The sequence below is a fragment of the Brachycentrus maculatus genome, unplaced genomic scaffold (genome assembly GCF_059751285.1).
Source record: "Brachycentrus maculatus isolate JH-2025_06_01 unplaced genomic scaffold, ASM5975128v1 h1tg000102l, whole genome shotgun sequence".
Classification (NCBI taxonomy): domain Eukaryota; kingdom Metazoa; phylum Arthropoda; class Insecta; order Trichoptera; family Brachycentridae; genus Brachycentrus; species Brachycentrus maculatus.
The window spans coordinates 2,015,582-2,087,670 of NW_028280856.1; the positions used below are offsets into that span (position 1 = coordinate 2,015,582).

A 72,089-nucleotide genomic window follows, 5' to 3' on the forward strand; every position below is an offset into this window, starting at 1 on the left:
TATTTTTTTTATTCATCACAACGTTTACGCAGATGGATTTTTATCAACAATCTGTCAAGAAGATATATACAAAAAATTGTGACATGTATTTACTTGGAAAAAAAAATACAGACAAGGGAAGAATGAATTTGGGTTAAACCCAAAAAAGGTTAATTTGGCTCTACTACCAAGTTCTGATAAACGAAAAATTATTCAAACATATCCAAGAATATTATAATATGCGAGGGATCGTCCAAAGCTAAAATAAATGGGAAAGCTTGCGGTATTTTTTTGCGCAACAAGGATATTACATAGGACTTTAACAAAATGCAAAACCAGAGGTGTGGAAATTTGCTGACAAATTTTATTTATTTTTTGTTGCTTTTCAATATATCCTTTTCGTACCTCTCAAGGCATATATAAATCTATCTTATATCCTTACCCTTTTACGGCTATCGGCTATTCTCTGTGATCGATTTATATTTGAACACTCTTTTTATTGAATTTAGTGGTCGATTTCACATGACAGTAAACGTATGTTTTTGACTACATACAGTCGATAATTTAAATATTACATCTTTACTACGAAAACAAAAATATTCCCCTTAATAAATCTACTACTGCCCTAGTTTGGTATAAGTACAGGAACATATGATTTTGTTTACACTACGTTACTTATCCCTACCTCTGCAGTCAAAAGGTTTGCAAATTTTGCTACCGTGCCGGGGGTCTCGGATTCGATACCCTTATTCTTCTTCATCATGAGCCCTCTGACCTCCACTGCTGGATATTGGCTTATTTCCCATTTTCCCATTCCCTCCGGTCGGTTGCTGCTTGCAGCCAGTTTTTAATCCCCACAGCCACTTTGTCATCGGACCATCTCTTTTGTGATCTTCCGACACCTGTTTTATTTTCCTAAGGTCTACATCTATTCGAAATCCAGAGGGGTCAAAATATTTTTCACTGAAAAAAACTTTTAATGAAAAAGTTATTTTTAATTATAATTAAAATGTAACTTTGTTTTAAATAACCATAAATATTTTATTATAATTTAATTATAATGTCTCCCGGTTTCGAAGCTTATCGCTTCTTTATCAAGACTGATTAATACCGGTAGACATTATAATTAAGTTATAATAAAATATTTATGATGATTTTGAAACAAAGTTTAATTTTTATTATAAAAAATCACAAAGTTTGTGATTCAAATATAAATTATTATTTTTAATTGTTGTCTTGTGCCCTGTACATGCTCAAATATGTGTATACTCCGGTATTCTTCTTCATCAATGTTGAGATGTCAAAAATGTGAAAAAAAATACTTCTAAGCGGAGATAATCCAGATTTGTGAACAAGTGTTTGTTGCAATATTTCTATATGATGTAGTGCCTTATGCACCATTGGATGTGGATAAGGGTGGAAAGAAAATGAATTTATGCCTTTTTGATTGTGTGGCTCTATGAAAGTTTTAATTTCATTTGTTTTTATCCCCTTAATATTCGTTTAAACGCCTAATGAAAAACCAAGTCTCATGCTTAATTCTCCCCGATGAACTATAATGAGACCTCAAAACGCGGGTGTCAGCAAATACATTAGCAGTTGAAAGTACGAATTCAAGCGTGTTTTGGGCATTTAATAAATATGTTACTCCGGGGATAAATCTAGTAATCCAATAATGCCAGCCAAGCTTAAAGGAAAAATCCAACGAACAATTGTCAAACCCGCACTCCTCTATGGCTCCGAATGCTGAACAATGTATAACACCTTCTCTAGGCAACTAGAAACTGCTGACATGCGAATGCTCAAATGGTCAGCTGGAGTGATCCTTATAGATAAAGATGAAGAAGAATATGGAAATCTGGGCATTTACGTCATCCACATTCTTCTTCATCTTGATGAGATGTTAAAAAAAACTCCTTTTATTGGAGATAATCCAAGTCAAATTTCTTGTCAAAACGTATGTATGGAGTATGCTACTGTATGGCTGCGAGACATGGCGCCTATCTGAAAGAGATAAGAATAGGCGGAATGCGTTGGAGTTGTGGATCTATAGAAGAATGCTCGGGATATCGTGGAGAGACCACATCTCCAACAACGAGGTGCTACGATTGACCAAGGAAAGGAAGCACCTACTCGCGACTGTCTCCAAAAGACGCACCGAATAGATCGGTCACGTGCTAAGACAAGAGGGTTTCCTGCACATAATAATACAAGGGACGATTGAGGGAATAAACGCCAGAGGACGCCCACGCCGCGAATACCTAAGTGACTTATACGAAGACATGGGCTGCCCGACGTATGAGGAGCTGAAGAGGACTTCCGAAAACAGGCGAGAATGTCGAAAGAGATGTCATCTCTTGCTACAGACCAATCCGCAGGATTGAGACTAAAGAAGAAGAATCCAAGTTTGTGAACAAGTATAACAAGACACTCAAAATGTTGTAAATTATAACTGTTAAAAAAATATTTCAAAACATTATTTACAAAATATAGGAAAATAATTTATTTCAAAGTTAGTTCTTCATCGTTAATTTTGTATGGCAATATACTTCACTATCAATTTAATAAGAATCTATCAATTTTATTTTTAGTTACTAACTTAATTCAATGGAACGAGTATCGAATCGGACAGATATAAGAATCTTGAATTCTCCAAACGTGAAAAGAGAGTTATTTTGTTCAAGTAACGAATTCATACTTTCATGGTATTTTTTCTCCGCTATTATGAGGCTTGATTTCATTAGGCCGGGCGGTAAAATAATTCATGATCTGAGTAATTAACTATGTTGGTATCTGATGCAAGAATCTGTGTCAATAACGCGACTATCATCCGAACCGGCTCGGCTGTATGCGGTACGTGAAACTAAGGCACGCTGGGGAGTGGGGAGTTATGACCTACTATTGTCTCGAACTGATCCAGCGCCTCTCCAAATGTAACGGATTATAAATAAAAAAATTAACTACCTAACTAAACATTACAACATTTTGAGTGTGTCCAAACACCTGTTGACAAATCTGGATTATCTCCAATTGTAGGAGGTATTTTTCATATTATTTTTTGACATCTCAACATAGATGAAGAAGAATATGGAAGTCTGGGCATTTACAGGGCTTACGACCGTTATAAGCTAGTTGTTAATGTTGTAAATGAACATAACTTAATAAAGTGTATTATTTATTTATTCGGTATTAACGTGGAATGACATATTTATTATAATTATTAAAAAAAACTGTATATTTTAGTTAACTTTTTAATTAATGTTTATTTTTTATGAAAGTCTCACTAGGCAGAACCCGTGATGAACCGTTCGTTTAAATTATAAATAAATATAATTTTGATATTACTTATTGTTCAAAGTAAATATTTAATTATTGTTAAAGTATGCAAAAATTATCATTTGATTTGCTGACTTCAATTAGGCGGGGTAACGAAGTTTATTATACTAGACAATTGAATAGTACCACTGTTCAAACAATTACCAGTCGATAAAACTGCTGAATTTTTCAAAATTAGTCACGCGTAAAGAAAAATTCAATAAGTGGTATTATACGAGTGTTTAATTTTATTTAATAACTTACAAAACTAGTAAACTATAACGGCATTTTCCGTTCCTAAAGAGTAGGCAGAAAGAATAGAACGCCTCACCAATCGACGTTCATGCATCTCCTCATACGTACTCGCAGGTTATTGCGACTATCGATTTGACCAATCTCAAATATTTAAATTACTTGATCATGCCAAGTTTTCTGTGTCTTCCTCTGCTTCTATTACCTATAAATTTATTTTACTACTTTTCTTTCCTCGCTTATTCGATTTACAAATCCAAACTATCTCAATACACATTTCTTAATGTTATGGATAATACCTTTCATACCTTTGTTTTTTATAACTTAAAAAAGCCTTGTATCGTATAAATTCGTTATTTAATGAATTTAATTATTTTTCTGTATGAACTTTATTTTTTATATTCTGGTGTATAATTTCCGAACTTGCAAATAAATATAAATAAATAAATAAAAAATTTCAAATAAGGTTTAAACAAATTTTTTTATTCAAGAGCGATATACTTAAATGCTGTATAAAACTATGAAGAAAAAAAAACAAAATATGGTTTAAAGTATAGTTTATGATATTTTATATATAAAGTATTTTTAAGGACTTGAAAAATTTAATTGTGATTTTTTATCTCTGCACCAAAATAATTGACGCGACAATGTTTGAGATGCGCTTGCGGCAAGATAAAAAGTAGAGCGGTGATTGGTTTTGTTGGATCGTTGGAAAGTTGCTTCTACAAGATGTTATAAGTAGCAGTGTTAGGTGAAAGCGAACGTACCTCACTAGTGGGAGCAGTGGCAGTACTATGGTCCGGGTGACCATGCGTTTTATTTTATTTACTTTGCTGTACCTTTCAAGAATACATATCCAAAAAAGCATTTATTGTAGCTGCAGTCAGTTGGTAGAATTCCATTTTTAAATTTTGGGTAATGTATCGAAAATAATAAACAAGATTATTGGATCGAATTCCACTTTTATTTAAATATATGCAATGACATATAATATGAAGCGTTTCGTCTTATCAAGACATTATCATACTGCTTTGCACTGCTTATCAAGACTTTTGTAGAATAAAACATAAAAAACTCAAATGTTCTCATTTCTTCTCAGCAAATAAGTAGACCATAAGATAATAAAAATAAGAAGAATAATATGAAGACATAGGTCTTCTCATTTATTTATTTACATTGAAAATAAACTTTATAAAAACTTATTATTTTAAACATTTTATTAACTTTGTGATTCATTTGTAGTCTTTCTCTCTTTCAAAAAAAATTTTAATACAAATATCAAATCGTAATAATTTTTATTTAATTTAAATAATTTCAATACAACCATTTTATTATAATTTTAGTGACCTGATGATGGAATAATTTTCCGAAACCAGTAGTCACCAATATATTGACAAGTAAATTATTATCAAAAAATCAGAAGACAATCGCTACTTTTCTTGTTAAAATCGATGTCTTCATCACTTACTGACATTTCTTACAAAACCACGTTTTCTGTTTCACTTTCAAATTCTGTATCTAAGGTTTTTCAATTCTAAATCACTGTCATCTACACTACTTTCTCACTTTTCTTTCAATTTTAGAACTGTCCAAAAGTCGTCCAATCTCGTTATGAGATATTTATTTTTTTCCTGCCATTCATTGTGGTAAAGTGTCGAAAATATATTTTTTTTTTAAAAACTAGAAATTGTTCAAACATAAAACAGTTTATTGTGAAGTTTTGAAGTTAGTAACTTTGTGTATGTCGGTGTTGTATATATACACAAATCTATGATATATATACTATATATTACCACTATTTGTGGTATTTTCTAAGTAAAACTTAAATTAAAAATGGTTAGATTTTACCAAAAAGTAACTGCCGAATCAATTTATGAAAATATTAACAACTTATGTAATATATTACACTTTTTTTTAAACGTGATCCTTAGTATTTTTCATACAAGTAAACAAATAAATCAGTTTAAAACGAATGTAAAAAAAACAATATACAGAATCAATCGCCAAAGATTGACAATGTTTGCTTTTGTTTTGGGGAGTTCGAGGGCACGGCAGACGGCACACTAACACATTGATAGCGAACAACTGACCTTACTCAATATGATTTTTGATCTTTTATTTGTTCTTTTTTTTAAAATAACTCATTCGAATCTGGTCCGATAATTTTCGTTTATATCTCAATTTGTAGGTAATTGTTTGAAGAACGATTACACTGAAGAAAAACGACGTAAAAAAATTACCTATTAAGTAATTAATAATTTTCCGCGATGGTGGGTCTGATCAGACCCACCATCGCGGAGGAGGTGTTAATCAAAATAGGCTACATAGCAATAGGATAATGTGTCATAAGTTTTGTATGAGAATTTTCAAGTTTTTGATAGTTTTGAATTTAAATTATCCAAGTGCATCATTTTACATGCGAACTCGACCGAGCGCAGCTGCTAACTACCACCGCGTAGCATGTCGCATCCGCGTGAGGCATGATCGGCGTGAAGCAGTGGTTGTAAACATGTTTATTTTTACTGAATTCAAATAATTTGTGTTTTTAATTTTTTAACTATATTTTAAGTCAACATCATAAAAGATAGAATTTTTAACTTTTATTTGTTATCTTCAAATATAAAACGTGGCGGTTAGCTCCAAAAACCACAAAATGATTCTGGGAAATTGACTTGAGTTCATAATTCAAGATAAATTTTTGTCCATAATGCAATTAAAATTTATTTTAAATACAGTGAAAATGGTAAAATTTTCATTGAAAAATATAAACAAAATTGCCCAAAATGGTTTTCAAAAATTCATTTAATGTTCGCCATTTATTACATAGATTTGCGGGTCTTAGAAATTATAAATATAATTTTGGACAGTACTAAATAAAACTAATTTTTGGGTATAATTTTTTTTCATATACAAGTTCGTTAGACATAATAGGTAACAAATTTAATTTTAATATTGACAAGTAAATTATTATCAAAAAATCAGAAGACAATCGCTACTTTTCTTGTTAAAATCGATGTCTTCATCACTTACTGACATTTCTTACAAAACCACGTTTTCTGTTTCACTTTCAAATTCTGTATCTAAGGTTTTCGAATTCTAAATCACTGTCATCTACACTACTTTCTCACTTTTCTTTCAATTTTAGAACTATCCAAAAGTCGTCCGATCTCGTTATGAGATATTTATTTTTTTCCTGCCATTCATTGTGGTAAAGTGTCGAAAATATATTTTTTTTAAAAACTAGAAATCGTTCAAACATAAAACAGTTTATTGTGAAGTTTTGAAGTTAGTAACTTTGTATATGTCGGTGTTGTATATATACATAAATCTATTATATATTATATATTACCACTATTTGTGGTATTTTCTAAGTAAAACTTAAATTAAAAATGGTTAGATTTTACCAAAAAGTAACTGTCGAATCAATTTATGAAAATATTAACAACTTATGTAATAATTACACTTTTTTTAAACGTGATCCTTAGTATTTTTCATACAAGTAAACAAAAAAATCAGTTTAAAACGAATGTAAAAAAAAAACAACATACAGAATCAATCGCCAAAGATTGACAATGTTTGCTTTTGTTTTGGGGAGTTCGAGGGCACGGCAGACGGGACACTAACACATTGATAGCGAACAACTGACCTTACTCAATATGATTTTTGATCTTTTATTTGTTCTTTTTTTTTAAATAACTCATTCGAATCTGGTCCGATAATTTTCGTTTAAATCTCAATTTGTAGGTAATTGTTTGAAGAACGATTACACTGAAGGAAAACGACGTAGAAAAATTACCTATTAAGTAATTAATAAATTTCCGCGATGGTGGGTCTGATCAGACCCACCATCGCGGAGGAGGTGTTTTAATAACTTTTTCGATGCTCGCAAACAAATCTGTAATATTGTACGATTGCTCTATATATTTTTCAACATTCTTACGATATTTTGCTGCCTTGAATCAATTCTCACAGACATACGTATAATATATGAATACATATTTATAAACTTAAAACTTCATATACATAATAAATAAACAATGGTAGGTATATTGCTGAAAAGCCAAAAACAGACATATATCGTAGTAATACTAGTTAAAGTTTTCTTCTTTACTACTTATAAGAAGGCAGATGGTGCTCGTACACAATTTTCAAAGAAAAAAACACCCGTTTTAATTCATTGCAAAATGGATACAACATTCGTTACAAAATAAATTTAGAATTGGTAAACGAAATAGGATCAGGTAGAGTTTAGGGGAAAAGGTAGAGGAAACCATAGAGCAATAAAATGAAATACGGCTTGGGTTTTAATAATGGATTGCAAAGATTCGAACATTTCTTGAAAAAAAAGGTGATTTTTTCACATTAAGAGGTTATTCATTTTTTAGTCTGGCAGCTTTGATAGAAAAAAGGATTTCTGAAGTATGATAATAATAATTCAACTTACAAAGTAAAATTTGTCTCATTAAAAGTTTTTCATTTAGTTGAAGACAAAACAACATCTACTTCCTTTCAAACGACAACTTTTAGGTTTTTAGGCTTTTCCTAGAGCTATATTTTTTTTATTCGTGGAATTATTTCTTGATCCACTTTAAAAAAAAAACATGTCTCCCATTTTCTGAGACGTGTCGTGTGGTCACACGAAATGCGTACGAAGCGGATTTCCACTCCAGCGGCAAGGTCAAGAGCGACACGGAAGAGGGGTTCTGGTAAATTGTTCGCAAAGGAAGGCAATTTCAATTTTTGTGTGAAACTCGATCACATCTTAAGGCTAAATAAATTCAAACAAAGTCTGAGAAAATAGTCAGATGTACGAAATTGAAACAATAAAATTAATACTGCAACGAAAGTTGGTACATTTTTGACATCTTAACATAGACATCGAAGGTTGGCCATTTGCATGGCTTACGACCTGTTACAGGCTGGTTAAGTGATCACTTCACACACTTGTAACATTCACCAATTCTACATTCTAAATTCTATCTATATATTGATCAATCTCGTGACAGTATGAAGTGAATTCACAACAGCTATCTATGTTGGAATGTGGAAAGCTTTCATAAAGGAGAGACTTTTTTTATTTGTATACAAGGTCCGAATCCTGGATTAAATTCACATACTTGAAACCCGTCTGATCCACGATTTTATTTTTTTATGTAGCTTATAATTTGACCAGTTATTTTATTTTCATTAAACTTAAAGTGTTGCTCTAAGTTGGTGCTCAGATATCACAAATTTATATTTAAAAATATGGCTGACAGACATATCATATTAATAAAAATTTAGAATTTCCATTGATTTGTTATTCAATTCGTAAAAACATCAAAAATTGTTAAAAAAACAAAAAGATATAAAATATAAAATCTAAAACACCAGTTTTGTGTTCATAAATGGAAATACAATTAAAATTAAAGATCTAGGTTGATGTTCAGATATCCCAAATTTGTATCAAAGAAGGATACATGACAGACAAATTATTGGAAGCGAATTTTTGACTTTTTATTGAATTGGCATTTATTTTTTTGGAAAAATATCAAAACATGACATTCAAATATTTGTGAAATTATTATATTTATTTTATGACTGAAAAAATGGTATCATATTACAATTCATTATTATTCATTCCGCTACCATCGAATATTTGTTTGATTGAACACTCGTTCATTATACTTTAAAATTTATAAAATAAAATGAAAAAAATATCTTTTAACTTTTTTTCAGTTATTTTAGTTTTTAAAATTGTATAATATGAATTGGTCAAAAATATCAGTGTAAAATTTACACTGTAAATTGAAAATTATTTGGTTATGACATAAAAAGTATTATTTTAATACCGATTTTAAGTATCACATTCGAGGGTATTTTATGCAGGCTAAAAGCTTTACAGAACACGAGTTACAAAACATTCGTCGTTTAATCATAATAATTACCCCTTGATCTAAAAAAGTTACCATTCTACTTTTTTTTCAAAGTACATATGTTGATATCATAATTATTTTCCTAGTTTGGAAACTGAGCCTTAGGCGCATTTAGGGAAGGATTGCCTCAAATCAAGTTTGCAAATTGAGACCTAAATACTGAACTTCCTGTTTGTTGTCTGTCCCGAAAACCGGTAGAATTTAACATAAATATTATGCATGTATTCCACAAACGGTTTTTGAAAGGTGCGTCCGTTACTTTTTTGACAAGAGGTAATGACTATTAATATCGACGCATTTTTTTTATTATTTAAGAAAAAAATTAGGGTGTTTTAAACCCCCTCACCTAATTTAAGATAACCTTGCATGTAAAGCACAAACGATTTTGCTAGTAATGTTGTCAATATATCCATTTTTCAAAAAAAAACAGCATATCTTATTGAGGAATTGCTATTCACATTTTAAACAGATATCTAACAGACGTGAATCAATAACATAGGAAAGGAAAAAGGAAATCATTGGAATTTCAGAGTTTCAGCATTTAGCCCTCAGACGTATGTACAATCAGACGGCTGTTTGATTAAGCATTTTATGCACGTTCAACATTCAGCCCCCTTTTCAAAACATCTATTCCACTATAAGTACTTGATATTGTTTTGAAATCTGATTATTTTAACTTATTGATATAAATATATATATATATATATATATATATATATATATATATATATATATATATATATATATATATATATATATATATATATATATATATATATATATATATATATATATATATATATATTTTATGCTTATATGTTGGTTTTTGTTTTATTTACAAGTAGAAGAAAAACTATTTGTTTATTTTATGCTCGTACATGTTTTATTTTATCATAAGTAGATTATACAAAAGTACGCATATTGATAAATATTTTTAAATAATATGTTTATTTGTTGATAAACAAAAAAATCACACAAACTCTTCCATACCAGAAATACTTTCAATGCAGGATAGAACAAACCCCTATCAGCGAAACGATTTTTTATCGGTACCTACTTAAATTGAATATTTTTCTACTTATTATTTTGTTATTATTCAAGTTAAAGTCTTCTTGTACGTATAAACACACACACACACACACACACACACACACACATACACTCATACACACACATACACACACACCCATACACATACACAAAAACAAGCTTGGGTGACATCACCATCAATATATGAATGAAATCATAATATGAATTTCTAAAAATCAAAATAAAAACAGTGGTTAGTATATTTTTTTTCAATTATGAAATGATCCACAACAAAAATAATAAATGGTCAAATCCCAAAAATCAATGTGGCTTTTTTTAAATTTTTATTTTGATAATGTGTAGATGATTTTTAAAGTTTTATCGTTGCTGTGAATACATTGTTCGAAAACAGGGTGAATTGCCTGAAAATAATGTATCTACATATAACGGTACTTTCAGAATAAATTCACACACACTCTCGTTAATGCAGAACATACGTACCTTGTATTAAATCTTATATTACTAGTTCCAGAATGTAGAATTGCTTGAGATTAATTATTTTCTTGTTAGTTAGTTATCTCCTCAAACATTTTGGTTGAATAATTAACGTCTGATTTTATTGCTGATTATTTTGCTTCAATTAAATATTAATTGCATTCAAGTATTTCAAAGAAGATTATTTTGTCTGTTTATATTACAAATGGTCAGCACGCTCGGCTACCGTTCTGGAGGTCCCGGGTTCCATTCCCAAGGGGGGTGAAATAAATATAAGTGATTTTTCACTGTCATATTTATTCAATATTACCCTGGACTGGTACCTGAAGCGGAGGGTTGATCACTTTTCCTTCATGTGTAAACGATCAAGATAACACTGCGTTTATATGACGCAGTGCCCTATGCACCATTGGGGTGCGGATAAGGGTTTTATTATTATTATTATTATTATATTACAAATGATTTCTTCTTTTCGTCTTTCGTCTTCGATCTATCATCGTATTTTCATTTTTTGTATTTCTTGTATCTTCTGCTTTATTTTTATTCCATATTTATCAAAAGTTGTAAAAAATACACAAAAAATAATTATAACAAAACAAACTCATTTAGAAACGTGAATTTCGAATGAAAGAATCTGAAGATATTTATTTTATTACAAGTTTATTTTTTTATTTAATCTGATATCTTCACCACTGTTAAACATATTTAAATACACTGTTATTGTACATCATTTCTCTTTATGTAAACGCCTGCATGATGCGTTATTGATAAACAAATAATTTTAAATTACATCCATATCTACATATATAAATTCTTTAAAATTTCTAAGCTTGTGAAAATTTCATGATTGTGTACAGTAAGTAAATAGGCGTAGAAAGGGGCGATTAATACCACAATCGTCACATTTATTTCATTACTAAGCTTTCTGGGCAACATTGCAAATGGTCTCATTAAGGCTTTTACTCCAAATGGGCTCTTGCTAAACGCTTCCAATCGAGCCTTTCTTTGTGTTGCTTCGTACTTTATTCTCGTATCCCCATTTAAATATATATTTTCTCTCTAACAATTTCCTTAGTTAAACCACGAACAATCTTCACATTGATTCTTGTGATGGACACGTTCAGGACAAATTTGAATATCTCTACTTTTTACTACCTTTTGTATTTATAAAAATATGTATTTTGTAGCTATAAGTTGCCTAAGAAAATTCTTCTTGCTTATAATATACAAGGATTTATAGCATATTTAGTTTATACGTCTTAAAATTATATTAAACCTGTAAAGTTTCTAAAATAGCTACACTGGATTCAAAATGTTATATCAATCAAGATTTGTCTCAAAGTTCATTTATTTGTCTTATTTTTCTTACACCACTTAACCTTTTTTATATCCTATCGCTTCAACAATTACTTTTTGTTTACATTTGTATTGGAGATTTTTTCAATCTAAATCATAGCAATCCAAAATCCCGGAATCCGATAAGATTTTGAAGGAAAACACGTATAAAAAAATATTGTAAAAAACGCAGGCTGAAGAACGCATTTATTATTTCATACATCATTATAAGTATACAGACTTCCACGTATCGCCCTCCAAGGCAACTCTGAAGGACGCAGACCCCCAGGCAGACCTCCGAAAAGATGGAAAGACAGCTGGGAGTCAACATCCCAAGAGCGACATGCGGAGGCACAAACACATCCCTAGGATCTACAAAAAGATAAAGAATATTGAACTAAATTTTTTAAATTACATAAAAGTTTATAAATTATACAGTACTATACTTGTATTGCTACTGAAGCACTGTTATATTATATTGAAAAATGAAAAGTCGGCTAATCCGAATTTTTCTAAATCCAATTAGGTCACAACCCCATTTAAGTTCGGACTTCCGGGTTCCACTGTAGTAAAAAGGGATTTATTTTGATCATTTTAATAACGCATAATTTCCAAAAAAAAAATATTTGTATGATAAGTCGAAGATTCTTACGTTTTTACCAAGAGATTTGTACAATACATATTTATGAGCAGTCAATAATATACACTGCCTTGTACGATTATGCCCCTTGAAATATGTATATGTATCTTTATTATTTTTTGAAATCTCATCAAAGATGAAGAAGAATATGGAAGTCTGGGCATTTACGGGGCTGACGACCGTCATAGGCTGGTTTAAGTGATAACTTTACACACGTGTAACATTCACCAATTCTACCCATTATTGACGACCACACTACTCAAATGCCCAGACTTCCATATTCTTCTTCATCTTTGATGAGATGTCAAAAAATAATATGAAAATAACTCCTGTAATTGGAGATAATCCAGATTTTGTGAACAAGTATTTGGACACACTCAAAATGTTGTATATGTATCTACTTTGATTAATTGATTCGGCTTTAAAAATCCATAAAATCCATACATTTTTTATTTTAGATTTAGTTATCAAATACTTGTATCTCTTAAAATCTATTGTGCCACGTGTTTTCATGCATTACGCATCATTTTTAAACACCATATGAATGAAAATGATGCGGAATGCATCGAAACACGTGTTACGATAGATTTTAAGAAATAATGATATTTACTTCGTAAAACTTAAATTTAAAATATATTCAGATGATTTATTTTTATTAATACGTATCAAGTAGTGTATTTTATACATATGTATATACTTATGTAAAGTGGGTTTAATCTTCTTTGAAATGAAAATGATGATTACGAATAAAAAGTGCATTCAGTCGTAAAAGCACCAAAACTTTTTATTTCGTACTTTCAAATCAGAATACATGATATCGACAGAATCGATAAAGCACTTTCACCTAGAAATCATCAGAAATAAAATAAGTTAAAAAGCGTTGTAGAGCTTTGAAAACACAGTCACAGATGTCTCATTGTCTGTTTTTATTTTTTTTATTTTATATTTATTTTACACAGCTGCTGTGTAAAATGAACGTTTCTAAAGAAGTGTTACAAATTCTTGACTGTAATGCTTCGTTGTTCAATTTCGCTTGAATTCTTAGAGACATTTTAGTGAGAGCGAAGATTACACTTGTTTTGTTAAGAGGCGAGTTTGTAATCTCTCGAATGGAAAAGTATACATCGCTCACTCCTTTCAACAACGTCATAAATCAAAAAACTTTTTCAGGATATCGTTTTTAATGTTTAAAAATATAATAAAATGTATTAAAAGTAAATATCAAGCCATTTATTGAACTTTTTACTGTGTAACAGATCTTTTAAGGTAAAACCTGAATGTTTTTTCTACATTTAAAAAATATTTAAAAAAAAATTAAACAATACCTTTCCTTCAAAATGCAAAAACAACACTTTCTGCCCTGTAGCGGGTAAATATTAAGTTTAAAATATGCCGCATTTGCTGAGATATAGTACATTTTCTGGGCACTCCGAAAACATGCCGACAGAAAATTGACGATTTTTGACATATATGACATTGTTGAAAGTAGTGAGCGACATGTGCTTTTCACTCATTAAAATATGAAATTTCAACCACGAGCCACACAAAAGAGATATTTATACAAATCACTATTCAAATTTTACCTAATACTTTCAACCACAATAATTTACTCAAATTTGATACGATAATATTTAATTCAATAAAAATAAATCGTTAAAAAGTAATGCCATGCTACAGAGAGAAAATAATTTGATAATCTTTTAAAGTAAAATGTAAATGATCGTTTATTTAAATCTTCTTGAGTTATTTTTTCATTGATTGATTCGGCAGTCACTTTGTGGTAAATTCTGTCTATTTTTAATTCAAGTTTTACTTAGTTCATACTACTAATTACGGTATTTATTAAGTAAAACTTTAATTCGAAATCCTATAGTATTCTTTGGTGTCACTTAATTATTATAAATGACAGGTAAAAAAAGTTATTTAAAAATAATATATTTTACTGGAATAAAAGTGACATCTGTTGAACGTAACAGCAACACACGCAATACTGAAAATTCGCATATAACGCAAACAGCGTGCTTCTTTACAGCTACTGTGATATTTTCAATGATTTTGATTGTTGATTCAATGTTTTATATTCTCACTGCTTCAAAACAATTACCCATGTATATCTACTAGAACTTAGGTGGAACGGACATTGTATTAGTGATTTCTAAATGATTTTATATAATCAAAGGTTCTACATCGTAAGGGTGCATTTCAACACATGGCTCATGGCATACAGCGTGTTTCTTGGCAGCTATGGTGACATTCTAAATGTTTTTGATTGCATTGTTGATTGAAAGGTTTTTAATTTTTTCATTGATTCAAAAGAATTATCGTTGCGTATCAATAAGCATTTATAGAAAAGGCGTTGAACTTGTAATTTATAAATGATTATGTTTAATCAAAGGTTCTGCATCGTAAGGGTGCAATACAAAACATTGCTCATGGCGAACAGCGTGTATCTTGACAGCTATGGTCACATTATCAATGTTTTTCTTTGTATTGTTGATTTAATTTTTTTTTTATTGATGGAATGGACGGTGTAGGTACTTGTAATTTCTAAAGTAATATGTTTTATCAGAGGTACTACATCATAAGGGTGTTTTCTTTATACAAGTTGTCGTATTTTGTTGTTGTCTTTCTGCATCGATGTTAGGACTTTGTGCTAGGTTGTGATTTAAGGTTGTTTTTTTTATGGTTTGTTTGGATTTTATAGGTCATTTTAACAGAAATCGCAACTTATGTAAGGGTTCCATAATAGAATGTAGATGAATAATGGTCGAATGGGTAGTTCGATGACTGAACATATTCTGCAAACGCCTTGGCAACGCTCCGTCTCTGTCTGCTGTGCTGGTCGGGGTTGTAGAGGTGACTGTGTACCGGTCAACGTCGGATTGGAATCGGATGTATCTGACTAATTGAACTAAGTTCTAAAACCACCAACAAAAAATCTTTAATTAAATTTGAATATTTTCCTGTAATAAGTAGAGCAGACTCCTAAACATTTCCGCTCAGGTTTCTACTCTTCATTGATCGAGTGAAATTTTATGGTGTTACGCAAAAAAGATTCAGTCCACAATTTACTAAAAAAAAAATCAAATATGTTTTGAGCTAATTATGTAATATATGTTGTATAAATGTGGCATTGGGTCTTGAAAGTGTATTGGTGGTACAAAAAGTTTTCAATCGATTTTTTAACAACAATAAAAAAACAACATTGTAGTTTTTTCCACATTAATTTTATTTGACCAGCAACCAGGTTTCGTCGTAAACGACATCATGAGACTGGTGTGAGGTTAGACAAAATTCTATTTTATATACGCAATAAGGCTAGGGTTGAAATCCATGATTTTTTTTTACCAAATAATTTAAATTTAATGAGTTTAAGTAAGTATTAAACGAGAATGGATGTGTATGCACCAAATCATGCCTGAAACTTTTTGCATAACTTACTTGTAACTATTATTATAAAACAATAGGTTCTTATTAAATTATTTAAAAATCTTATAGTATATTGAATAAATTTAAAAAAAATCAATCCAGTGTCTGAGAATAAATATAAAAAATAAAACACTCTCCTTATCATCCATTGTTTACTTTGTGTAATACCACTTTTATAAACACTTATTCGTGACAACCGGTTTTGGAAAATCATTCCATCGTCACATTTTTAAAAAAAATAAAACTTTGAAAGATTTTGAAATATTTTCAAAACTGGACTCGAGTTTAAATTTAGTTGGGTATTTATTATGGGTAAGGCTTTATTTATTGCTTTACTTATTTCTAATTTTTCTAGACAAATATTGTCACGAATGAGTGTTTATAAAAGTGGTATTACACAAAGTAAGGAGAGTGTTTTATTACCATACCACAAAGTAATCAATGCTTTTAATATACAAAATATATTATTTTTTGATATCTCATCAAAGTTGAAGGAGCACATAGAGGTCTGGGCATTTACATTTATTTTTTCCCGTAAATGCCCAGACTTCCATATTATTCTTCATCTTTGATGAGATATCAAAAAATTATTTGAAAATAACTCCTGTAATTGGAGATAATCCAGATTTTGTGAACAAGTATTTGGACAAACTCAAAATGTTGTATACAAAATATAAATAAATTGTATTATTGTAGATTGGCTCAGGTTTGCATCCAACATTCGTTCCCCGTGTCATTCCTCTGGCCCAAACAATTAATCATAGTATGTTTATATCTACCTACCATTATCTATAAAGTACCTTCACATTTCAAATGAGATTGAGGCAGATTATAATGTGTCCCTTTCTTAAAATTTTACGTTCACCGCGCAGTGCGTGTTACAATTCTGGTTCCTATACCGTTAAAAGGTGGACACTTTAAATAAATCTTAATTTTCAACCGATATTTTAGGAGCTGATATCGATAACCGGTATTATTAGAATAACCCATTCCGCTTCAATAAAAAATGCCTTTAATTTTTACTAAATATATATTTTAATAAATAAATATTTTTTGTTTTTTAGATTTAAACTTTTAATTTCTACTGAAATTTCTTGGAGATAAGGTTTCTTAGTAACCGTATCGACAGACGTAATATGTCAGTTATCCTATCACTGGTCATTTTTTTTATAAACCTATAAATATAAGTGTTGTTTTATAAATTAATTTTTGTTAGCATGTTTGACATAATAATGTAAAAAAAAATTTAAATACAATGTACAAATAAAAAAATAAAAGTTTCAAACACTTACAATAATAAATGTTCATAAATAAATATAAAAAACTTATATATTTTTTTTATAAATACGTAGGAGTACTTTAAAACATTTTACTTAAAAAACATTTTTTAGCTCCTACCGCTTTTTAATTAAATGACGTAAACACTTGTTTCGAGAACTACAGAGTTTCCCATAAACAGATATACATAAATATCACTCACTCCTTTCAAAAAAGTCATAAATAAAAAAACTTGATTTTTCGGGAGATCGTTTTTAAAGTTGAAAAATATTGAACAATGTTTTAAAAATAAATATCAAGCCAGTTATTGAACTTTTAACTGTGTAACAAATCTTTTTAGGTAAACCTGAAAGTTTTTTCTCCATTTGAAAAATATTTAGTACATTTAAAAAAATAATTAAACAATATCTTTCCTTCAAAATGCAAAAAACAACACTTTCTGTCCTGTAGGGGGTAAATATTTAGTTTTAAATATGCCTCCCTTGCTAGGATATAGTACATTTTCTGGGCATTTCAAAAACATGCACACCTGAAAATTGACGATTTTTGATTTATGACGTTCTTGAAAGGAATGAGCGATATATAGAAAAAGTTCTTTTATTTGAAAATTGTCTTTTTTTCAAATTAATAAAATTTACATATACAAGTGACATATTTTTATACTTTAGTGATAATTTTATTCCAAAAAGTTTATACAAAGTCAATAAATAATACTTATAATATTCATAATTTTTATCAACGGTTGGATTTCTAACAATTAGTTTTAAAATGCTTTGTCTTCAATAAAATACAGAAGTGAATTTAACGTTTTTTTTTACTACCGCATTTCGTATCATGTCGAAAACGTTTTACATCGCTTTTACATATGAATATGACATGATCAAATGATTACTATGTACGGTTTTTAAATTATTTTAAAACAATATACCGCATTGTATCAAAAATTAGTCATGCGAAATTTACGGAAGAGAAAATATTTATTCTTAAATTTTTAATGATTCAAAAAAGTTGTATATAAATTATTTTCATTTCCTTTTGAGGATAGAGGGGGTCAAGTAACAATAAACTCGTTTGGATAAAAGCCACAATGATCTATAATAAATGCTCCGCATGTCTTCAAATTACATTTTTTCTTCTTTGTTTTAGTTCCGTTCCACTTTGTGGTCATTTTTTCATTTGCATAAAAACGTTCGTCAAAATTACTATCAACCAAACGCATTAAGTGTGGATTAATCGGGTGTCATTCCATAATGTAGATTAAAATAATTAAATAATAATTTTAAATATTTTTTTTTAAAATTAGATGTTAATTCGTATTGACTCGAGTCAAGAGTATGTTCATAATTTAGTGATTATGGAATATCAAGAAACAAAGAAATAAAAAGGAAACGTGACGCACAGATGATGACTAGGTGACTGATATGAGAACAGTACTAAAACCGTAGTACTTAATAAACAATAATATAAACTAAGTGGAATACTTATTTTTTAATTATTAAAATGTTACTTTGTTTTAAAATCACTATAAATATTTTATTTTTACTTAATTATAATGTCTACCGGTTTCGAAGCTAACCGGTAGACATTATAATTAAGTTATAATAAAATATTTATAGTGATTTTAAAACAATGTTACATTTTAATTATAAAATGGAAAATCACAAAGTTAGTGCTTCAAATAAAAATTATATATATTTTTTTCATTTTACCCTTATCCGCACCCCATTGTGCATAGGGTACTGTATCGTAGTGAGGCAAAGTTATATTGATCGTTAATTGCATGAAGACAAGGTGATCAGCCCTTCGCTTCTTGTACCATTCCAGAGTGATATTAAATATAAAGTATGAGAGTGAAAATCAGCCATATTCATTTTGGGAATCAAACCCAGGATCTCCATCACGGTAGCCAAAAGCGCTGACCACTACATATACCACGGACATGTACCACTACACTACGGAGTGTATGTAATGATAGTTAAATAATAAAAAAATAAGCTTTTAAAGTAAACCACAAATAGGAATAAGCTCTAAAACTTATAAAGTTGGAGCTATGGTAAGTAAAAACATCGTAAGCGGTGTTGCATAAGCCGCAGTTAAATTTTAGAATCACTCTAATGTAAGGCGATTCTAAAATAAATAGCCCTATTATACTGGATAGGTGACCGTTTATCTCCCTGCAGATTTTCAGCTTCCGTAAAATACGTTTTTTACTGTAATTACAATTTATTGAAATAAACCATTTTTATTGATTTATAAATTTTTAAAATGTAATATCTCAGAACTTAAAGGGGGTTAATACCTATGAAAAAATAATTTACTACAGTAAAAATGAAACCCGTAACATTCCTTTAATTGAAAAAAAATATAACTTACTGGATATAACATATAATTTAATAATGTAATATACGATTCCAATTAATTTTACTCAATGGTGTAGTATCTTGTTGAAGTAATTTATGCTTTTATTTTCATTCCCTTATTTATTATTTTATTATTTTCATTTACAATGGTATGAAATGGCATCCTTATACATGTGTACATCTACCTGCGTATTTCAAACGTAAATGTAGGAACCAAATATTTTTTTCTCAAACTCGTTATTCATAGAAGGTGAATGTAATAATAATTGTCATCATACAGTCCATACAATGGAATGAAAAATACTTCTTAACATTTTTATTTTATTTTCAATTAATTTTGAATCATTTATTCTTGGTAAAATGAAAGTTTAATTCATTGAAATAATTAAACGTGGAACTGATGGATTCCTATTATACAAAAATTGTTTGTGAATTTTGAATTTGATGGTAATATTTTAAAAATCATTGGTTGTTGGTGTCATTGGTGATAATGCAGATTTTTTAAAATTTTCTAAAAATTAAATTTTCTTATAATGTACTATTTATGTTTGAAGATTGTCATAAATGAAAAATACAACAATTTCAAAATTATTTTTATGTATTTTATATTAAAATTTTGATTCTATTGTGTTAGTATTATATATGTAAAATATATTTTATTAAACCATATCCGCTCCCAAAGTGGAGCACATGGAGTCCACAAACTGTCTCCAGGCTTTTCTATCGGCTGCCAGCTCCCGTGTATCCTCCCAAGTCAGATCCGCGTTCTGAAGTTCTGACGAGAACTGCCGACGAATTGTCAGCAGTGGTCATTCTGGGCGGGGTAAACCTAATGCCTTGTAAAAAAGGCAAGCATTGAGTCTTTCAGGAGGCATGCGGAGTACATGGCCAAGCCAACTGAATCGCCTTTTGAGACCAAGATTTGCTACGTTTTTACTACGCTTAATCTCCTCATTCCTAACAAAGTCAAACAACCGCACGCCTTAAATTCTCCGCAGACACCTATTCTCAAAGCTCAGTACAAGCTGCTCTGGGCCCTTGTTATGTATTTCACAGCCGTATAAGAGAACAGGAGCGATGCAGGCATTGTTTATTTATGAATATATATATATATATATATATATATATATATATATATATATATATATATATATATATATATATATATATTTTAATTGTGACAATTGTTTCGCCTTGTAATGGCATTTTAATACAAATAACATTGTTAATGTAAAATAGAGTTCTAAAAGTTAAACGCCAAATTTTTAAAACTTAAAATGATTCTCAAGGGCAAAACAAAAGAATGACATTGCATTGCCCAGAATCCCAGAAGGCTGGAATTGGAGTAGGGAAGATGTTACACACAGCATAGGACAAGGAAACATTTAAATATCATTTCCGCGTATCCAATTATAACAAAGGTTTTTTCGATGTATAATATATACTCATTTTTCAAACTTCCAAATGATGCGTTCGAAAGGAATTTTCAAAGGTAAAAATGTATTTTCAAATTGTAAAATATATTTTCTTTCTTTTCATACCCAATCGTCCATAGAACATTGCTCCGTTAAAAAGAAGTTCTGATCTTGATCGTTAACTGCGTGAATCCGAGTTCATCAATCCTGCGATTAATGTAGCAGGGATTATATTTAATGCATATGAGATTTAAAAAAAAAAACACTCAGATTTAATTTGTACCACGTGGGAATCGAATTCGAGACATGCATTTTGGCAGCCAAATAACTCTACGTAGGTGGAATATACAAAATTATGAAATATCATTGTCTTTAAAAATTGTTTTTTAAAAAATAAAACAAATACTGTCCGTTCATATTTATTTTATTTCATTTATTTATGTTCATATTTATTTTACTTTATACATATTTATACAATATTTATTTATTTTATTTATGTTTATATTTATTTAACCTCTGATTTGTATTTAGTTAGCCAAAATAACAACTAGAGGTAAAAATAACTGTAGAATCACTGTAGAAAACAATAGTTATACATAGTAAACATCGTAACAATAGAAGCAGAGGAAGATCGAGGTAAACTCGGCATTTAAAAAAAAAGTATTTTAAAAACTTGATAGTGGTTGAATGTGGAAGAGGCGAAGATTGTGTGCAAAGACATGTAGTGTTCTATTCTATCCGCCTAACCTTGCGGAAAATCGGCGTGATGGTTTGTTGGTAAAAAATAAAATAATTGATTTGGAGTTACATAGTGAAAGCTATCTTTGTTTGTCTCCATAGTTTAATTAAAACTGCTTTTGTCTATTGTACTGTACTGGGGGCTGCAGGTTTTTTTTTTTAAGATATTTTTTTTTTGTTTTTATTATTTACACAAATATTTCAATTTCATACTATTTCTATGAGCCTAAGCGACTCATTATTCGAAATAGCTATCAAATTGTGGTAAAGTGGATTCGAACCGAAAAACTCTGACTTTAGAGTCCGCGACACTAAGCACGGGACCACAGCCCGTTTGATTCTGAGAGGGTCATTATAAGTGTTTTCATACCCTAATATTTACACAATATTACCCTGGACCTGTGCCTAAAGTGCACTAGTAATATTCATACAAGTATCAATCCACCACACATTAAATTTTATCTAGCTCTATACACTATTAGGAGTGGATGAGGGTAAAAAGAAAAGATAAATATTTTTTGAAGCAGATACACTCTCGTTATATATTATGTTGTTGTTACACAGATTTCTTAAAAAAATTGCAACAAGGATCTACAAAGCCATTTTTTTCTGGAGTTGGTTCCTTGTTAATAAAGTGATATAAGGGTTGGTTATTTAACGAGGAAAAACCTTTATATTTCTGCAGTCGATTGATGTTGATATTCCATTGGATTTCTAAATATCAAACGTTTCAGATGAATCAGAATATAAAATTATTTTTTCAACAATGAAAACAACAATGGAAAGTATTGGAACGGTAAATAAAACGTACACGGTGGCATTACTGGCGTACAAAATGGAAGATATAAATGTGTTTTTAATGACCTACTTTAAAAATATTGATTGAATTGGAAAACTCTTTCAAGGTGATTGATATAGATGTTTAACTTTTATTATATGAAAAAAATATTGAAATGCCTGTGAAAATAGTACATAAAAAATAAAAATCAGTATTTAAATCTCAAATATGTTTATATGAATAAAACGCATTAACAATATTTTGAGTGTGTCCAAATACTTGTTCACAAAATCTGGATTATCTCCAATTACAGGAGTTATTTTCATAATATAAGAGTTTCTGCTTAATAAAAAGCTTCTTTACATCTCACCAATAGATGTCTCTAGTGAAGTTCTAGTGATTCAAGAACAAGGTTTCTTAATTGGTTCATATATATAGAACTTCCAAGAATTTGAGTAGCGTGGTTGTCAATAATTGGTAGAATTGGTGAAAGTTACACGTGTGTAAAGTGATCACATAAACCAGCCGATGACGGTCGTCAGCCCCGTAAATGCCCAGACTTCCATATTCTTCTTCATCTTTGATGAGATGTCAAAAAATAATATGAAAACGCATTAAGTGGTATATTCAAGTGTTTAATTTAAAAAAAAATCAACATGTCATTCCACAAAGTAAATGCCGAATCAATAAATAATATCAAATATAATATATACGCTAAAACAAAAAGAGTATATTTTTGAAAAATCTGAAGAATATTTTGTTAAAACTCCTCCAATACGATTTTTATTTTATTTTATGGAATAAACCGTCTTATTATCATTTTATATCACTATCGTATTGATGTTTATAAATAAATATAAAATCATAACGAATTTTTGAACCATCTAATTTAAATATTTGATTGAAATGTGATTCGTCCTGCATTTCAGGTACCAGTTTAGGTTATTTCATAAATACATATTTACACATTTATCTGACGGTCTGCGTAGGAATGTGTGTGTGTGTATGTGTTTATAAATATAAATATGTATATATATATATATATATATATATATATATATATATATATATATATATATATATATATATATATACATATAAATATATTTATTTATATATATACATTTCAGACAAACATGTTATTCCACTATTTTTCCCATTTTCAAATTAGCCGGGTACACTCGAGGTCGTCTATAACTAACAGTTGCTGTTAACACACTGAGTAATAGATTACGCTCATAACGGTCTTCATAATTAAGGAGTAAATTTTACTTAATTGAATTAGCATAAATTATTATAAATTTCCAGGGAGATTTATCAATGTTTTTCAATGAACTTTTTTCTTGTTTCCATTGGCATTTGCCCTTTTATTATTCATTTTCATATCAGCATAACGTTTTGCCTCATGTAAGATTCCAAAGTAATACATTTTATATTGATAATAATTGTTTTCATGAAAAGGTATTTCAATTAATTAATGTAAAGTTATATTGTTATTTATATATCATTACTTATTTGAAATTGAGAATTAAAATAATGTAATTAAAAAAAATATATGAATGAGGGTAAACTTAAATAAGCCTACTTTTAACAATATTACTATTATGATTCAACCGTCTTTATTACTCATTTTCATTTTTTTACAAATGTAAACCATAATAATTTTATTCTAATAACCTGATGATGGAATAATTATTCTAAAACCAGTGGTCACGAATTATTGTTTATAAAAGTGCCATTACACAAAATTAACGATGAACGATAATGAGAGTGTTACCACAAAGTTAACAATACTTTTAATATACAAAATATTGACTTTAATTAACTTTGTTATTTTCCATATTTCATAAAGGTAAGAAAATAAAAAAATATTGACGAAATGTAAGAAAAATCACTTCTTTAAGTCAGAATTCTAAAAAATTTAGATGTGTGTCTCGAATATTTAATTAAATAAAATCAATAAATTACGGTTATACAAAAGATTCCTAATGAGGGTGTTATCGCCCCCCAGAAAGCACTTAAAAGTATTTCAGAGGTTATTAGAGAGCCTTAGAGACAGAATTGTAGACTGGGATGAGGGCAATATTTTTTTCTTCCCATCTCTCAATTGAGAGTTATTCTGGCATTTTTCCCTCGTTATCAGAAAATTTTAGCATAGGGGCCCTACACTAAAATTACTTGAGAACCAGTGGTTTCTATACTTTTACAAGTCACAAAACGAAAATCGAATCCAAGTTTTATATTAATGTTAAAAAAAATTCTTTTGTTTTTATATAATAACAAGGGTACCAGAAAAAAAGGATTAAGTGAGTGTTATGTGTTAAAAGTCACATAATCATATACATATTTAGAACAGATTTTCTTAAATTAATTTTCTTATATTTTATTTTTGACACAACTGCATTTTAACGTTAAAAAAACTGTCGTTTGCTTTAATTTAAATTTAAATATTATTTTAAATCTTCGAAAATAAATGTTAGTAGAGTAAAAAAAATATATCAATTTAAACTATAAGCCATTTTCGTGCATAATTTGCAAGCGACACCGTTACACTTTTTTGATAAGCAAAATTTGTAAAACAAATATTAACTTTTGATATACTTTCATTATTATCATTCCGTGATCGTTATCGTCTTATTTTCATTTCGATAAAAAATGGAAAGAAAAAAGCCGAGAGTCTTCCAGATGGATGAGCGCTTTCAGTTGGATCGACCATACTCGTACTAAAAAAAAAAACATAAAATGGTGCACTTGCCTCTTTTTATTGCAAATCACTAAATAACAATGCTATAACAGCGGAGAGAGGCAACTCCCGTTGGTATTTGAATCGAGATGAAAGTAAAAACAAACTAACAAGAAAGAAATGGAACATTTTTATTTTCGTCGCTGGGTTAATGGACCATGGTTGTTCCACCTACTTTTGTTTGTTTTGCTTTATTTTTTGACGCGTTTTAGCAACTCGTCTATTTACTCCGCTATATAAACTAAATGACGAGCCAAGCCATCGTCCAGTTAGTGATTACATTTCAAGTTGACTGCAGCTCCCTTCCAGAAATCGAGTGATCGAATCAGAACGCCGAAATGTATTCGCGCGGTGTCGTTTTGGTGCTGCTAGCACTGTCGGTTCAGTTGTTCCGGGCGAGTTCGGCGGAAGAAGCCAGGAAGCTCAACACTTTAGAGAACGAAGTGAGTGACGGTACGAGCTTTGGAAGCTGCGACGAGAATGACACCTCCATATCCTGCCAGAGCATCAGGATAGCCAGGAATGTCCTGCAACAGCTCATCAAAGCCAAGAAAAACAATGGCATCGGTGACTTGAAGATCGTAGACGGTGTCGAGCTGGTGAAGACGCAGAATCTAGCTGATGGTGGAAGGCAGATGGAGGACGGAACCGTTCTAGGCAACGCTTTGAGGTTCCTGCAGAGCCATGAGTTCCGTGTCCGACTTCCCGATCTCCTGGGAAAGGATAAGATGAACGATGTGATTTCTCAAACACTCTCAACTGTAGATGAGCAGTCGAAGCTTGTTGGTAAGTAATGGGTTTTTTAAGAATCAACATAAATATCGTTTCATTGGTTTGAACGAAAAACTTATCGTGTGCAAAACCTTGCTCCAGATCTCACTTCCTTACAACACATACATATGTCCCCAACATTTTGAGTGTTTCCAAATACTTTTTCACAAAATCTGGATTATCTCCAATTACAGGAGTTATTTTACAATTTGGGAATTAATTACAGGAGTTATTTTAGTAACATACAAATGTGTATATTGTTTATAATATGCGTTAGCATAAATAATTAAACATAAATTGAAAGAGCCTCACCGCGTGACATTCATGTTAAAGGATAATTTTTAGATTACTAATAATAATCATTTTATTAATCAACTTGGAAGGATAAACTTAATATTTAAAGTAATTCTACAATACATCAAAGCTGAAACAAACAAACATCAACAAAAAGGAAGAACGAAAATTTAAAAGAAATTTTACTCTTGGGCTAAGAGGGTTTTTTTGGTAACATTGAAATTACTTCTGGATTTTATTTACGACTTTGTCAATTTTATTGGGTGGGCGATCAGTATTTTCAGGAAGTAAATGATACCGGAAGGAAGATTTATAAATATTATTTTTTTACGTAAAATCTGTTCTACAAAGTTGAGTCCTTCATTTCAAAAAGTAACCATTTTATATTATTTGTCAATTTGTCGATAAATATATGGAATAACATGATGATTTAAATATAAAAATAAAATGCTAGTATTTGACCCTTTTTTGAGTTTATCAATTTAAACATTACTAGTTTTGAGAACTACAGATTTACTCGGTGATATGTGGAACATTTTATATTTTTACCTTTAATGGTAACATCTTTGTTTCTCGAAATATGAACGACTCGAAACAGTTTTTATTTATCCAAAACCAATTTTAAAAAAAGGTTTTTATATTTTTTGAAATTACTTCACTCATCTTGGATTATGTAGTTAGATATTACAAAAATATTATAATTTATTTTAATTTCTCCATTCATTAATACTTATCTTAATCATCGCGATACGTGTTAAGATCTAATATATTTAAACTATCAACACATTTTATCTTAATAACATATAATACACAGTAATTACAAAATTTAAATACTGCTAATCGCACACTTAAGAAGTAATAAAATCATAATAAATAGACTGTTTTTAATGTAAAAACACATTATCGAGACACTTATATGTCATATAAATATAAAATAAAGTTTAATTTTACTCTTGAATTATGTATTCCACACGAAAATTTTACATCACGCTTGATAGTTAATCTGAATGAAATTTATTTATTGATTCGGCGTTTGATTTGTAGAACTCTATTTTAATTTATGTATTAATTTAAATCACCACAGATTTTTTTAATATAATTTTTTAATGTGTTTTTATAAATAAAACACAACTTAGTAGACTCAAAAAAATCTGTGTTTGATTTTAAATTAAAACATGAATGAAATTTATTAAATATTAGCAAAAAATGGGTTTGAATACAGAAATTTAAGATATTTTAAATCACTTAAGGTATTCACCCTTTTCCGACGGTATCAGGGAAGAATGCAAATTATTCTATTTTTTTAACTTTATATTATCTGCTAATGCAAGAGGTAAGATGACAAACGTTTATTATATTTATCTCATAGAGAAAAAAGATGAAAAGATGATAGGTACTTTATGCGGATTTACATACGTTCTGTCATCGGCTGAATTGTGTGGTCACATTTTACACTTGTGCAACATTTACCACTCTGTCCATGTTTAGCAAATCTATAAAATATCATAACACTCTGTTTCTGAGTTTGAAGCTAATCTAGAGGTTTTTTGGAAAGGTTACGTCAGCAAAATTTCTTGTGTCATGTGTCAAAAAAACATAGGTATGAATAGTGCATGTCAGTGTATAAAATAATAAATTATACAAATAATTATGAGCGTTGTAACTGCCCAAATATTTTCATTATCCCTTGACTTTTTTTTTCGTTTATGTATCTTGTATTTGTGTACATATTATGATTTGAACATATTCAAAGAAAATTGTAAAAAATCGTAAATTAAAAAGTATTGTTTAAATTATCAATTTTAGAATATTTCAGTGTCAAATCATTAAATAAATACTACATTTTAAAAACTTAAAAAAATATATACTAAAGTTCATATTTTAAAACCTTTACCTAGATATTTTAAACGATGCTCTTTTTATTCTTTTTTTTTAAATAAATGCTCAATCTATTTTGGTTTAAATTTTATAAAAACGAATATAAAATAGAAATAAAGCATATTGAATGATTAAAGAAAACACTTCGTTTTTTACCACTTGAGCTTTATTATAGACAACTTGTTTCAGAAGTTAAACTTCCATCATTCAGGTCTGTATAATAACTATTATTATACAGAGTTATTATACAGACCTGAATGATGGAAGTTTAACTTCTGAAACATGTTGTCTATAATAAAGCTCAAGTGGTAAAAAACGAAGTGTTTTCTTTAATCATTGTAACATGTCTTACCACAAAGTTAATGCCGAAACAATAAATAAAAGCATATCGAAAATGATTTTTAATATTATTAATGAAAAATTCAGATTGTACTAAAATTCCACCCCTCTTGCTATTATTATATTGGAAGATATTAACATAATATTTAAAAAAGACCGGAATCAATTTATGATTGTTTCCGGGTTATAAGGAAATTGAAAAACGGATTCAATACGAATTTAAAGGAGTAAAAAACTTTCCTAATAATGTCGTGTAAAATGAAATTTGCTTTAATAAAAATACATGCTTGTGTATTTATTGTAAAAAAACTCCCTTGGGATATAACAAAGGCGAAGGTTGTTTCTTTGCGTCATGTCAACTCTTACAAGAAAAATAATTTCGTTAGAAATAAAAACGACTTAAAAAGAATTGCTGGAAAGAAATTGTTTCAGTTGTATTTTTAAAATATTTATCATTATATTTGTTATTATATTGTTATTATATTGTTGTTATTATATTTGTTATTCAAATGAAAAATTTTATTTTTATTTTTATTTTTTATCTTAGCTTACGCCTCTGTACATAGTGATAAGTTTTTTTTGTACTAAGCAAGAAGTCGATAAGGGGTAGTTTTCTTTACGTTTGAAAAATAAATATTTAACGTTAATTTTGAAGATCGATTCTAAAATAAACGCTACAATAAATTTATATTGTATCCACTTCCGCAGTGTTATGGTTAGCATAATTAGCTACCGCGCCGTTGAGGTCCCGGATTCGATTCCCAAGGGGGAGCGGTATATATAAATATTACCGATTTCACACTCTAGTATTTCTTTAGTACTACCCTGGTCTAGTCCCTGAAGCGCAGGACAGATCGCCTTGCGTTCATGTTAGTAACGATCAAGATAACACTGCGTTCGTACCCAATGGTGTTTGCACCCAATGGTGTTCGCACCCAATGGTGTTTGCACCCAATGGTGTTCGCAAACACCATTGGGTGCAAACGAGGGTTAAAAGAAGAATAAATTCACAACATTTTGAGTGTGTCTAAATAATTGTTAACAAATCAAGGTTTTGCATTGCTTAAAAAAACGGTTTCTGCTAAATAAAAGCTTTCCCAATAAAACATAGGCTGTTGGATTTTCATATGTATCGTGTCATGAGGTTGATTAATATATTTAGGTAAAATTTGAGTAGTGTGGTTGTCAATCATGTGTTGAATGGTGTATGTTAGAATGTGATCACTTAACCTTAAATTCAAGTTCAAGTTCAAGTGTCATGAGCTTGATTAATATATCTAGGAAAAAATTCAGTAGTGTGGTTGTCAATCATGGGTAGAATGGTGTATGTTAGAATGTGATCACTTAACCAGCCTCTGACAGTTTGTAAGCCCTTTAAACACTCAGACTTCCATATTCTTTTTCACATTTGTTAAAATGTCAAAAAAGTAGTGTAAATGTTTAATTTTTAATTTTAAAATATTTAAATACGCCTCTGAAAAAAAGACAATTACGTCGCGAATGCTTGAAATTCCCCAGTGTTTCGACTGCTGGAACATGAAGAACGTCGCAATGTCACAGTTATACAACTGCATGCACTTACTCACATTTCAGCCTATGCTTCAAACACGGGCTGGAACGCATGTCGATGTAAAAAGAGTTGCCCTTCTCTTTACTCAACTCGACAGCTTCATTAAATGCTACTGATCAATCCCCTATCCCGAAAACTCAATTTCTCAAATATCACTCCATATTATACCCTAGTGAATATGCGCATTTGATGATACGAGGGCGAAAAAATCACTAGATAACACAAAATAGCTGCCTTTAGATGTACGCTCTTTACTTTGCGAAAAATAACGTCCGTTTGTCATAAGAAAACCTCTTTATAAGCGTTGTAAAAAGAGGCTAGTACACTTTTTGCGCGGAAGTAATTGATATCAACGACATTGAAAGCTTTTACCGCGTTTCCAAAGCTGATACAGAAGCTCTTGGCTTCCTGACAAACCATTCTTGCAAAGAATTCTTTTTATGAACTTTAAAGCGAAAATGTTAGTTTTCAAATAAAAATGTGATTTTACTGTTTATGCTGACATTTAAAAGCTTTTATTACCTTCAATCTAAAAAAATAAAACCCTTAAAAATCTAAACAATATTTCATTAAAATAATAAGAAACCCATCACTGACGGCTAAAAGAAAACAGAGAGTTTATTAAGTGAACGCAAGAATAATAAGCCTCTGGCAGAGATAGGGATTAGAAGTTAGTTTTTTTAGTTAGTCAGCTAGATTCAAGTATCAATCTGACTGCGATTGGTAGACAGACGCCTTTACGACCCCGACCAGCGTAGCAGAAACGACACGTAGCGATGTCAAAGTAAAGGTGACATTTACGAAAGCGCTAATCGTGCGTTAAAGTGCATACGTGTAAAGGTAGCTATTTTCATCAAGAACTCGGCATCATCTAAACAGAATATATTTAGAAAATACAAAATGAATAAGCCTCTGAAAGTCCTAAAACCAATGATTATTGTACCCGCTCTAAGTCAAGTAGATGATAATTTGCCTAGATGATAATTTCATACAATTATGCGGTGGGATTCGATACGATCAGTAACAAAATTATCCGCTCCATTTATCATTGATAATATTCATGATTACACGTTTCATGTGGTAAACTTTCATATAATTTCAGAGTTATATTAATAATTGGTTAAAAACATGTTCGTTATTTTTTACATTAAATCTTATATTGAATCTTAGAATAAAATTATATCGAAAAACCCCTTTAAATGTAAAAATAAAACCCTCTTATATATTTTCGATCTTGTTGAGTTCAACGGGAAAAAATCTGCAGAATGATTTTGGTTTTTGCTTGAAATCATAATTCATTTATTGTTTCGGCATTAACTTTGTGGTAAGACACGTTACAACGATTAAAGAAAACAATTCGTTTTTTACCACTTGAGTTTTATTATAGACTACATATTTCAGAATATTATATTTAATATTTTAGTTACTACACAGACCTGAATGATGGAAGTTTAACTTCTGAAACATGTAGTCTATAATAAAACTCAAGTGCTAAAAAACGAAATGTTTTCTTTAATCAAATCATAATTCTGTCAACATAAATTACAAAAGTTAATAGCAAAATATATCCAAATAATATCCCGTACTTAATTATCTCGGCAAAATTAGTGCTCAGTACTCATTAGTGATCAAACCTTTATCGTATCGACAGGACACAGGTTTATGTAATACTCCTGAGGAAATCACGATGGCATAAATCCGTAAATATTATATTGAAGGAACATATTTTCATTCCCAATTATTTTCCGTGGATTGAACCTAATTTCCAATTCCTTCCTGAATATTCTGACAGCTAAAGTAGCAGGCATTTGTGACGTAGTCTTATTAATCGGCGTCTCGGAGATTGACATTTCGGCAATGGTCGGAAAATATAAATCTTGATAAAGTGATCCTTTTTAGGACCACAAATAAGCTGGTATTTCATAAAAAATTAACATTCAACATTGCTTCATTTTTTTTATTACCTTAAATTAAAAAACAAAAACAGATATTCAGCCGTTTACGAAATGCACGAGTAATTTAAAATAAAAGACTAGAAGTAATTTTAAAGTTATCAACACTTCATAGTCCAATCGGTAATACGCGTATAAAATGCCTACCCAGGTTGTATCGTTATATGGCCTTAGAAAATATCATTTTCAGAACCACGATAACTTGTATGTAATCCTTTTCAATAAAAGTCCTTTTCAAGACCTTTCTAATACAAGGAAATATTACCTTTTATAGCTATAAAGGTCTTGTCAGTTTATTTATTTTTTTACATCATATTTATAATTAATTTTCACTCTCATTATTATTTTTCTTACCCTAATTCGTACTTAATAGTACAAAGGGCATTTCATCACATTGCAGTGTTATCTTAATTGTTAAATACTTAAAGGCAAGGTTATCAATCATGCGCTTTACGTATCAATCCAGAGTAATGTCAAATTAATATTTGGATAAAAGCCACCCATATTAAGATTGATCCCTCCTGGAAATCGTTCCTGGGCCTCTAACATGATACCTAAACGTGCCAACCATTACATTACGAAGGCGATCATACTCCCGTATAAATAGTCGATTTTTGTTTTTTGTGTACCATACGCCCTTTTCTACTTTTATTGTAAAGAAAAAGAAAATACTCATAAATTTTTTATTTATATTTTATTATTTTATTTACAAAAATGTTAATGATATTAGTTTATAACCACTCTTAATTTTTATGTCTACCAGTTTCGAGACTAACTCGTCTCTTCGTCAGGACAACCACTATTAAAGCATGCAAACAATACTACCCTTCACCACTATAGCACCATTTACACACTTAAAATTACACAAAAATTACAAAAAACTACAAAAAAAATGTGTAGTTTTAAGTGTGTAAATGGTGCTATAGTGGTGAATGGTGGTATTGTTTGCATGCTTTAATAGTGATTGTCCTGATGAAGAGACGAGTACGTCTCGAAACTGGTAGACATGAAAATGGTTATATACTAATATTATTAACATTTTTGTAAATAAAAAAAAAATTAAAAAGTATGAATGACTAACCACAAAGTAAATGCTTTAAATATTATAAAAATGATAATATTTTTTTTATTTTTCAGAAACCGGAAGGAAGAAGGGAGGCAAAGGAGGTGGAGGAGGAGTATTGCTGATGGGTTTGATGATGGCGAAGACCCTCGCTGCTATCGGATTCGGTGGTCTTGGTCTACTGACCATGAAGGTAAGAAAATAAAAATTAATTAGAAGCATATCGTAAATGTCAATGTGTTCAAATTCGATAGATTTGTAAAAATCCTACGATATTTATTTTTCACAGATATTGTATATTCAGTTGTTATATTGATGGCATAATTACTCATAGCCTAATTGTGTCGTCTACTTTCAAAATCCGCCAGATCCATGTAGATCGATTTTACACAAAATGCTAAATTCTCCGGGTAACGTTTATGTTTTAAAGATTTGTCTATATTTAGATAAAATATTATGAAATAGGGAATTTTCCCATTTTTTTAGATAATTATTAAGTATTAAATAAAACACGACACACAAGCCAATAATGACGTTGTCTTAATTTTTGACCCCTCCCCGCTCTCTGATTGGCCGATACGGGTCAGAAGGCAATTCTATGAATGTAGCAGCATTTAAAAATACAACGCTGTTTTTAAGTATTTTTAGCAGGGTTTTCAAGTATATAAATATTTTAAACAATCCACAATTGGCATGCCGATAGAGTATTTATTTTAAATCTTATAAAATTGGATCCAGTGGATTTTGAAAGTAAGCGACACAATAAAAGTATCATCAACTGAACTTTTACCCCTTTAACTGACGTACAATTTTTATGTTCTTGTTTTTAAAGAATAAACCACATAATTTCTAGATTGCGTTTCTACTGTGGTAACAAAATTGGTAAATTACCGAACAATTATGAATGCTCGACAACCTTTCACAATAATTAAAAATTAGGAAAAATAATAACAAATAATAAAGACAAAAGACCAAAAGATGCCAATTCAGGGTCATATTTATTGAACTGCGGATCACGGAATAATAAATTCGAAGGGCAATCAGGACGATCATTCAGTATAAGGATTGTGTCCAAGGATATTATGAATAAGCATAAAAATAATAAGCTAGGAGTGTTTTAATTTTACTAGAGGGTGGGAAGATTATTTTAGAATTATAAACTTAAGCGGAAGTTGTTCCGTTCTATATAAAATCTTTCGAATAAAACTTTGAAGTTCTAAATTTGCTTGACGAGAAGTATAAGAAAAATATCTTGAATTTGGTTATTTGTGTAATTTTATTTTTAGAACGAATGTTGGAAAGTTATTTCTGTACTTAACCCCAGAAATATCCTTGCATACGCAAAAATAATTTTTGGATTTTACCGCATCTTTAAAAATAAATATTACTTGTTTTAATCCTTCCCTGAAACATTAAAATACTAGGTGGTTGTGAAAAGCTTTTTTTATATTAAAAATTATTTATTCATCTTTTTCATCCGTATTTACTCCCTATGTTTAACAAACGACCACTACAAGTTATCTCCAACCACTTATTGAACACCATTTCCTGAAATAATTGAGAAATATTGTTAATATACAAAATATGCAATAACAAGCTTTTTAATTAAAAAAAACCGTTTATTAAATTTTAATGCAATAATTGTATTTTGAAGAATATACTGGTGAGAAAAGGCAAAAAAAATCATTCACTTATTAAAAAGAGTTGACATAAATACATAATAATTTTTGGGAGTGTATTTCGAATTAATATAATCACACTTAGAAATATTTAACGTTTTTTTTTTCAAAAACTAACTAACTAACTAACTAACCATCACGCCGCTTCTCCGCAGGGGTAGGCAGAGAGAATCGAACGCCACACCACTCTGTCTTTGCAAACATTCTTTGCCTCTTCTACATTCATGCATCTCTACATACCCGACGATTATTACGACTCCTGACCCGGCCGCTTTCAAGTATTTGACATACCTGATTGTGCCAAGTTTTCCTCAGTTTTTTTTTTCAAATGTATTGTAAATGTGTGATTCTTAATATTTTCGCGATCTACGATCAAATCCATCGAAACTTGATCGAATGGTACAAAGTGTGTTATATACCTTTCCCCGAGAAATTTTATTTACTTCACTTTGACTACTGCGCGCCACAATTGTGTATGTGTGTGGCCACATATACACACAACTATTCAATACAGCATACACTCGTGTATGTTAATTTATATGTAGCTACTTGTATCCATTATATGGGACGTTGCTAATGAAAAAGGGTGTAACCCTTAAGTGCCAAATTTGTCATAGAAAACAAAAAAAAATATTTTTAATTTTTTGTCATAATAACTACACAGTAAAATTGTTTTTGATTAAGATATGGATAGCAGTTATCATAATATTTTTTTTCGTTTTCTTACTAAGCAATAAATTTAAAGGTTATTTTGTATAAACTCATAAAATTGTGACTGTAATCGTTATTATTTTTAACCCTTATACGCTTTAACCATTTCACTTTAGTAATTTTATGTCAGCATTCCATTAATGGGTTGGCTAACAGCCTCTTTCTGTGTCGCAAAATAGTATGATTATAAATAATAATATGTTGGATGTGGTTAAATGCTTTCTATCCTACTTGTATGTTATATATGTATGAGACACGCTTATTTTAATAATGTTCATTTATATTATTTTTTGACAACTCATAAAGATGAAGAAGAATATGGAAGTCTAAGCATATTATAATCCAGGATTCGGACCTCTAATTAAAGAGTTTCTGCTCAATAAAAAGCTTCTTTTCATCTCACCAATAGATGTCGATTCAAGAACAATGTTTCAAAATTGGTTCATATATATATATATATATATATATATATATATATATATATATATATATATATATATATATATATATATATATATACATATATATATATATATATATATATATATATATATATATATATATATATATATATATATATATATATATATATATATATATATATATATATATATATATATATATTTATATATATATATATATATATATATATATATATACATATATATATATATATATATATATATATATATATATATATATATATATATATATATATATATATATATATATATATATATATATATTTATATATATATTTATATATATATATATATATATATATATATATATATATATATATATATATATATATATATATATATATATATATATATATATATATATATATATATATATATATATATATATATATATATATATATATATATATATATATATATATATATATAGAAATTCCATGAATTTCAGTAGTGTGGTTGTTAATAAATGGTAGAATTGGTGAATGTTACACGTGTATAAACTGATCACTTAAACCAGCCTATGATGGTCCTTAGCCCTGTAAATGCCCAGACTTCCATATTCTTCTTCATCTTCAATGGGATGTCAAAAAATAATATGAAAAATCCTCTTATAATTGGAGAAAATCCAGATTTGTGAACAAGTATTTGGACACACTCAAAATATTGTAAATGTAAATATATTTTGAATTTAGTTAAAATTTGTAGTGTTATGAGCAGTAATGATGAATTTGTATAAAACAAAGGGCGCTCCCAGTCTGGTGAAAATAATATAAGCAATGTTCATTATCATATTTATTTAATATTTTATGGGATTGCTACACAAAACACAAAACTGATCACCTTCGTTTCATGCGATTAACGATCAATAAAACACTGAAATGGCGCAATACAGTGCCCTATGGACCATTGGGTGAGTAAAATAATAAAAATAAGAAAGAAGAAAAAAAAATCTTACTGTTAATCTCTAAAATTGACAAAATATGTCATTAGAATTGGCAGTTTAATTTCAATGACTCAGATTTATTTCAAAGCAAACCTTTGACTAGCGAATATTTTAACTATGTTATCTTTTAATTACAAGCACCTTTGTTACTTAGAATTTTCTTTTATCTTTTGGTAAATAATAATATGTATATAATGACATGGGCGTGGGTTTAAGGAGTAATTATTACTGTCTAATAAAGTAGGGGTTGTTCTGTAAATTTCCGGTGAAATAGAAAATCAAAAGGTTCAACATTATAGTATAAATCCCCTTTGATCAAGAAGGAATGATCCCAGGAAGGCGCTCCAACTAGAGTGTTAATAAACAAAGGTTTCCCTTACTACATGTATATTCTGGAATATCCCGTAAGCTCGCTATGAGAAACACCTCCCATGAACTCGATAAATCCTGAACGTACGTAAATTGACAAAAGTGTTTGATTTATTCCCTGTATCGAGTATTTCTCGAGGGGAAAACGTGACTATCGAAGTATCATATTGCGAGAAGCTATTTTATATATTGTGTAATAAATAATAACCATATTAAACAATGTATACAGCGCCGTTTCCGTGAAAAATCACCCCAAAGGTAATTTGCAATTTAATATAATTTTAATGTTCAAATCTACATATCGCTCACTCCTTTCAAGAAAGGCATAAATCAAAAATCGTCAATTTTCAGTTGTGCATGTTTTCGGAATACCCAGAAAATGTACTATATCCCAGCGGAAGTGGCATATTTTTTACTTAATATTTACCCGCTATAAGGCAGAAAGTGTTGTTTTTGCATTTTGAAGAAAGGGTATTGTTTAATTATTTTTTTAAACATACTAAATATTTTTCAAATGGAAAATAAACCTTCAGGTTTTACCTAAAAAGATCTGTTTCACTGTTAAAAGTTTAATAAGTGGCTTGATATATTTTATAAAAACATTGTATTATATTTTTAAACTTTAAAAACGCTCTCCTGATCAAGTTTTTTGATTTATGACGTTTTTGAAAGGAGTGAGCGATTTGCTAAAAATAAATTAACATTAATATCAGTTAGCATTGGGGTGATAAAATAACTCAATAGATAAAAGATAAGGGTTGAAATTAATAACGATAACAGTCAGAATTTTATTAGTTTATATTAAATAAATTTGAAATATATTGCTTTATTTAAAAAAAAGGATAAAATATTTTCATTATTACTATCCAAGTCTGAATCAAACACAAATTTGTTATGTTGTCATGAACACAAAGTAAAATTTTTGTTTTTTGTTTTTATTTTCAATGATAAATTTGACGTTTGAAGGTTACACCCTTATTCATAAGATACATCAATATGATGCATGCAAATGGACACACATTACCAAATATACACGTGTTTATAATATATTGTAGATATATTGTAGTTGTGTACAGTTGTGGCGTGCAGTAGTTAACGTGAAGTAAATTTCATGTCTCGGATAAATATTAATTGGGTGTCAATAAAAAAATAATATACTTTCATAAAACCATTTTAAAAATTTATTAATGTAGCCATGACTAGTTACAAAACTTCTGATGTTCTCATAAATGGGTTAGAATACAAACTAACGAGCAAAAAATAATTAAGGCGCTGATAGAGATGTGTGAGGCAATTATAGGAGGGATCAGATAAGGGCGTGTGATTTAGTTTAACGTGAATAAAGGGAGCAAGGATTTATTTTTATAAAAGTATTTTATTTTTAAATTCAAGAATCTATTTTATTCAACAAAGTAATGCCGAATTCACAAATAATATTAAAACTAACTAACCAGCACGCCATTTCTCTACATGGGTAGGCTCACCAATCTGTTTTTGAAAATAATCTTCGAATCTTCCACGTTCATGCATATCCTTATATGAACATACCCACCGATTATTCTGACTCATGAACTGACGACTTTCATGTATTTGAAATAATTTGAAATAATCGATCATACGAAGTTTTCCACAGTCCTCTTCTGCTTCTATTACCAATCACTTAGGCCTCATATAGTAAAAAAAAAACAAATTTCCATTGGATTTATCGTAAAACAGATCGAGAAGAGTATCAAAAAAGTATTAGGAATGCAAACATTAAATTTTCGATAATATTTTTTTAAATTTGAGATTTTTCAAGTCTTTTAAATATATTGGTAAGACAGTGTTGATCGAAAAATTCGAAAATCGGAGAAAAATCGATTTCACAAACAAATTCTTTAAAATAATAATTTCGGAAGCCAGATCAAAGAACATATTTAGTTCAGTTTTGGGTATTTATAGATCTTGATACTCGTATATTTAAATGTAAAAAAAAAACGATACAAAAACATGAGCAGAATTAAAATAACCGAAACATGTAACGAATACCACTCCAATCGGGAATCCGAAAAAGTAACAGTTACTCATTAGTCACATCTCTAAACATTGATAAATTTTAACTAACTAACTAACTAACTAACCATCACGCCGCTTCCCCGCAGGGGTAGGCAGAGAGAATAGAGCGCCACACCACTCTGTCCTTGCAAACATTCTTCGCCTCTTCCACGTTCATGCATCTCCTCATACATACCCGCCGATTGTTACGACTCCTAACCTGACCACTTTCAAGTATTTGGCATACCTGATCGTGCCATGTTTTTCTCGGTCTTCCTCTGCTTCTTTTCCCGCTAACATTCGCCTCATAAATTTGTTTTACCGTTCTTTTCTCACTCATTCGTCCTACATGTCCAAACCATCTCAACACACCTTTCTTAATTTTATCGATAATGCTTATCTCAGCTTTGCATTCCTTCCTTACTTCACTATTCGCACATCTATCATACATCGTTTTGTTACACATTCTTCTGAGAGATCGCATTTCGACTGCTTTCAGTCTACTTTCATCCTTCTTAATCTTAATATATTTAAATACCAATAATCCATACATTTAACAATATATTTAAATACCAAATTTTAATATATTTAAATACCAATAATCTTAATACCGGTATTGTCAGCACTTAAGAAGACATTTATATTTGGTTCGTACTTCTTTCAACATAAATCTTGAACTTATCTCGCCTATTTTCACTAAAACAATGTATTTTTAATAGCTTAATTTATCCAAAAGAAAATTCCGTTGAAATAAAATCACGTAATGGAGGATAAAAAGAATAATTTATTTGGCTTATCTTGACATTAAATAAAATTCAGGAATATTTTTGTAAACCAAGAAATAAAATAACAATTTATTATGAAGGAATTGTTTTACTAATGAACGAGGTAATTCAGTTAAAGCACAACGCAAAGAGACTTAAAACCTTTTTTTGTATTTTGTACAGTATAAGTTGTTGCTTTATAGCGACCTCTATATTAGAAAGCTGACACTAGCATTTCTGTGAATGTATGATTGAACGAGTTTTTTGTTGAAGTCGTAATTAAAGAATATTTCAAAAGGTGGCACTAGTGAAGATATTTATCAATTTGGGTAAACATTTCAAAGTTTTATTAATGTTTTTATTATGTAAGCTGTACTTATTCATAACGAATTTTATATCATTGCGTGCTAAACATATGTTATTGTTTTAGTGATATTTTCTATTTTATAATTGGTTCCAATTAATGCATGGAAGTGAAACATAGAGTAAGCAAAATAAGAATTAAAGTAGACTGAATACAGTCGAAATGCGTTCTCTCAGACGAATGTGCTACAAAATGTTGTGTGATAGATGTTCGAATGGTGATATAAGGAAAGAATACAAGGCTGAGATAATCAAAAAAAGTGTGTTGAGACGATTTGGACATGTGAATCGAATGGGTGAAAAAAGTTAAGTGAAAATAATTTATGAGACAAATGTGATTGGTTTTAGAAGCAGCGGAAGACCGAGGAAGATGTGGTATTTCAAATATTTATGTTTTACTTGGTATAACAGCTATTTCTTCAAATTTATTATGACCCATATTTCGATGTATTCTCCATCATTTTTAAAAACCGAGAAATCGTAGTATTTACCAAGTAAAACTAAAATAAAAAAAATATAGTTATTATCACAAAATGTCTGCTGAATCAATTTATGAATTTTTTATTGTCTCGCCAGGAGTCGATAAACAATATTCGACCGGTATGTATGAGAGATGCACGAATGTGGAAGAGAAGAAGTTTGTTTCAAAGACAGATTAATGTGCAGACAGATTGTCACTGTGAGAAATCGGCGTTCTGGTTAGTTAGTTAGTTTTAAATTGAAACATTTTTTTTTTTTTAAATAAAAATTATTCTTCTTTTCAATATCCTCTCCTATAGATAATATACCTCTCCTGCATAGAGCGCAAACTGTTGCAATGTTAAGTATATCTTTAATTATACGAAGGCAATGTGATCAGACTAACGCTTCAAGTACCAGTCAAAGTTAATATAAAATTTATCGCTCCGTCGTTTTCTAAATCTTATTCATGGTCTAGTACCTAGACGTGACTGACACAAAGCCATCTGCGGCATCCTTTGAAAAGGCATTCCTATTGTGTAAAATATTCACAGGTAGCAACAAAAAAATAACATGAGTTGTTAAAGCTTCAAAATAAATTTATTCGAAAAAAATATGAAACAGAAGAGAAAAGAAAATAATATATACCTAGTGTAGTTTCAATGGTGAATAATTTTTTGATGACTGAAATGCTGAAATAATCTGAATTTATAATAAAATGTATATTTAAATCGGATAATTTATGTAACGCCATTTTTATAAAATACTATATCTAGGGCGATTCGCCATGAATAAATTAGAAAAAATAAGGTAGTAGAAAGGATTTAGCAAAAAATGCGTCTTTAGTTTTTTTCTAAAAATCATCTCACTCTCACTATTTCTAACTACTGATGGAAGAGTTACTACTACTGATATCTTTCTGTGACCAATGAAACAAAGGGAAATTTAAAGTTTATGCATTATGAATTTGGTTGTTTATTATAGTAAGCTCGTCAGGTACTAGTCCAAGGTAATATAAAATAAATATAAGAGTGAAAAAACACTTTAATTTATTTTGACCCCCCTGAGAATCAAAACCGAGACATCCAGTTTGGAAGTCGAATGTGCAAACTGTTTTTTGCTATAAAGACGGACTGAATTTTTTTTACTTTACATGAATTAAAATACACGTTTAACCTTGGATCGCCTAGATCTTTAGAGCTTCTAAAAATATCGTTTTGAACCATTTCGGTTTTGAGAGGGATTAATTATTTTTCGTCCAAGTCAAATGATAAAGATTTGTGAAACAATCATCAAAGGAACATATATTGAAACGTGTAATTATTTGAATTTGAAGATCGATTAAAAATAAGTCCATCGTGGAGCTTAATTTATGATGAATGATAATTTGGTTTGAATGGTAAAAGTAAAACTTTCATCATTGCAACCGATATTAAAGCGTGTAATTATTTTTACTTTGAAATCAATCTCAAATAAAACCGTCATGGTGATTAATTTAAGCAGTAAGATAATTTGGTTCAGTTAAAGTTTCATGAATGTAACGAATATTAAAGCGTGTAGTTATTTACTCTTAAAGATCTTTATTTAATAAGTCCATCTTGGAGTTTAATTCATACAGCAATATAATTAACACTGGTAAAAATTTCGTGTCCGCCTCCGTGGTGTAATGGTTAGCACGTTTAGCTACGGTGCTGGAGGTTCCGGGTTCAATTCCAAGGGGGTGTCGAATAAATAAAAGTGATTTTTTTTCACTCTAATTTTCATTCAATATTACCCTGGACTGGTACCTGAAGCGGAGGGTTATTCACCTTTCCTTCATGTGTTAACGATCTAGATGCAGTGCCCTATGCACCATCGGGTGTGGATGAGGGTTTGAAGAAGGAAGAAAATTTCATCAATAAAACTTATGTTTATTAAAACTTGTAATTATTTAAACTTTAAGACAGATCTAAAAAAGTCTATCGTGGAGCTTATTTCATGCAGAATGATAATTTTGATTAGCACAACTTTCATCATTGTAACGGAGATTAAAGCGTGTGATTATTGGGATTTAACGATCGATCTAAAAACGAGCTTGGTTTTTCGTTTCATCTCAAATTGGTCACAGGTACTTTTTACTTAAATTTATGTAGACCCAAATATTTGAACCGGCTCTTCTTACTTAGTATGTCAGATAAAAACTGATTGATTTGCATAAACTGTTGTGTTGATGAGATGCCATGTAAAGGGGACCGTCCCAAGAATGTAAATATATATACGTACTGACATAGATTTTTTTCATTTTCTTGTTTTAATTTTGTAAAAACAATTATAATACTTTTACAACATTTTGAGTGTGTCCAAATACTTGTTCACAAAATCTGGATTATCTCCAATTACAGGAGTTATTTTCATATTATTTTTTGACATCTCATCAAAGATGAAGAAGAATATGAAAGTCTAGGCATTTACGGGGCTGACGACCGTCATAGGCTGGTTTAAGTGATCACTTTACACACGAGTGTAAAGTGATCACTTAAACCAATTGGAATCGACATTGCAGGAGATTAATTCCTCTTGAAAACAGGCCAAAAGGCCTACACCAATAATAAAAAGATTACATTTCTTGAATGCTTTCCGCAGATACTTTGTGGCACATTTTATAATATATTTATAAAATTAATTAACTTTGTTTATACCACTTTTTTATTAATATATTAAATCCCTAAATTTAGGATTTTTATGGAGTGTGTGGAAGTTTTTGGTGAGAGTATTTTAATGTTTTTGATTTAAAATAAACCCGACGATGACAAGGTATTGTCGAAACCAGTAGGTTAAATTGTATTAATAAAAAAGTGGTGAAAACAAAGTTTTATTATTTTATAAAGATAAAAAGATTACAAATAACTCAATCGATTAATGTTTTCTTCTTCTTCTTTTCAGGCTCTTATGGTATCAGCTCTCGCATTGATGCTGTCTGCGATCATCGGAGTCAAGAAGTTGGCATCCTCGGGCGGCGGTCATGACGAAGGACATCAGGTACACTACGTCCAGGCTCACGGAGATCACCACCGCAAGAGGAGGTCTGCAGAGGATGACGACCTGCCACCCTTGCCATACAGGGGATGGGGAGAGTACGTCATTGCCCAATGATACCAAATTCCTTGTAAGATAACTAATTTATTTCAAACTCTAATTTATTGTAAATTATTTTTTACACATTTTGTATGATTTTTTAATTTATTAAACTGTTTTCTTTTCCGAAAAAAGGTATTTTTATTTTGTAGAATACATATCCAAAACATGGTTGATATAATGCAACCAATATAAATGGTTTGACTATTATTTTGGTGCAGTTTTAAGAGGGTCCAGGTTTTTAAGTTAAAAAATTAAATTATTTTTCTAAAAATAAATATACTAATGTTAAGATTTTCACCTTGTTCCACCTTCGTAGTGTAATGGACAGCACGTTCGGCTACCGCAGTGGAGGTCTCGGGTTAGATTCCCAGTGAGGGGGTCAAATAAATAGAATTGATTTTTTCACTTAAATATTTATTCAATACTACCCTGGACTGGTACCTGAGGCGGAGGGCTGATCACCTTTCCTCTATGTGTTAAAGATCAAGATAATACAGCGTTTATATGACGCAGTGCCCTATGCACCATCGGGTGCGGATGAGGGTATGAAGAAGAAGGTTTATATAAAAGGAAGTATAAAAGGGTTGAATAACAGTATCAGATATTTTAAAATATTGATCAATAAATCAATAAAAATATATTTGTAATATAAAATAACATCTCTGTAATTTTTTTCCAAATAAATTTTATTTGACCTTTTTTTGACCCGATTTGTAACCGACATCATCAGACTGGTGTCGGTTATGATGTCGGTTACGACGGAACCCGGTTGCCGGTCAAATAAAATTAATGTGGAAAAAATTACATAGTTGTTATTTTATTCTATAAAATGCAATTCGACCAAGAAATGTCAGAACAAAACTTAAATCTAATAAAAATCTATTTAAAAAAGGGTTAAAACTGCGTTCAAGCGATTTATCTTTTTAAAGGAAAAAACTTTGAAAATAACCCGTTATTGTCCTAGTGTTTTTTCTTCGAATTATTATAGTAAAGGGATTTAATTTTCCTCATTAAAAGTTGCTTTCAAGACGACGTAAATCAAATTTATTAAAACAAATTAATTTGTAAACTAAGGGTAAACAATTTCACAAATGGATGGGGCATTTATATTAAAGGACTTCATAATTACTTATGAATAAATTTCACTACTTTTTAACTACAGGGCTTTCGAAAGGAAATAAAACATATAAAAATAATAATAATAAAAAATAACTGAAAAAGACTTTTTAAAAACAAACTGAATACGAATACATTGTAATACGTTTTTTTTATAGTTCAATAAATACTTTGTCGGGTAGTAGTCCCGTGGTGTCGCGGACTTTCAAGTCAGAGTTTCTCGGTTCTAACCCACTCTACCACAATTTGATACCTATTTCTAATAATGAACCACTTAGGACCACATAAGCAGTATGAATTTTAAATATTTGTATAAATAATAAAAACTCAAAATTTCACTTTAAAAAAAACACCTTTCAAAGTAAAAAGATTTTATTGCTTCGCCATAAAAACAAATGCTGGTCTAAAAACAATCAAGTGGCAAAACTACGTTGTTTTTATTTTATTCTATGACATGCATTTCCACGTAGAAATGTCACTTCAAAACATAGAACAATTATTATGATTAATACTACTAGACTCAAGGTGGTATAGTATTAATGTAAAACCACTTTAAAAAACATATCGCTGTATTTTTCCCTATATTCAAACAAGTATCCTGTAAATGGTGAAGGAATAAAAAATAAACTAAGCACTATACAAAGAAAAATGTTTGCGTGTCATTTTTCAACATTTAACAGTTTTCGTTCCGATAACCTACATGTACACACATAATATAACACTTTCAACACGCAAAACAAGGGTGTACAAAATAAAAAGATTTAGAAATTAATCAATTCTAATATGTTTAATAAAACATTTCTTTAAAATAGTATTTTTAAAACGTTACATAATATGCAAATACTTATTAATAAATAAAGTTTTTTTTTCATCAATTGATAAAATATTTTGTTTATCAAAAATATTTATCAACCATGCAAAGAGTCACTGCTATCCGTTATAAATAGTGAATCCTAGAGCAATGACTTCACAAGGAAATTAACGGTTTCAGCTTCGAGTAATTAAATTAAACTGAAATTCTTGATTCATATTCACAATAATTTTGGCATTTTTATTTCGTATTATCAGATACTAGAAGGAAAATAATTTTCAATATAACTATTGATTATTAGTTGAAAAAAAAAAACAAAATTTTATCTTTATTGTATTCTTAAAACGTTAACATTTTTTTGTAATCATTGTCCTGATTTAATTTCGGATGAGTTCAAATTTTGCCTACTATATTTAAATTAATAATAGATTTTTTTAAGTCTTAAGTTTAAGTTTAATTTTTTTTTTAATATTTTCACTTTGCAACAAATATATTTAAATGCTTTATTTATCATTGTAGTTTAAAAAAATTCCACTTCAATCGAATGATATTACTTTTTTTTATATTTTTATAGGTTTTCGTAGTTATTTACCTAGAAATATTATCATGGAAAAAAATATATTCATATTATTTATTACTTTTGTGAAATGTGCTGTTAAGTTTTTTTATTGCAATATCTCTGACAGTATTCTTTTTTTTAACAACCATGATGAGGAATGATATTTGTGACAACCCTGCTGTCTCTTTTAGCTGGTCAACATATAAAGCGCCATTCTCTCAGGAGAGACGCTTAATACAGATTCCATAATTATCATGGCGCTACGCCCAAACAATATTATCTCCTGTAATCTCGAAATTGTCTGTCTGAATCTTAACAACTTCTTAAACTGTGTCAACCATACAATAATTTAATACTGTATTTAATACAAATTTAACCAAGAACATACCAGAATACGGATTTATTAGATGAAATCTCTTTAATTCTTTATGAAAAATGTTTTAATTGCATTGAATTAAAATTATTTGAAGTTGTCTTTTAGGCTTAACAATTATCTAATTTATTGGTTCGCCATTCAGTTTGTGGTCAAATCTATACATTTTCAATTTAATTTTCACTTAGTAAACATTACTCTCTCTTAAAATCTAGTGTGATACGTGTTTCGATGCATTCAGCATCATTTTCAAACACCGTTTATACGGTGTTTGAAAATTATGCTTAATTTATCGAAACATTTGTCACAATATAATAAGATAGAGCGGTATTTACAAACTAAAACTTTTATTCAAAATCTACAATTATCTTTTATTAAAAGTATTTTACTCGGTGTGTTCATATTTTTTTAGGTTTCATTTGTTTATTTAATAATTTTATTTTTTAATGAAAGTATTTTTAACTTCTATTACTGCAGAAGTACAAATTGCCGGCTAATTCACGGTATACTTAAAATAAAAACATAAATAATGTTTGAATATTTTCCTTCAATTAATCTCACGACAATATTATGTACAATTAAATACCAAAATTCAGGCACGTGTTGTAGATAGTGAAACTCCCATTTACGAATTCAGTACCCGAATAATAATTAACCGAGTAGAAATTATTGGTAACCGTTGAGGCGATTAACTTGATAGTATTTCAATCACGAAACCACACATGGCTCATTTGCACCTAAGATTAATACCGACGTGTATATTGTACATACATAAACATCAGTGATATCGCCATATATTCAAAGTACGTACCTGAATACTGTTTATCACACTGTTAGATCAAAAATTTTTGATTTGTAAAATCACAATATAATTAACGATTTAATTAAATTACGAATATAATTATTTCATAATTAAGCATTTGCTTTATGCAAAATCTTGATGATTTAAACATAAAAATAAAATAACGTGTTTAAAACCACGTTTGAGTTTATTTACGTAAACATGACAAGTTTTGAAAACTACAGGTATTTTCATCAACAGAAAAAAAAACATTTTTTATTGATAAGAGTCAATTATCGCAAAATAAAGAAACAATATTAAATTGATTTTAATTACAGGCCTATATTTAAATTTTCTTTAAGAAAATGCTTATCAATATACAAGTCCTGATAAAAAATAGAATGACATTTAAAAAAATAATTACTATAAGACCAATTTTTTACATTTTATGAATGTAACCACGGTTATTTCCGAAAACCATAGGTCAAAATAGGTAAAAATTCAAACTGTACAAACATAAAAAAATAATTCGTAATTATAGAAAATATTTGAGTTTTCATTACAAAATAAACTCAAAATTTTATAACCTATATTATACTACTAATGTGTACAAGTACCTAGAGCCGATTATTTATCACCTTTTTTACCAATATATCAATTGATACAACTAGTTTATATATGAAGCTTTTACCACGACCCACCAATGGCACTTAATAACTACTTACGTAGAAACGAAATTAATGGTATATAGTTATACGTTTACAAATGTCAGGCAAGAACTTTCACATTGTCAAATGGCCGGAAAATGCAGTCAATGATCTTATGATCAAGTTGGATCAGAAATATAACAGTACAAGTAAGCTTTTAACGATGTTATTATATTTGATATTTTTGTTTATCCGTATACGACCTTTGTTTTGATTTGAAACAGAGTTCATACAGTACTGAGTTTAGTATAAACATTGATTCCACGGGGAAGTCAATTTTTATTATTAATCTTTTTGGTAAATAACCAATAAATTTCTTTTTGAAAGAACAATGATTATTTTTTGATGTTATGAAACAATATTTAATTTCGAAATGACTTATTTCATTTGAATTAAAGTCAAAAATTAAAATTAAAGTTTTCCATATTATTTTTTAATACTGTGGTAAAACATTTACAACATTTTGAGTGTGTCCAAATACTTGTTCACAAAATCTGGATTATCTCCAATTATAGGAGTAATTTTCTTTTTTTTTTTTGACATCTCATCAAAGATGAAGAAGAATATGGAAGTCTGGGCATTTACGGGGCTGACGACCATCATAGGCTGGTTTAAGTGATCACTTTACACACGTGTAACATTCACCAATTCTACCCATTATTGACAACCACACTACTCAAATTCTTGGAAGTTCTATATATATGAACCAATTTAGAAACCTTGTTCTTGAATCACTAGATCTGGCGTTTCTCATGTGTGAATTATGTGATTCAAGAACAAGGTTTCTAAATTGGTTCATATATATAGAACTTCCAAGAATTTGAGTAGTGTGGTTGTCAATAATGGGTATAATTGGTGAATGTTACACGTGTGTAAAGTGATCACTTAAACCAGCCTATGACGGTCGTCAGCCCCGTAAATGCTCAGACTTCCATATTCTTCTTCATCTTTGATGAGATGTCAAAAAATAATGTAGTAAAACATGTTGAATTAAATAAAAAAATAAAACACTTTCCAAATACCAATTTTGAAATTTTTAGTATAAAAGCAAAAAGTTTCGAATACGTTTTTGCCTGCTAAGAATATCTGGAGATTTTAAAACTGGTCACCTTCACATTAATGAACTCAAAAGTGGTATTATACAAGTGATATTTTTATACATTTTAATGTTATCCACACTACGTAGTTGCCACGTTATCTACTATTCACTGTACTCTATCATCAGCCTTTATCCACCTTCTCTAAATTTAAATTAAGTTTATTAAATTACACCTATCATTCCGTCAAATCATAATGATATACATAATAACATTTTTGGTCGTTAATTGATAATAATTTATTTTAAAACATTCGTAACTTGGTCACTCATACTAATTTCTTAGTATTTCACAAAACAATTTTTTCAAGATATAATCTACATACATCTTAGTTGAATAAATAAATGACATTCACCAGTCTGATGATATGATAATTTCTATAATGAAAAATCCTAATTTGTTCAATAAAATTTATATGGAACAAACATCAAAGTTGGTATTAATATTTAAAAAAAAAACATAAAAACAATTTTTTTTGGCATCTCATCAAAGGTGAAGAAGAATATGGAAGTCTGGGCATTTACGGGGCTGGCGACCATCACAGGCTTGTTTAAGCGATCACTTTACACACGTGTACCATTCACCAATTCTACCTATTATTGACAACCACAATACTCAAATTCTTGGAAGTTCTATATATATGAACCAATTTCAAAACATTATTCTTGAATCACTAGAACTTCACTAGAGACATCTATTGGAGAGATGAAAAAAGGCTTTTTACTAAGCAGAAACTCTTTTATTAGTATGTGAGGTCCTAATCCTAGATGATCACACACATGAGAAACGCTAGATCTAGTTGTTCAAGAATAATGTTTCACAATTGGTTCATATATAAAGAACTTCCAAGAATTTGAGTAGTGTGGTTGTCAATAATGGGTAGAATTGGTGAATGTTACACATGTGTAAAGTGATCACTTAAACCAGTCTATGAAGGTCGTCAGCCCCGTAATTGCCCAGACATCCAAATTCTTCTTCATCTTTGATGAGATGCCAAAAAAATAATGTGAAAAAAAATACTGTTATTGGAGATAATCCAGATTAGATTAGAAGTATTTGGACACACTCAATTTGTATATAAAGAAAAACTTTTTACCAAATATATTTATATGAATCATATACAAATATATATATTTTTCCTATATTAACTTAGAGTATACATATTTCATGATTGTAGTTATTTGCGTGTACCAAATTTCTTTCACAAGATTATTTTTTAAGTATATTGGATGTTCAATGAATTATTATAAGCCTCAAGCAAGCACGCAAATCAGGTAAAGATATATTATATCGTGATCACTCACGAAGACATGCATACTTTTAAATGCTTCGAATTGCTCTCTCTAGAAATTCTCTTATATTGTACAACCTACCATCAAAAAGAAAATTTAAAGTAATTTTTAATAATATAAGCGAATTAATAAAAAAAGTATAGAACTGCTTCTAAAATCGTTTTGTTAAATAAGGCATATAAACAAATCGTTTATTTGGAATTTTATTTCATTCCATCATAATTGATGTATGCTTAAACAAAAAAAGGAGTTTCTAATGTAAGTTTTACCAAGTAAATATCACTTTTTAGAAGTAAATGTATTTACTTAGTAAAACATGAATTAAAAATTGATCAATTTTACCAGAAAGTTACTATCAAATTAATTAATAAAATCAAAAAAGTCATATTAATGTCATCTTTATATTTTTTTTTACATAGCTTTTAATGAACTTATTTATTTGTTGCTATCTTTTATTGAGCTTTAGACGTTGTATAAAAGGATAAAATTTAACTATTATATCGTAATTGTAATAAAAGGGAGAAGTCATGCCAATTCAATTATGTATAGAATTGAAGGTTCGCGATATCAAAATAAAAAGACGTATCTTACATTGAGTAGTACACGCGTACATAAAAAAATTTAAATTTTTGTTTAATGCAAAACAGACGTTAGAAAAAGACTTGCAGTTCTGAGAAATATATTTATTAAGTCTTTCAAATGTCCATTTATATACTTTTTTAAATGTAAACAACATTATTTTATCATTAATTGATTCGGCAGTCACATTGTGGTAATATTTTATTTAGCTATGTTTAAAATAAGTTTGACTAGATAAATACCACTATTTCTTAAAATCCATTGTGACACGTGATTCGATGCATTCCGCATTCTTTTTAAGCATCGCATTTGTGAATTGAAAATATATAAATGTTATTTCTTTTATTAAAAACAAAAATGACTGATTAACAGAAATTCAATAAGACGTCCATATTTATATTTTAAAATACTTCTTTATCTTCATAGCAAAATCAATCAAATATCCAGAAAATATTAATCTGTATAAATGTGAAAGTTTATTTGAAATCTCGTATCTCCTAAAATAAATCACCGATTACAATAAAATTGTGACACATATGCGAGTGTTTTATATATTTAATTTTTATAATTCAAAACTTATACAAAGATTATTTTAAAAACTCTGCCACCGTCATTTGGTAATTTAGATAGTTTTGATTGGATTATTGTTTTTCATATTATTTTTGACATCTCATCAAAGATGAAGAAGAATATGGTTTTTGTGATAACTCTACACACGTGTAACATTCACCAATTTTACCCATTATTGACAACCTCAAATTCTTACCCCGTAAATTCCCAGACTTCCATATTCTTCTTCATCTGTGATAAACTATCAAAAAAATAATATGAAAAAAACTCCTATAATTGGAGAAAATCCAGATTTGTGAACAAGTATTTGGACACACTCAAAATGTTGTATTGTTGTTTCGCATGCTTGTAATATTTCCATTGCTTCACAAGTATTAAGAAGTTATTTCAGTGTAGAAAAACGTATTTTTAATTGCCTTTATTTTCCACCAAACCAGACTCTATGGTCCCTCTTCACTTATTTGTATAAAACTATCACAATATCATACCCAAAATTGGCATTTAATTTTTTTGTGACTCCTAAATTGTTTTATCGTGCACACACGTATGTTTTATAGTATTATAATAATTACCTTTATCGATGATCGTGACCTAGTGTAGTGCGGTGACCTAGTTGGGTCCAGTCGGAGCACTTTCTCAACCTGCCTGACCGCTCCGACCGGTAATGACCGACTCGTCGGTACATCGTCCCCTCAGAATGTGGGTACGCTCTTACCCGAGGCGGAAATGCGAAATTTCACTCAGTCAAATTACTAATTTTGTCCCTCATCTGCTGTAAGTATACCGTACAACCCCTCATCAACTGTATTTTAATATAATTTATATTTGAAGCAAAAACTTCGTGTTTTTCCTTTTTATAATTAAAATACAACTTTATTTTAAAATCACTATAAATATTTTTTATAACTTAATTATAATGAATACCAGTTTCAAAACCTACAGCTTGTTTTTTAACACTGATTAATACAAGAACATTTTTTTTGTCCGTTAGGCAAAAAAGCTTGGGTAGATCACAAGTGGCTTTATTTTTTGCGTTGATTAGCAGTTACAGCCAAAAGGGATCAGGGATGTTGAGTGATTGGAAATATGTATATTTAATAATGGACTTTTTGAAAAATTATAAACTTTTGAATAAATCAGTTGTTAATTATTATTAATTGCTATTTCAATAACTTATATTTTTAAGTAATGTAATTTAAGTCCTCTGTTGCATGTTTGTAATACATTTAGTCCTTTATTTTTATAAAATGTGTGATTGTTTTCTATTAAGTGATTGACAAATTCTGATATATTTTTATTTCTAAGACATCTAGTATCCTCTTTACATCGGATGTTAATATGTTAACAATTTTCAAAAATAGTCGAAAACCTCAAAGTTAGCCTTTAATTCGATGAATAATAAATTTATTTCATTTTCGTTTTCAAACAAATTTTTACGTTACCTACTTCGTTTACAAAATATATTTGAAATTTTAATCTCATGTTTAAAATAAAAGGTTTAAATTAATTAAATTAATTGCAGCAATTGAATTTGTAAGCTTTGATAAATAGGAACAAAAATTGGCGATAAATATAATGACAAAAAAATATTTCAATTTCAATATCGTCATTTTGCCTCCTTTCATTTCCTACATTTTATATCTCTCCTATCTGTACTTTCATCTCAATATATTCCTCATACAAGCGAACAACCTTTACGATTTAGATCATTCCACCAACACTGGTTTAAATCTAAAATGGTAATGCCGTTCTCTCGCTGATCTGCGCTCTTATATTGCTGTTCCGCGTCCTACTTCAAATGGATCAATGGTCGAGTGGATGAACTCAAAATAAACACAGTGAAACTCATCGGCTGTCGATGTTTTTTGCCATCATACTTTTTACAGCACTTTTTTGGTATTGATTTCACTAACTAAACTAGCATTTTCTGTAGTTTTGTTCACAAGTTTTTATAAGTCTGATATATAATGTCATTGTTTTTAATGAAATATTCTAATTTCACAGTGAAAAATATTTAAATAACAGAAAAAGATCTTGCATCCGGTTATTCACACGTAAGTAGATATTTTGTATACGAGTAGTTTTAAATGTAAATATTCTGTTGAGAAAATATAAATTAAATTATAAAAAATGTTTAAGTATATTGACATCATATTGTCGTTCAAGTGTTCAAAAAATGGGATAATATTTTCATGGATTCGGCAATAATTTGTGATAGTCATAAAAAAATCGTTTTTTGATTCGGCGGTCACTTTGTGGGTTTTAATTATCCATTTTTATTGATGCTTTACATGGTCAATACCACTTTGTCGTTTATCAATTAAAAAGTTGTTTACCAAGTAAAATTTAAACTACAAAAATGAAAAAAAAATGGTCGAAATTCGTTGCATTTAAGTTAGCCTATTCCGATATTCGCTGAGCAAAACTAGAGTACCTCCAGAGATTTCTACTGATTTCTCCAAAAAATATGAAAAAATGCATTTCTGGCATTTACAAGTCAAACAATTTGTTATATTTATTGATTTGGCGTTTAATTTGTAGAACTCTATTTTAATTTATTTATTAATTTTAAATCAAACACAGATTTTTTGAGTCTACTAAGTTAGTAGACTCAAAAAATCTGTGTTTGATTTAAAATTAAAACATAAATCTGTTACATGATGGCAAAATTATCGTTTCCTCAGACATCACACTTTACTACATAACACATTAAAAATTATTAAAAACAACCCTTTTTACCACAAATTAAATGCCGAAACAATAAATAAAATTACACATTTAAAACAACAAAAAAGCTAACATTTGCATTTATTTTTATATGGATTACCCTTGATTGGTATCTACAGCAAAGAACTGATTCTTCACCTTGCTTTCGTAAAATAAACGTTTTAAATAAATATTGTACTTTAACGCAGTGTCTATGTGCAATTAGATGTAGATAAGAAACATTGAAATATTTATATCGGTAAAGTATCTAAAATAAAGTATTATAAAACTGTAAATTCGTGAAAAGTACGTTTTTAAGGACGATGGGTAGAAACACGTAGGACCTGGTCCTTTGAAGGATATTGGTCAGCAATTGGTCATTGGGGAGCCCTTTTGAAACACTTCAATTGTTATTACAGCGGTTCATCTCAATAAGTTGTGGGTTCGAAGTAGTTATGTATAACTATTCAGGAGTGATCCAGGCTATTTTAATGTTTATTTTAGAAAAAATCGTTCCTACGTTTTTAAACATCTTATTTTCCAAAAAAATGCAATTACAATAGAAATCCAGGCTACTCAAAATAAAACAACATACATACGAGTATTTCAATAGTCAGAAATGGTTCATTTAATAAAAATATTGATAACACACGTTTTTGCGTCGTATCGTAATTATAATAGAAATTCAGGATGTTTTTAATAAATTAGTAAATGTTAACGCGCAACGTGTCCAGTTCTTTGGACACGTTGCGCGTGGCAACGAGGATAGCCTGGAACGCCTAGTTGTGATCGGTAGCCTGGAGGGAAAGAGAGGGAGAGGAAGATCCCCCACACGATGGACCGATCAAATTAAGGCAGCAGCAGGCACCTCAGTGGTTGGAGCGCTACGTGCAGCGCAGTCAAGGGATAACTGGAGAAGAGTCATTGCTTCTGCAAGGGTCACAACCCTCAGCAATGAGGATTAAGACGGAGAAGAAGTAAATGTTATATTAAATAATAATTAAATTATTTTTATTTACAAAATACAGAGACACACTGTTTTTTCACTTTTAAGCATCGTTTATTAGAAAATTATTAGAATGGTGAATGTTACACATACATAAAGTGATCACTTTAATTAGCCTATGGCGGGTTGTAATCTCTGTAAATATCCAGACTTGCGTATTTGTATTCATATTTGTTGAGATGTCAAAATGTAAAGAGATTATATTTAAATAAGTTTGTTCCTTTTATATTGTCTTGAGATCTCAATTTTAGGCGAACGATTAATCATCTTGCAGTGTTGTATAATGCAGTGAGTGCTTTATGCACCATTGAGTTAGGATAAGGGTCGGAGAATAAGTAAGGTGACTGTTTTATTCGATGCTAAACTCCATTCAAAATAAATATATTCATTTGAATGCGAGTGCTTAAAACATTTCAATTAAGAATGATTTCCATTTAAAATATAACCAATTGAAAAATAATTAAACGCTTTTCACAAAATTTCTTTTTTCATTGAACCGAAAATAAAGTATCTCAGATGAATGCATTTTCTCAAACTTATCCGCATTTTGTTACTCATTCTCTTCTTGCTTTTACTGAGAGAAAGTTCTAGCTTAAATAAGTAGGTAGGTACGCATATAAATATTTATGTATTCCATATATTCTTGATGGAATGTAAAGCTGAACAAGGGATAATTGAAAAGATTGAGAAGAGTTCTTTAAGATGGACATGTGGCCGGAGATTAAAACGAAGACAGCCAAAAAATTTTGGTACGATCAGAATAATCAAAACTCAAATCTGGTGACGTCAAAAGTCTGCGTAATCGGAGGACATATCGCTCACTCCTTTCAAGAACGTCATAAATCAAAAATCGTCAATTTTCAGTTGTGCATGTTTTTAGAATGCCCAGAAAATGTACTTTATCCCAGAAAAAGAGGCAAATTTTTAACTTAATATTTACCCGCTATAGGGCAGAAAGTGTTTTGCATTTTGAAAAAAAGGTATTGTGATTAATTATTTTTTTAAATATACTTAATATTTTTTGAATGAAGAAAAAACCTTCAGGTTTTACCTAAAAAGATCTGTTGCACAGTAAAAAGTTCAATAAGTGGCTAGTAATTTATTTCAATACGTCGCATTATATTTTTTAACTTTAAAAACTTTCTCCTGAAAAATCAAGTCTTTTTTTAATTTTTGACGTTCTTGAAAGGAGTGAGCGATATATTACTAGATGTATGGATGTGAAGGAACCTAATAGTGTATGCCAGGACAGAAGAATGTGGCATTCCATCCTCTCTGTCTACCCCTGTGGAAAAGCCGCATGATAGTAGTAGTATTAGTAGTACTCATTGTATATTCTTGATATTTCGCTTTGATTTATCGAGGGTGATTAATGTATAGTATTTTTAAAACATTTCTCAAATTTATTTTATTGCACTCAATCTCTGAATTTAACCCTCAAGAGCCATATATCTCAATCTTTTAGATATAAAAACAGCATCATTTATACGGACAGAATATGGAAGTCTGGGCATTCACATGGGTAACGACCACAGAAGGTTGCATTAAGGGTAGAATTCTCCCATAAGACAAAAGCCATTTATTTCACGAATGTTTATTTTCTTGACCACTAAATAAAATTCTAAAATTCCTGTCAATAATAAGAAATACGTTTAACGTTCACCCAACAACATTTATCAATACTTTTGATAGATATTATCTTAGACAGGTGACGTAGCGTAGTTGGGTAGATGTTCGACTATAAAATAAAGAAAGATATATATTTTTTTTAATCTGCTATTCATATATTTTTCATATTTTTACTTGCAGACAAGCTTTTAAAAATAAAGTATTAGCCAATAATTCCATACGAAAAATATATATTTCATATTATTTTTTGACATTTCATTAAAGATGAAGAAGAATATGGAAGTCTGGGCATTTACAGGGCTGACGACCGTAATAGGCTGGTTCAAGTGATCACTTTACCCACATGTAACATGATAAAAAAAAAATATATGAAAATAACTCCCGTAATAAGAGATAATCCAGATTTTGTGAACAAGATCTAGACACACTCAAAATGTTGTACATTTTAATAACTAACATTGTGTAAAAAGGTAAATCGTCTAACTAAAAAGTAATGTTGTTCATCAATTCGGTTTTCGCAATGTGGTATGATATGATTTAATGATAAATAAAACCCTTTATCAATTAAAATATATATATTACTTGTTTTGAATATTGAAAGCATTAACTTTGTGGATCATCTTGATATATTATTTCGAGAAATAAAAATACTTTGTGTTCTGATCCACTCACATTTTTATTTAACCAACTAGTTTCGGCAACAACCTGTTGCCCTCTTCAGGGTTACATTTATTACTAATAAATGTAACCCTGAAGAGGGCAACAGGTTGTTGCCGAAACTAGTTGGTTAAATAAAAATGTGAGTGGATCAGAACACAAAGTATTTTTATTTCTCGAAATAATATATATATTACTTAATTACAAGTGCTTCAGAAAAATTCAAATCGATATTATTTTCCCCAATTAAACTAAGAAACCAAGTTTAAGAAAGGAAATGAATTTTTTTTCCATACTTATGAAAGAATAATACAGGGATTATCAAGATGTAAAAGCAGTAATACCCGTATACTCTGAAAACCCTATTGTAGAATTTAATATTCAATGAACTCATATGACATTATCTCCAACATCGGAAAACGAGCTTACATTCATGAAACGAACATACATATAAAGTTACTGTTATTGACACCATCTCCTTGGATTTAAAATGATTTTTCAAGGATAATTTAATTCTGATTCGTTCGAGTATCAGGCATTCGAGGAATAAAATGCAATTTCAAAGCCAACATGGCGTGTCAAATACGGAATCTGAAATTGAAATCGCGAGGATCGTTCTAATATCTAAAAGATTAAAGCTTATAAATTGTGAATTGATGAATATTTAAAGTAATTTAATACATAAAATTGTCAAGCGGTGAATTAAAACTACATGGCAATTTTACTACACGATTAATCGTTAAATCGATTAAACTAACTAACTAACCATCACGCCGCTTCCCCGCAGAAGTAGGCAGAGAGAATCGAACGCCACACCACTCTGTCTTTGCAACATTCTTTGCCTCTTCTACATTCATGCATCTCCCCATACATACGACTCCTGACCCAGCCGCTTTCAAGTATTTGACATACCTAATTGTGCCAAATTTTCCTCGGTCGTCCTCTGCTTCTTTTTCCAACTACATTCGCCTCATAAATTTGTTTAACCCTTTTTTCTTCACTCATACGCTCCACATGTCCAAACCATCTCAACACACCTTTCTTAATTTTATCGATAATGCTATTATTATAGCTTTTTTTTATATATAAAATACATTTATTGAGGTACTGATTCAGGGATCATTTCGAGGTAATATCTATTCACTTTTTGTAAGATTTTTACTTGGTAAATTTGCATGTTTAACTTAAAACCTATGGTGATACGTGTTTCGTTGCATCAACATCATAATCAAATACGTTTGTGGGAATTTACTTTAAATTTGAAAGATGTGCCCTTGGGATGATGAAAGACGAGAAGGGGTAGTAAGTTTTTTTTCATCAATAGTAATATTTACAATAGGATGAGATTTTTGTAATTGTCATATTGTTATTTATGTTATTAAAATTAAACACTTAAATATACCACTTTATCGAGTTTTATTTTTATTTACGACTTGTTTAAAAAACGACAGATGTTTTCATCTTCTGGTACAAATTAAAATTGTTTAATTTGATTGGTTCAGTTTTAATTTGCACCAGAAGATGAAAACATCTGTCGTTTTCGAATCTAGTAAATTAAAATAAAACTCGATAAAGTGGTATATTCAATTGTTTAATTTTAATAAAATAATCATGTCATTCCACAAAGTTAATGCCGAATCAATAAATAATATTATTGTTATTTATGGATATATAATATATTCTAAATGTTTCAAAATTAAGAAGACTATTACTATTCATATTTTTATGATTTCTGTGTTTTTTATCTATATTGTGATGTTGATACAAACAACTTCTAAATGGATCAAAACCAGAGATTATAAATATTAAAAACGACACACTTGAAATATTTTGAATAAAAACTTGTCTGAAAAAATATTTACTTTAAATTTTAAACGATATTTTCAAGCATCTTTTAGAATGTTAAATAAAATTCAGGAATGAATTTTACATTTAATTTCTGCTAATTAAAAACTAACTAATTTCAACCTCGCACACATCGAAACATTCGGATGATCGTTTTTACTAAACCATAAAATACAACATACTGTGAAAAATTAATTATATTTACAAAAATAAACTTGCCAACGTATTACGATATACGTATATTATAATATATCGACCCACGGAGAGGTAGCAGATATGTATCACATAATGCAATAACATTCTTGATATTATCTCTGGAGAAGACATGCGAACGTCTCAATCATTGTATCTTGTCATGCACACAAAACAATAAATTATTCGACTTTTGGCACGTACACACTTTAGCATTCTGTTTACATTTTCATTACGTGTCTCTCAGCCTCTCCTTTGATATATATTGTATTTTACATATAAAATGTATCGCATCTCTCTCCTTAAATGTATGTTCCAAAAAATCGGTTGAATATCTTCAAGTAATATTCTCCCCCTTGTTGAGAAATATATGTATCCTCTACACCGTATCAAAAGAAATACTGCTGAATTATTTATTACAAATGGAAACAGTTATAGGTATAGCTTTTTTTAGAGGTATTTTTACTGATTTATACCCGTCGCTTATATATTTGCAACGCTTAAATTTAAATCATCTCTTTATAAAATTTGATCCATATAAAATGATATTTTGACTAAAATTGCAGTTTTCAAATAAACAATGATTGATATAAAGTTTTTTTTTGTTTTGACATAAAAAATTGGAAGTTTCGGTATTTGCAAAGCGTTCGACCTGTCATAAGGTGATTTAAGTGATCACATGATAAACTTTCACCATTTTGAAATTGATTGACAACCACATTACTCATAGTTTAAAAAGTCGTATAGAGAAAAGTGACACACAACGTTTCAGACTTTTTCTAAAATTTCATGTTTAAAATATGTTGTTGGAATTAGTAACTTCAGCGGAACCAAAATATGTAAATGTTCAAAAATGCATGTAAATTTTTGAATATTTTTTTCAAATACATTCGTTCCAATAATATTTTTCTTTTTAAACACCATTTTACTTAGTTTCTTTCTTTTTTTATTTTTAAGCAGTAGTTGAAAAAACAGGAAAAATAAAAGTTTATTGCTTTTCTTAGTAAAAAAAAAATTAGAATATTTTGAGTTTCCAAATAATTGTTCATAAATCTAGGTTTCTGAACTAAGGAGTGATTTCACGTTTTTGAAAAGATAAAAGAAGAATATAATAACAATATTTTATTTATAAAAATAAAATAATATTTTCGATTCAATGAAGTCTGGGTATTTATGGGGCTTACGACCTATCATATGATGGTAAGTGATCACTTTACCATTGAGACTTCCATATTCGACTTCATCTGTGTCGAGAAGTCAAAAAATATCTCTTTTTTTAAAAATAATGATTCTACTTCAAGAAAACTATTTTGAAAGCTTTTTTTTTTAAACAATTCAAGAAAATTATTTTTATTTTTAAATTGATTTATTCTATTGAAAAAATAAATTTAAAAAAAACTGTTGCATTGTGTTTATATACTGAAATATATCTCCAAAAAAATTAAAAGACTTTTAAAATGAAGTGAGTCATTTTCTGTATTAGTGTATAAAAATGAGAAATTTTTGAAATTAAGACTTTTTTTCCATAAAAAAGTATTGCACTGAAAAAAAATATACATAATTTACTTCACTTTTGTTTAAACTAAATAAAAAACATTTTTAAAACGTACTTTTCATAATGATTAGCTACTTTTATTATTCTTTTCAAGCATACTTTAACCCGGATATGGTGCCATAAACATATGAAAATAATACGAAAGTTGAATAATTACTACTGCCTTTACATAAATCTCACTTAGACGGACAAAAAAAAGTGAGTCTTGATTATTAGATCGTATATTTAAATGTATTTGTTAGAAACCGGCATTAAATTTCAAGATCATGTTTACACTTTCTTTAAATTAAACATTTCTTTAACTAGTGAAAGTTTGGGCAAAGGTTTTTGATGTTCCAACGCTAATCTCTTGAATCGTCTGTTCTTGTAATATCGTATTTTGAACCACAATGGTTTTATGATATCCGGGTAATATTACCCATATTTGTAAAATAATATTTTCACGTGCATTGTGACTTGAATCATTGATTTTTTTTCTCTATCTGATGTTTTAATCAAAGTCATAATGTAAATGTTTTTCAAGTTTTAAAGCCAAAAAACGTCTTCTTCTCTCTTGTGTTAACAGTCGACTATATGTTATAATATAATTTATTTCCTCTTATAACACGGGCAGAGCTATATTTCTCTTTTTTCGTTAAGATCTAAATATATTATATCTCATTATTAATAAATCTTTTTTTTTTGCACAAAATATTTCTTAGTTCTGTATCGTGTCGTGTATTTTAAATATAATACAGCTAACGCTATTAAAGGGGCCCAAGATAAAAGTGTTGGTTATATGAGAAAGGAAATGGAGGAGGAAAAGTTGGTTTTATTTACTAGGAAAAGGAAAATGAGAGTAGCGGTGAGGTCAGATCCCTCAAAGTTAAATATCTATACTTAAACAAGCTTTTATCAAAATCCCACGGAAAAAAATGGTACCTACAGGTGAAAAAATCCGACAAAAAAAAGGAAGAAAATTATTTTTATATTTTAATGTTTTAACAAAAAAATATTATCTACTACAGTAAGCCAAAATAAAAAATTAAATAATGGAAACAAACAAGTTAAAGTTATATATTTACAAATTATAGTAATAACAATGCTCACACTGTTGAAAATAATAGAGTTTGTTAAACAATAGGTACTCGTGTGAAACAGTCCAACATCGTAAACTACTCAATAGAACGGTCATGATTTCGCAGAGAAATTTTCTATTTTTATTTATTTTAAAAGCACGTTGTGTTTAATTGTTGTCTTTAACATCTTAGATATAATCATAAAAAAATCAACCGATATTTAGTGCCCTATGCATCACTGGAGTCTGGATAAGGGTTTGAATGAATGAATGATTTATTACTCTAAAACTTATGTAATATTACCCTGGACTCGCACTTAAAACGCACCGATCACATTTTCCGACTATCGTATTTATCGTTAAATTTGTGTGATTGTGATCACTATTTATCGATAATATTATTGACATTTTTCTTTGAGCTTTGTGTTTTACCCTTTCCCCTTTTCTACCCTCCCGTCCCTCTTCCAGGTATTTTCACAAATTTACAAATGTGAAATTGTGTATAACTTTTTGACATCTCATCAAAGATGAAGAAGAATATGGAAGTCTGGGCATTTACGGGGCTGACGACCGTCATAGGCTGGTTTAAGTGATCTACCCATTATTGACAACCACACTACTTAAATTATTTGATGAGATGTCAAAAAATAATATGAAAATGACTCCTGTAATTGGAGATAATCCAGATTTTGTGAACAAGTATTTGGACACACTCAAAATGTAACACACTCGAAATTTTGTAATTGGAATAGTAAAAGTACTTCTGCAATACTCGTACATTTGAATTACTTGCCGGTAACAGTTCTATAAAATTCCCGATTAAAACAAAATTAATAATTCCTTAACTAATTAACCATCATTCTGCTTCTCCGCATGGGTAGGCAGAGAGAATAATATAACGAAATACCACTCTGTCTTTGCACTAATTTTTCGCCTGTTATACAATTATGCATCCCTCATACATACCCGCCGATTATTTCGACTCCTGACCTGAGCGCTTTTAAGTATTTGACAAACTTGATCATGTCGAGTACTCCTAGGTCTTCCTTTGCTCCTATTCCTAATTACACACATTCTCATCATTATTTTTTTCTACAACTTTCTTAATTTTATCGATAACGCATATCTCAGCATTGCGTTCCTTTCCTATTTCACTATTCGAACATCTATCATACATCGTTTTGTCGCACATTCTCCTGAGACATTGCATTTCGATTGCATTCAGTCGATTTTAAATGTTTCTTTATTTTATCAATAATACATAACTATTTAAGAAAGAGAAAAACCTTATCCGCACCCCAATGGTGCATAGGGCATTGCGTCATATAAACGCAGTGTTATCTTGATTGTTTACACATGAAGGAAAGGTGATCAGCCCTCCGCTTCAGGTACCAGTCTAGGGTAATATTGAAAAAATCACTTAGATTTATTTGACTCCCCCTGGAAATCAGACCCGGGAACTCCAAACGGTAGCCGAGCGTGCTGACCATTACACTACGGAGGCGGACTAACTATTTATGCATGAGACAAAATAATACAGCTTCTACACGATTCAGTGCCCTATGCATCGTTAAGGGTAAGAGAGATAAAATAAATAAAAAATGTCGGAAAATCTATAGAATATCCCTCGAGCGTTGAATTTCAAATACCGCCAGTTAGTAATCGAAATCAAAGTGATTCTGTTTCTAGTGTTTATTTACTTTGTACGTAAGGCTGAGTTGAGATGTAAATTCAATGAGCTTTAGATATTCTTCAAGTGTAAAACTGAATGTTTTTATATTTTAAATTGTATAGAAATCCCTTTTTACAAAAAAAAAAAAATATTTTTTAACATCTCATCAAAGATGAAGAAGAATATGGAAGTCTGGGCATTTACGGGGCTGACCACCATCATAGGCTGGTTTCAGTGATTACTTTACACACGTGTAACATTCACCAATTCAACCCATTATTGACAACCACACTACTCAAATTCTTGGAAGTTCTATGCATAATATATGAACCAATTTAGAAACCTTGTTTTAAATATATGCGAAAATTTGAATATATTTAAAATAATGCAGATGATGTTAGTTAGAGAGCTCAGAATGAAGGACATTACTGCTATATGGGAAAGAAAATTCTACTCGGAAAAGGTACAGTAAGTCAAGGAGAATGACAACATTAAGATGGTACTCGGAGTTTATTATTAGTACTCGTAATAATGATAGTGATCATGGATAGTCTCTTAAGTGCATTTATTCTAAATCCCTTAAGTCTAGAATTAGAGTTAGAGTCAAAATTATCTACACTACATGGATGTCTCGTTAACGTTTCACTGTGATTCCATCCCAGATATCCATATATTTATTTGATTTAAGTTTTGTATTGACATTTTTTGGCGGAACTGCATTTTATAGAATAAAATATTTTAGACTGTCCGCTGTTATTGCAAATGATAAATATGTATGCCCCAACCAGAAACAAGAGAAACCGTCAAATATTTTACTGTAACACTGTTTTAGCCGGACATTGTTTGGATTTACTTCTCCCATTCACCGAATGAAAAACCTCGGCAAAGATTTCGCGGACACGCCGATATCTGGAACATGTCACTTGCTAACTATAAAGCTAGAATAATTACAATACTTCAGGCTAATGTTTTATTTTTTTGTCTAATATGTTCATCCCTGTTTAATATACTTAAAAAGAGGTTACTACTATTTAATACAACAATTATTACATGTATTATATTTATTATGTACAAATTTGGTTCGGCCGTAAATAAAGAAAAAAAAATACAATATGAAATATGTAGTTTTTTCCACGTGAATTTTATTTGACCAGCAACTGGATTTCGTCGTTACTGACTTACCAGTCTGATGATGTAAAATAATATTATTATAATAAAATTCACATGGAAAAAACTACGTAGTTATTATTTTATTTTATACACAAATTTAATTGGTAGATATATAAAGTCGACGTACACGACGGAGTCCTGCTTTCAACTCAAATGTATGGAAGTAAAGCATAGAGTTAGCAAAGGTAGGATGTAAGTAATTGATGTACAACAACATATTGCGTGTGTCCAAATACTTGTTCACAAATATGGGTTATCTCAGGAGTTATTTTTTGTTGTTGTTGTTTGTCATGTCAAAAAAAAATCTAAATGAAGTCAAAATACGATCTCTAAGACAATGTGTGGAAAGAATGATATGCAGATATAAGCATAATTGATAAATTAAGAAAAACGTATTTAAATGGTTTGGGCACGTGTAACATATGGACGAGGAAAGATTAATCAAACGAATACGAATTATACGAATTTATCATACGAATGAAGTTGGAAATATGTAAAAGCACAGGAAGACCAAGGAAAACTTGGCATGAATTAAAAGCGAGCAGGTGAGGAGTTGGAATAGTAGGGGAGTGTGTATGAGAAGATGCGTTAGTGTGGAAGAGGCGAAGATTGTCTCCAAAGACAGATTGGTGTAGCGTTCTTTTATCTCTGCCTGCTACTGCGAAAAAGCGGAGTAATGGTATGTTGGTAAGTTTTGTTTAAACATATACATATATATTTATAAATTTAAAAACACACACATAGTCCCCGACAAACACATATCGCTCACTCATTTCAAGAACGTCATAAATTGAAAATCGTCAAGTTTCAATTGTGCATGTTTTCGGAATGCCTATATCCAATGTACTATATCCCAGCAAAAGAGGCATATATTTAACTTAATATTTACCCTCTACAGGGCAGAAAGTGTTGTTTTTGCATTTTGAAGAAAAGGTTTTGCTTATTTTTTTTTAAATATATTAAATATTTTTCAAATGGAGAAAAAACCTTCAGGTCCTACCTCAAAAGATCTGTTGCACAGTAAAAGGTTCAATAAGTGGCTTGATATTTATTTTTAATACATTGCATTATATTTTTGAACATTAAAAACGTTCTCCTGAGAAATCGAGTTTTTTGATTTATGACGTTCTTGAAAGGAGTGAGCGATATATGTATTTATAAATTTTTATGAGATAAAATAGTTCACATTTTTTCAATGTTCAATGCTGCGCGTGATATAAAGAAATACATTCTTAATTAATATCTCGGCTTCTAAGATGATAAAATCGAAAGTATTTTTTTTCTTGCTGCATTTTTGTGTCCCACAGTGTGCAATTTCTCTATCACGGAACGCTAATGCAAAACGGTGGATTCCAAAAGTTAGTCCATCGATTCAAAGAAACATGTTGTGCATACGGCATACTAAATACATTGATCAAACTCGAAAAATAGTGTTTGACTTCACTAGAGACATCCATGATGGGATGAGAGAAGTTTATTAGTAAGCAGAAACCCTTTCATTTGTAAGTGAGGTCCGAATCCTGTGTTACATTTACTTTGATCTATGACAGGGGTTCCCAAAGTGTGCGCCGCGCCGCCCTGGTGCGCTGTAGTAAGTAATGAGGGGCACCGTGAGTCAATCCTCTATCGTTATCCGAAACCACAAATATTCTCTTTTTTGCTGTTCTCTGTTTCAATTCTGAATTCTTATAAATATAATAAAACTCAATTTCATATTGTGGATATTTTAATTTTTTTCCCATCTACCCAACGTCGATTATTGTAGGAACCTATTTCTACAGGGTCTTATATCAGGGTAATAGTTCATATACATGGTCTTTCGTTAAATGCTTCCTATCTTTCAATTTGAATAAAACAAAATGTTATAAAAAATATTCATTTAAAGGCTCATCAATGGCAATATGTATGGAATATAACACCGTTCATGTCAAATATATATATGTATATATATATATATATATATATATATATATATATATATATATATATATATATATATATATATATATATATATATATATATATATATATACATATATATAAATATATATATATATATATATATATATATATATATATATATATATATATATATATATATATATATATATGTATATATATATATATATTTATATATATATATATATATATATATATATATATATATATATATATATATATATATATATATATATATATATATATATATATATATATATATATATATATATATATATATATATATATATATATATATATATATATATATATATATACGCAAATAGCTTACTAATGTAGGGTGCCGTGACAAAAAACTATACTTGTAAGTGTGCTGCGGGCTGAAAAAGATTGGGAACCCTTGATCTATCTATGACATTATCTACATATGTTGAGATGTAAAAAATAACACCTAACTGGAGGTAATCCAGAATTATGAACAAGTATTTTTAATTCAATGCAATAATTTATGTTCAAGATAGAACTTTTAGCATGACTGGTAATACGAAATAATCCGATGCACCACGTGACTAACAACCAAGAAGAAGAAGAAGAAGAAGAAGAAGAAGTGGAAGACCTCTACGAGTAGAAAATAAATATGTAAGTATCTTTCAATATGTTTGTTTTAAACTTTTGCTGTTTTTTTTAAAACTGTATTACAGATATTTTTAGCATGCAACTATTAGATTGCACACTTGAACTGCATAGCTGCATTTGATAGTTCGTTTAATAGCTTGGTGGTTTAGTTACTTACCGCGCGGGAATCACGTTCATATCCACACTAAGGCTTATAAACAGAACGCTATATCACAAATATGTCACACGTATCGGTAGCATCGTACAACATAAACGTATCTTTTTTTTAAACAAGGCTCCATTTATTTTATTAAAAAAAAATTAAAATGTCAGCTTCTGGAAGCTCATTAATTTTTGTGTTGTTCAGTTTAAGCTCTTTGGGAGCTTTTGGTGCTTCCGGTTTAATTGAAAATGGAGGAGAAATTTGGCGACAAGGTAGAGGTCATATTGATGAGTGCCTTAAAAAGGATTCTATTTCATGCCTTCAAATTCAGGTAAGATTTTTTCATAAAAAATATCATTTCTTATATGTGTTTATAATCTTTTATGTATTTTTTTTCCAAAGATATTTAAATAACCGTGTAACATTACAAGTAAATTGAAATAATATTATGCGTTTTTTAATCATTTAAAAAAATAGTTTAAAAAAATCTTTTTTGTTATTTTTTTTTTTTAAATGTATAAGTATAAAAAAAAAAATAATTACTATTTTCATTGTTAGATTTAATATCTTTTTTTCATCATTTTCAATTAAAATAAAAAAAACGAGCTAAAAAAAAATGGTATGTTACATATAATTTTTGAAAATCGTTCATCGCGAAATTCTGGTAATTGCCTATTTCACGGAAAATGTTAAAATGGAAACTACCAGTTAGTGTAAGTTTTTTATTAACCTTTTTTTACGGTGTGAAATATATGCCGTGCCAAGAAACCACCATAAAACTGATGATTTTGCAAATGTTATGTGCAAAAATAATTACTTTTGAAAAATCTTCACTTTACCTGTAAACAATTTACGTAGTTAAGTACTACATATGTTTATACTTGCTATTTGAAGTATATTAACATTGATAACATTACATCATATGTGCAGTTTTTGTAATTGTTCAATATGTTGATGCCAATTTCTGTAATTATGATAAAAATGAATAAAGAATAGGTATGGTTCATAAGAAATTTCAAATTCATAACCCATTATAGGTAAAAAGATTTCTAGAAGACCAAAAAATTCATGGATGTTACAAAGAGAAAACATGCTTCAAAGACATTGCCTAGGTGTTCATGATAAAAGAACCTACAACCTAAGGACGAGGAGAGCTGACTACAGCAGTCTGCAAAGACGATAAGTTGGGATTTAGCCAGGAAGAAGAACAATTGAAATTAGATTAGCTAGTTCTTAATAAGAAGCATTTAATCACAAGAAGATAACAACAAATGGTTTTTTAAACCCATTTCTTTTTTAATTCAGAATGTACCTGTGCATAAATATTTTTTGTTATCATTCCAGATGTTCAGAATGGCTCGTGATTTCTTCAACAAGCCATCAGTGGAAATTTACGGTGGAGCAGAGCTGGTAAAGGTACCTGAAGAGGATGAGTCCTCCAGGAGTTTCGGAGTACCGGAGGAAATCGTTGAGGAGCAGCTGTCTTCTACGACTTCAGTCACCAAGAAGGCTGAGATTTTGGAATCCTACGTCACAGGAGAGGCCAAGGAGTTCTTCGAGAAGAGAAGCTTCCAGTGGAATGTGGCGTCTTTAGTCAGGTAAAAGAAATATTCACAAAATTCGCCATCTCATTCACATAAAAAATAAAAATTAAATATAGTAAATGTCTGGGTCAATTACGAGTCTAAAAGTATAACTAAATCATATACCATAGGTAAATATATTGATTAATTGTTATTATTATTTTCTATATTTTTTTGTTTGTAAATAAAAATATTACTTGACACTGGTAGAAACATCCTTTCACTGGGTGACTGCCAAACAAATAATTTAAAAAAAAACTTTATTGCTCATTAAAATTTTTTATTTAATGTCTTAAGAGATATGGCGAATGTTTTTGCCTAGAATTTTCACTCATGAATTACGAGAATAATAAAAAAACTTAAAACATGAAGTGTAAATCCACTCATAAGTAGGTATGGGCCATTAAATTAATAATTTGATCCATACATAAGGACGTAAAACCCCATATATCGAAAATAAGTATGAAAAAATAATCTTGAAGTAGTAAAAATCCGAACTATTCAAATTGATTCATAAAGTTCAACAAAAACTTTCAACTCTTAAGCTTAAGCTTTCAACTCAAATAAAAGTTCAATATTCACTCAAAATAAATAATAAAACTAATACATTCAGAAATTCCAATATTGGTTTCAATACAATACAAAACAAAAAGTTATACAATACCGAATTCACGAATGAAAGAGACTTCAAACCACTTTTCTGAAATTTCAACTACCTACGTTAAGATGTTGAGCATATTTGAATTCCAAAGTTAATTCAATACCAAACCCATTCAATTAATACTTCAATACTTTTATTTTAATGAAATAATACTTGTTTTAATTTATTTGCTTGTTATACAAGTCAACTTTGTTATACAACACAAAAAACAACAAAAATATAAAAATCAGAGATACGTATTTTTACGCATGTTTTATGCAATCCATAAGTACATCAAAAAAATATTTACTACAAAATCTTTAAAAGTACGAACAAATCAATTTATATCATTTTATTTCCTCCGTACATAAGTACCTACATCGTGGTCATTTGTTGACATTGAATTTAATTCAATCACATGCTAATGAAAGTAAGCGAAATAATATGAAATAATATGAAAGTGACTCCTGTAATTGGAGATAATCCAGATTTTGTGAACAAGTATTTGGACACACTCAAAATGTTGTAAATAAATTATGTGGTCAAATTATAAGCTTAATAATAAAAATGAAATTGGTATTTTCTGGCGTTTCTCATGTGTGTGATTATAATCCAGGATTCGGATCTCACATACTAATATAAGAGTTTCTGCTTGATAAAAAGCTTCTTTACATCTCGCCAATGATGTCTCTAGTGAAGTTCTAGTGATGCATGAACAAGGTTTCTAAATTGGTTCATATATAAAGAACTTCCAAGAATTTGAGTAGTGTGGTTGTCAATAATGGGTAGAATTGGTGAATGTTACACGTGTGTAAAGTGATCACTTAAACCAGCCTATGACGGTCGTAAGCCCCGTAAATGCCCAGACTTCCATATTCTTCTTCATCTTTGATGAGATGTCAAAAAATAATATGAAAGTAAGCGACATTAATGCAATAATCAAATAAATAACATATATTAACGACTTCTTTAAGTTCGGACCTTTAGTGACTAGTCCCAAAAAAATAGTTAAAATAGTTACATAAGAAATATGTATGAAAAAAAAATTAAGTGACAAATATTTTTTTACATTGTTGGAAAACTGTAATGTACAGTATTTTTTAAATATATACATATTTGACGAATTTAGGTGGAGTGAAATTGACAGTAATTTTAGTTATGGCTTTTAACACACAATTTCGTCACATAGAATTGACGCTGTTAACTGTCATTATAAATTAGTATGGAGTGGCGATGAATCTGCGCTCTAATTTATGTATATTGGAA

General features: G+C 29.5%; 1 protein-coding gene across 1 annotated transcript; it reads left to right on the forward strand.

Annotated features, from left to right (window-relative positions):
* The first annotated feature begins 25,996 nt into the window (after positions 1-25,996).
* LOC148310291 (uncharacterized) lies at positions 25,997-44,582 on the forward strand. Its single transcript, XM_088258728.1, has 3 exons — positions 25,997-26,487; positions 33,643-33,761; positions 44,295-44,582. The coding sequence occupies exons 1-3, from the start codon at positions 26,040-26,042 to the stop codon at positions 44,502-44,504; spliced, it is 777 nt and encodes a 258-aa protein (XP_088114854.1). The 5' UTR covers positions 25,997-26,039; the 3' UTR covers positions 44,505-44,582.
* Positions 44,583-72,089: the final 27,507 nt, after the last annotated feature.

Coding starts and splice junctions, on each gene's coding strand:
- LOC148310291 (XM_088258728.1), top strand. CDS start 26,040: ATGTATTCGCGCGGTGTCGTTTTGGTGCTGCTAGCACTGTCGGTTCAG. Junction 26,488..33,642: donor TGAGCAGTCGAAGCTTGTTG/GTAAGTAATGGG, acceptor TTTATTTTTCAG/AAACCGGAAGGAAGAAGGGA. Junction 33,762..44,294: donor TTGGTCTACTGACCATGAAG/GTAAGAAAATAA, acceptor TCTTCTTTTCAG/GCTCTTATGGTATCAGCTCT.